Source organism: Eptatretus burgeri, chromosome 18 (assembly GCF_056783735.1).
Source record: "Eptatretus burgeri isolate ZD-2024b chromosome 18, Ebu_testis_v1, whole genome shotgun sequence".
Lineage (NCBI taxonomy): Eukaryota > Metazoa > Chordata > Myxini > Myxiniformes > Myxinidae > Eptatretus > Eptatretus burgeri.
Genome location: NC_140978.1, coordinates 40992347 through 41064435, shown reverse-complemented (window position 1 = coordinate 41064435; position 72089 = coordinate 40992347). Strand labels below are relative to the sequence as shown.

The following is a 72089-nucleotide window of genomic DNA, read 5'->3' as shown; positions in this document are numbered from 1 at the left end:
ATCAGCTCTCACCTAATCAATTAAACCCAGGTGGCTCAGATGAAATAAATGATTGACCCATCCCACACTGTAGCTGAAGAAGATGCATAAAACAACCCAGGAAGACCGACACACGGTAAGCACTACGCTGTTTCGAACCCTTCCCAGAGCTCCTCAACTATAAAGACATTCACACATCGTCCACATATGAGAATCCCAATACCACACACCCCCTCAGCCATGGGACCGGTTTCATCACTTATAGGCGAATCATCAGCGATGGCGGAGAGAGCAATGCATACCATGAAGCTCCCAAGCATGTAGCACATGCAAACGTCAAAAGCAGTCAATATATAAATAAATAATACCCACCCACACCTCTCACCTGTGAATGGAGGGAATAGCCAATTAGCTGAGCTGAATAGTTGAAGGGGGGGGGGGGACAAAGATTTATTTTTTTTTGTACATGGCTCACTTGGCTGCACCTGGATGGGGTTGAGGGTGGAGGAGTAGCAGTTGAAACCCGAGTCCTATCTCGGTTATCCTGATGACTTCATCTTTGCTTTTTGCTTGTTCGGGTTCCTTCTGATTACTCCAATGCAGTACCTATTTTATGTGGACTTCCATTTGATTTGAAATTAATTTTTTTTTAATAAAAATTCGCCACCAGAAGTGTTGGCTTGCACAAAGTCCTCAACACTGTGGCGTAAATATTCCATGAATACAATCTAGTTTTTTTGTTTATCTACAGAATGTGCTAACATAGGCCACAAGCTCCACTTAGTGGTAGTCAGGAGTACATGTTCTTTTTTTCAACCAGTACATCTATAAAGTTTTTTTTTAACTCCTTTATTACTTTACTTTCTTTGAGGGACATTGTGAATGCTTTTCTTCCTTCTATGATTGAGGAAGAGGGGAGAAATCCACACAATGAACAACCTTTTGCAAAAAGACACTGGCTGAAGGCTCACAAACACCTATCATGATTGGAAGGTTCGATTCCATTTTTTTCATTGGTAACATTTGTACTTATGGAAGCTTCCAAATTATCCTCTTCCTTGAACAAGGCAAACATGTTCTCACATGGAATTGTGGTGATGGAGTTATCATTTATTTACCTTTGGCCAGAAGGTAACACGCTTCCTCCAGCTGATTTTCGTTTTTTTCTTTTGGACACAGTAATAAACTACCCTTTTTTGTATACATCGTCGATGCTCGGGGAAAACCATGTACACTGAACGGATAAGGGTGTAGCAGGACAAAAAGGAAGAGGAGGGGGGTGGGGGAACCAACAGCAGAGTTGAAGGCCAAAATAGAGGGAGATTTGGACAAATAATGGGTGTGGGAAGGAATGAGGGTCTGAAGAGGATGCATGGGTGGACAAGATAGATACAGAAGGAATAACTGGAAATTTGGAAAGAGAAGGGATTGGAGTGGGGTGGGGGGGGGGTCGTTAAACGAGGCTAGAATACATCATGGTTTTGGATGGGGACGATCTGAGATGGTTGTGAACAGCTGTCTTGAAGACTTGGAGGGAAGAGTGAGATTGAAGAGGAAGTGGAAGTTGGTTCTGCAGGTGGGAAAGAAGAGGAATGAATGAGTGGAATTGAACAGTGATCTTAGATTTTGGTAGTTTCACCAGAAGGGGTTGCTGTTGGACTGTGTCCCTGCAGACACCTGCGGGGGGGGGGGGAGATCGAGAGCCCACTGACCCATCTGCGATGGTTGGCCCATCGACTCAGCTTCATCGCGGGACATTCCAATAACCTTTAAGGCCTTGGTTTCCACGATGTCAAGATGAGCAAGATGTGAGATCAGGTAGCCAGCCCAAAGGGGAGAGCAGTACTCCAAGCTGTGGTTGATGGCCTTGGAGGTAGATAGAAGTTCAGGTGTGCTTTGTATGAAGTTCAGAAGGACTTTGTATGAAGGAGAATGCCCAGTCAGCGGTTGGCTTTTGAGACCAACTCTGAAATGTGATTTGGTCAAGAAAGATAAATGGCTGAATTTACTCAAGAGGATTGTAAAGAAAGTAGATGGGGTGAGGGGAAGGGGGATGTTGTTGCCAGGCGATCCTTTCCGAGCGAGATGGTGAGAGTGTGAGGCTTGTCTATTCCATATTTCAAGTGCTTGACCAGCTTTTGATATTGTCAAGGTCTGAAGAGAGGGATTAGTCTGCAACACTTGTCTGTCTGAAGGATGAGGGATGTCACCTTAGTGGGTGGAGTCATCAGCAAATAGATTTTCCAGAGTCAGAAAGATCATGTATGATGATCAGGAATAGAACTGGGTCCAGAACACTCACTGCCTTGGAGCACTCCAGCCTTGACAGGAAGAAGAGATGAATGGATTCTGTTGAGAGCTACACGTTAGCTACGAGAGTGGAGGAACTTAGTTATCCAAGAGTGGACTTGGCTTTGGATTTCATAGGCAGAGGGTTTTGAGAGCAAGGCAGCTGAAGTGTGATGGCTTCATGCAGTCCCTGAGAGCTTGCCTGAGTGAACTGCTGGACTCACTGGTGCTAAAGCTGTTCTCTAAGGATGGCCAGAGATATATGTTGACTTTCACAGAGTAGCCATTGGGGCACAGGAAGAGCAAGATACTTAAGCAGGGAAGTTGATCTTCACCAAATCCAGAAGGGAAGATTTGTCATTGACAGAAATCCAGGTAGGAAAGTTTACAGTGTCAGTCCCACGGAGTAATAGTCGATTATGTACCATTGTTAAGACCATGCATGCTGTCAAGTACCCATACTCTCGAGCAACACCCTAAAGAAAGTGTTACAAACTGCGAGTTGATTTTCGGAACATTTAGAGAGCAAAAGAAGACCATTCAAATTGATGGAATCCGAACCGCCCCGACCAAGCCCACCATGCCAACTTTCAAAGTATTGTCCCATATGGGCATTAAAATCACCAAGTATAATCATTAATTTTTCAAGCTGAGGAATTTTTGAAATTGATTGTTCAAGAATGAAAGAGTATTGAGGGAGGTGGCAGAGCAGATAAGTGCGATGTTAACTGATATTGTAACACCACACAAAATAGATTGTTGGAATCGGGACAGGTACCCGAAGAGTGGAGAGTTGCAAACGTTTAATGAAGAATCCAGAAAGGAATTTGGGAACGATAGACCTGTAAGCTTGACTTCAGTTGTGCAGAAGGTGTTGGAGATCTTAAGGAACGTATGGGGAACCTTCTGAAAATAACTTCAAACAACTTAAAGGCAGTCAGCATGGATTCACCAAAGGGAGATAATATTCAATAGAGTAGTTCAAGACTAGGAGAAGAGGGAAGTGCAGTGAACGTAGTATATCTAATCTAGTCTTTTAGAAAGCATTTGATAAGGTACCAGGGGTGCAAATTAACATTTTTATCCACCGGTCAGCAGGGCCGGTGACTAGAAAAAGTTAACGGCCCAGCAGAATTTCTACCGGCCCGATAAAATCAAGACAAAAGTCACAAATTTGATATCAAACACTTAATATACTCGCATGAGTGAGTTGGATGAGCGAGGTTGGTTGGATGAGTGAGTTGGATGGATGGATGAGTGAGTTTGATGAGTGGGGTGGGGGTGGGGGGATGATGCAGGGAGGAGGAGGTTGTGGGTGATGGGGGGGGGGACCTTTTTTGTGTGGGTGATGGGGGGAGGGAAGGGGGGTTGTGAGTAGTGCTGGGGGGGGCATTTTTGTGGGTGATGGGGTGGTTGTGGCTGATGGACGATGGGGGGGGGGTTGTGGGTGATGGACAATGGTGGGGGTACTACTCATCCAACCAACATCAAATATAAAGTCACTCATCCACCGAACTCACTCATTAACCCAACCTCACCCATCAAACTCACTCATTCATGGAACCTCACTCATCAACCCAAAAGCCTCATCAATCTCACTCATTCACCTACCCTCACCCATTCACCCAAATTCACTCATTTAACCAACCTGGCAGTGTTGGGCACAGATAACCAAAAAGTTAACTTCGATAACGATAATTATAATACAAAGTTATCAGAAGTTAACGATAATCCGATAACTACTTCTTAACATAAATTTTTAATAACAAGGAAAAAGCTTCAAAACCCATAGAAAAGGCTTATTTATGCTAAAACCGAGAATAAAATAAGCATTTTGCATCTTTTTAGAGTGTATGAGTCGTCACACACAGCACACACAGCACGGTTAACCGGACGGAGTCCATCATGCATTGGGAGGTTAACAGGACGGGTCAAGGACACAATGTGAAGCCAACAAACAAATTAATGTCCATTTCTTACCGAAAGAACAACGGGAATAGGTCCGCGGAACGCTGCGCACACAAACAGGAAGGCAACGTTAATACAAACATGAGAGGCACGACCTTACAAACACACCGAGAACAGTTACAAACATGGCGCGACGGTATCTCCACGCCTCGACACTCATGTCCGATTGTCCGTCGCTCTTAGAGAACGTTGTACTTTACGGTACTTCTACATATTCTACGGTCCCCTGTGCCAGTGCGCATGCGCAGCCTGAGCCGGAGCCAGGGATGTTGTGGGTGTTTCAACCTGTTCAATACTTGTTTGATTATTGTCGTTCCACGCAGTCGAGTAAAGATCGTCGGTGCTGAGGAGGACACGACTGGGTGAAAACGGACCACGAGAACGTCGACAGTGAGTTTGGGTTTCTCGGGTTCTGTACCCAATCTTCGCCCCCAGGACACTGTACACACTTGTGCATCACCGAAAATAGAACGTTTACTCCAGAATAACTGTTCCTATGGCGCCGGTGGAAGCAGAGTGCCCGATCGAGGGTTGTGACTATATGGCTACACACGCAGAGGCGGCAGTGGTGGCCGCCATGTTGAGTATACACGCCACTGTGCACGTCGCCGCCCCCGGGGCGGCGAGCTCGAATGCCAAGATGGAGAAACTCAAGCGTCCCTCCATAGCACTGGCCGGAACGGGCGAGGCCTGGTCGTACTTCATAACCCGCTGGGGCGAATACAAAACAGGTACTAAGCTTGTCGGACCCGACATAGTCGCGCAGCTACTGGAGAGCTGTGAGGAGGAGCTGAGAAAGGACCTCACTCGCGCGGCGGGTAGGAGCCTCGTGGACAGCGATGAAGAAGACGTCCTCGCCGCCATGAAGGCGCTCGCCGTCCGGACGGAGAACACGATGGTAGCTCGAGTGGCCCTGTCTAACATGCGGCAGGGACACGAGGAGCCCGTCTGGTCGTTCCACGCCCGCATCAAGGGGCAGGCGGACACGTGCAAGTATGAAATGAAGTGCACCAAGGCGGGGTGCGATCAGGTCAACGACTTCACGGAAGAGATATTGCGCAACGTGGTTGCCCGTGGCATCGCGGACCAAGCAATACAACTTGACCTACTCGGTGAGAAGAACCAGGACATGCCATTAAAGGACATGATAGAGTATATCGAGGCCAAAGAGTCTGGAAAACGCTCGGCATCGCGCCTGCTTGACACTCAGAGCACGGACGCGATCAGTAGTTCGTATCGGCGGGGAAAGCGACAGGACGTCCGCGCCAGAGTAGGAGCCAGGCTGGAAAAACGGAAGGCCAAGCCCGAAGGAGTATGCATCTACTGCGGCGAGGTGGGCCACGGCAAAACGCCTCAATGGCGCGCCAGACGTGCCGAGTGCCCCGGATACGGTAAAAAGTGCCGGAAGTGTGACCGCCAGAATCACCTCGACAAGGCGTGCCTGGGCGGCCGATCGGCAAGACCCCCATCTCAGGAGACCGACGGGATGTACGACGAACAGACGGCAGCCTTCGTCGAGCTATGCACGGTCACCATGGCCAGCACAGAGGATGAAATACGCGCGCTTCCCCACGCTCACCACCTGTACGATGATATGTGCGATAAGTGGATGAAACGCATATCCGACCCGCAGCCATACGTCAACCTCACTCTCACCAACAAGCGCGAGGATTACAAAGCGCTGGGTTTTAACCTCCTGAAACACACCCGCGCGGTAACCCTACCCGCTATGGCAGACACGGGGTGCCAGAGCTGCCTGATCGGCATTAAAGTCGTCCAACAAATGGGCCTGAGTACCGAGGACCTCATACCTGTATCCATGACCATGAAGGCCGCAAACAACAAAGGAATTCGTATCCTCGGAGCCGTGGTAGTCAGATTCGCCGGTAACAGTGACGATGCTCGGAGATTGGAGACGCGCCAAATCGCGTACGTGATGGACTCTTCAGACCGCATATTCCTCTCCCGCGCGGCCTGCATGGACCTGGGAATGATCTCGGACAGATTCCCGACACTCGGAGAGGTGAATCTGACGACCTCGGAATTGTGCGACTGCCCGCGACGCGCGGAGCCGCCGACCAAGCCGACCGCACTCCCCATGCCAGCGACCGAGGCCAACAGAGAGGCACTACAGTCACATTTACTCAGGATGTATGCTCAGAGCACATTCAACACCTGCCCACACCAGCCACTACCGAGAATGACCGGCCCGCCACTACGTCTTATGCTCAGTGAGAACGCGACACCGGTTGCCCATCACACTCCCATCTCCGTGGCCATACATTGGCAAGATGAGGTAAAAGCAGGCCTCGACCAGGACGTTCGGCTCAGCGTGTTGGAGGAAGTACCCGTCGGCACGCCGGTGACATGGTGTCTCGCATGGTAATTTGCGCGAAAAAGAATGGCAAGCCGCGACGCACCGTCGACTTTCAGGCCTTGAACAAGCATGCGTTCCGCGAGACCCACCACACCCAATCCCCGTTCCACCAGGCGAGACGGGTACCTAACGGGAAGCGCAAGACAGTATTCGACGCATGGAACGGTTACCATAGCGTCCGCCTACACGAGGACGACCGCCACAAGACGACCTTCATCACTCCATGGGGGCGCTACCGGTACCTATCTGCCCCACAAGGGTATATGGCATCGGGGGACGGTTACTCACGACGATACGATGAGATCGTCGCGGACATTGATAACAAGACCAAGTGCGTAGATGACACGCTACTATGGTCAGACACGATTGAGGGGAGCTACTTCCAGGCGGTCCAATGGCTGGATATATGTGGCCGGAATGGAATCATCCTCAACCCGGAGAAGTTTGTCTTCAGCGCACCCACGGTGGACTTCGCGGGCTTCACCATCACCATGACCGACGTGCGACCGTGCAGCCGCTACCTGGAAGCAATCCACGATTTCCCACAACCGCGTAACATCACCGACATCAGATCGTGGTTCGGGCTTGTCAACCAGGTGGCATACGCCTTTAGTATGGCCGAACGAATGCAGCCATTCCGGAAGCTCCTGAAAAGTGGAGAACGCTTCCAGTGGTCCATGGAGTTAGAGGATATATTCCGCGAGTCTAAAGACGTGATCGTACAAGAAATCGAACGCGGTGTCCGCATATTTGACAAAACTAAGCCAACATGCATCGCCACGGACTGGTCGAAGGAGGGAATCGGATTCTGGTTGCTTCAAAAGCACTGCCGATGCGTGCCAGTTAGACCATTCTGCTGCACTGATGGATGGAAAATAACCCTGGTCGGCAGCAGATTTACACACGCGGCAGAATCCAAATACGCGCCCATAGAGGGCGAGGCTCTCGCAGTCGCGGACGCCTTGGACAAGGTGCGCTACTTCGTACTGGGCTGCGAGAACCTGATCGTTGCGGTAGACCCCAAACCACTGCTGAAACTCCTTTCGGACAGAGCACTTGACGACATACCCAACCCCCGCCTCAGGAACCTCAAGGAGAAGACCCTGCGTTATCGCTTCTGCATCATACATATCCCGGGCATGAAGAACAAGGTGGCAGATGCCATGTCGCGCAGGCCAGTTGGCACCACGCGACCTCCACTCATGAACCTTCCAGATGACAATGCCACCATAGCGACCCACCTCCAACCAAGCACGCACACCGACGTCCTGTCCCTCCTACGCCAAACTGAGCCGGAGTATGACGACGACGTCGAGGAGGACAACCTGGCATGGTGTGCCGCGGGCCTCGAATCATTGCGATCAGTAACATGGGATCGCGTCAGGGAAGCCACCAGCAGCGATGGCGATATGCACATATTGGAGGGAATGACAATGAACGGCATCCCCGACTCAAAAATCGAGATGCCAGAGACAATTCGCGACTATCACCTGTACTGCGAGAACATTACATCGACAGATGGAGTGATCCTATACAAGGACCGAGTAGTCATACCACCCTCACTCCGCGGCGATGTGCTGAGCGCCCTACACGCTGCCCACCAGGGCGTATCAATGATGACCGCCCGTGCAGAGTCCTCTGTATTCTGGCCAGGCATGTTGGCCGACATCAGCGCCACTCGGAAAAACTGCGAACACTGCCACCGGATGGCACCATCACAGCCTGGAGCGCCACCAACTCCACCTATTCCGGTCGTTTACCCCTTTCAGGCAGTGTGCTCGGACTTCTTTGTACACAGGGGTGCACACTACCTTGTGACGGTGGACAGATACTCGAACTGGCCGATCATCTCAAAGTCGACGGGTGGCGCCGCCGAACTCATAAACCACTTACGTCGCGCCTTCGTGACGTACGGGACACCAGAAGAGCTCGCGTCGGATGGGGGACCGGAGTTCCCCTCCACCGAGACCAGGTCATTCCTGCACAGATGGGGCGTACACCACCGCTTGTCATCGGTGGCCTTCCCTCACAGCAACTGTCGCGCTGAGATTGGAGTTAAGACAATGAAACGACTTATCACGGACAACACCAGCCCGCAGGGAGAACTTGACACTGACGCTGTGCAGAGAGCGATACTACAATATCGTAACACGCCTGACCCTGACACGAAGATCTCCCCGGCAATGTGTGTCTTCGGCCGCCCGATACGCGATTTCATCCCAATTATCCCCGGGAAGTACAGACCGCACGACACTTGGCATGAGACCCTGAAAGCGAGGGAGGAGGCCCTCCGCAAACGTCATATCCGCACAGCCGACACCTGGGCAGAACACACCAAACGCCTTCTGCCACTTGCTGTAGGGGACCTAGTCCGCGTACAGAACCAGACAGGATTCCACCCAAAAAAATGGGACAAGACAGGCAGTATCGTGGAGGTACGCCAACACGACCAATACGTGATCAAGATCGACGGCTCGGGCAGAGTCACACTTCGGAACAGGAAATTCCTGCGCAAGTTTAGCCCAGTTCGCAATGACCAGCTGCCACCCCGGTCTATCTATGATGATCTAGCAACCCGCATCACTGTACCTGCACCCGTTGTAACACCGCAACTGCCTGACCTCGACAGCGAACCCGTGACATCTGCGACGCCAACGGGGCCCACGCCGGCACTGACGTCATCAGTATGCACACCCCGGCGCAAGACGACACCCGTTTCAGACACGCCAGCAGCACCAGGACGAGGCACACCGAGGCGCGCGATCCTTCAGACGCCACCATCGGCCCCTGAAACCCCGAGAGCCCCATCCCCACTGGGGCCCGATGTGACACCACCAGCACCAGCAATAGGTCAACGCCGATCCACCAGAGCGACCAGCGTGCCTGCCTGGCACAAGGACTACTCCATGGAATAGTCACACGATGGGCGATATCAACTTTTGTTCATTCATTAAACTTAATATTTTCTCAGCCTTTATCTATTAACATAATTGAAATGAAAACAAGAGAAGAACCTTCAGAGTGTAGGCTTTATTCCATTTGATTGAAGCCGCTTCTACGGGCACACCAGGGAATACAGGCGCAGCAAGGAGTACATAAGCAGTAAGGTATACACGTGCAACTAATCACCGCAAAATAAATCAGTATAAGCCCGGAGTCCGATATACTCTCAATTCTCACCATTCAACGAGCACCAAGTGAACCGCCGCCGTAAACGACAATGCCCCTGGGACAATCACCCCCGACCGAGCCGAACCTCAGCTTTATCTATTCCGTGCTCGAGCCGTGCAACATGTGATCACACGTCACGACCTTCAATTCACCACATTTTCCCCGTCTTTAAAATGTAACTAGAGGCCCAACTAACGCACCATGATTACTTCCGCGCTACAGGAGTATACATTTCAAGCAACGCGAACTATCTAAACTACAGAAGCATACATGCCAAGCAGTGAGGATTATTTTGAGTTGTAGGAGCATGGTCATGAGCATCGATATATTATGTAACGAGCATATAGGAGCATGAGCATCGAGGATGCCGATAATCCCCTTTACAGATTGAGTCAGCGAGGGGGTATTATCCGTCGACCTCTCCGGGAGTAAATGGCGGTTTCACTTGAGGGAGGCTTCCGATCCTCTTGGTGAGCCTCGACTCGTGCCGGGATGACTCCCCGATCGCTCTCGGGTGGAACGCGGCAGCTCCGTCGCCACCATTCTTGGGTGGAGTTCCTGGGGGGGGTAACACCTGGGGAGGGGATGTCAGAGGGAGGAGCGCCAGATGGTGGTGTACCTGCGGGAGGAGTACCTGAGGGAGCCAAATGGCGAACCGACACAGTGGTCTCCCTGCCATCCGGGAGCCTGACATGAGCATACTCTGGATTAGTATCGATGAGTTCGACCTCTTCCACCATGGGTTCATACTTGCTTTGTCGTACCGGGCGTTTCATGAACACTGTTCCGGGATGGGTTAGCCAGTTGGGCACCGATTGGCCGTCAACATAACGCCGCTGGTGAGTAAACATTCGTTCGTGAGGAGTTGCATTGGTGGACGTGCAGAGCAAAGAGCGTATGGAATTCAGAGCGTCGTGAAGGGTAACCTCCCACTGCTCGGGCCCCAGTCTTCTCGATTTCAGCGCCAGTTACGGCTTTCCAAATAACTCCATTATATCGTTCCACCTGCCCATTACCCTGTGGGTTGTAACCCGTCGTTCGACTAGTTGCTATGCCGTGCTCTAATAGGAATTGTTTTAGCCCGGCCGACATGAAACACGGCCCTCTGTCTGAATGTATGCACGAAGGTTTCCCAAACATAGCGAAGAGGTCAGACAGACATTTCACGACAGTGCCCGAGGTCATATCCGAGCACGGAAATGCGAAAGGGAACCTTGAATATTCATCAACAACAGTGAATATGTATCTGTTGTCTGTCTCGGTCGGCAGGGGCCCTTTGAAGTCAATGTTTAGTCTCTCGAAGGGAGAAGTGGCCTTGATCAATCTGCCAGAAGCCGCGCCATAGAATCTGGGTTTTAGTTCAGCACACACAGGGCATGAAGCATTCATTTGTTTAATATCTTCAATAGAATAGGGAAGGTTTTGTCTGCGCACGAAATGTGCCATTCTGGTTACCCCCGGGTGGCAAAGAGACACATGGAGGTCTTGCAAAGCCCGACTGATTGTCGCCGAACAGTAGACCCGAGAGAAGGTGTCTGCAGCAGGGTTTTCCCTCCCGGGCCGGTAAACTATGTCGTAACTATAGCAGGCTAGGTCTATCCGCCATCTCATAATTTTTTCATTCATAATTTTCCCGTTATTTTTCCCATCAAACATGAATGCCACGGATCGTTGGTCCGTAACGAGCGTGAAATGGTTTCCCAGTAAATAGTGTCTCCATTTACGTAGGGCTTCGACAATGGCGCACGCTTCCTTCTCTATTGCTGAGTCTCTGCTCGCTTCCAGAGAGAGTTCTCGAGAAGAACGCGACGGGTCGCCCAGACTGATTAAGCGTAGCAGCTAATCAGTGATCAGAAGCATCTGTTTCCACCACGAAGGGCACCGAGCTATCGATCGATAATACCCCGGAATTACTGATATCATCTTTGAGGCTGTGGAAAGCTTTTACAACAGCGGCATCTGGTGGAAAGTTTTTGCAATGCACTAGGGGATGTATTTTCTCGGAGTATTGCGAAATCCATCTCGCATAGTAAGCGAACATGCCGATCACCCGGCGCATTGTCTGCAGGTCCTGAGGTGGGGGTAGCTCACGAAGTGGGCACAATCGTTCAGGATCAGGCTTAATCGTGCCGTCGGCTATCGTGTAGCCGAGAAGGTCAATTGACCTTGCCGAGAATACGCATTTCTCGTAGTTGAGGGTCAGATTATATTTTCTAGCAATGCTCAAGAATCTGTCCAGATTCATGTCATGTTCCCCCTGATCCCTACCGCACACTGTGACATTATCCACGTAAACAAAAGTGTCTTTGAGGTTTTCATCTGAGATGATGTCGTCCATAACCCGTTGGAAGCAAGCTTCTCCATTCGTGACACCGAACGGAATCCTCCTGAATTGGTAGAGGCGTCTACCTGCCTGGAATGCGGTGTAAGGTTTGTCTTCCTCTCGGATGGGAATTTGATGATAGGCGCTTCGCAAATCGATGGTGCTGAATATCTTATAATTGGCCACGCGTTCGACCATCTCGTCTATGCGCGGCAAAGGGTAGGCATCGAGTTGGGTGAAACGATTGACCATTTGGGAATAATCGACAACCATTCGTTTCTTATGATTCTGATTGGTGGTGACCAACACCTGTGCGCGCCATGGCGAATCGCTCGGTTCTATAATTCCTTCTTCCAGTAATCGCTTGGTCTCTGAAGTGATGAAGTTCATATCAGCAGTGGTATATCGCCGCGATTTGATCGCTATCGGTTTACAGACCGGCGACAAGTTAGCAAACAGCTGGGGGGACGTTACCTCTGCGGTGGTCAAAGCATTTAAAATTAGATGAGGTTTGCTTCCTCCAAAGGGTATTTCGACGCTCGTGTGCTGCTTGAGGACATTATGACCCAGAATTATGTCTGCGCATAAATCACGAAGCACCAGTACCCTTACATCCCGATGCGTGTACCCTTTTACGTCCAATTCAACATTGCAGTACCCTCGTACGCGGGACTGTAGTGATGTGGCGGCCATGCATACCGTATTGTCTGTCGGGTGGATCTTCCATTTCCTGCCCTTCACTAGCGAGCTGTTGACGAAACTTTCAGAGCTACCGGTATCAATCAGAGCCTCAGCCATATGCCCGTTAATTCGTACGTTGATGATAGCTTTGGATAGATTCCCCGGTGAGGCTGCAGTTAGTTTATTTTGTGAGTAGAGAGCCGCAGAAGTGGGTTTATTTCTCCTTCGAGTAGATTTACATACCCTGGCATAATGCCCTTTCTTGTCACAATTCATGCATGTGGCATCTCTGGCGGGGCATTTGTGGCGGGGTGTCTTTTGTACCCACAAAAGAAGCATTTACCAACCGGAGTAGTTGCTGAGGAGTTTGACGAGGTCTGGGTATCCGACTCCTCGGGTTTTTCTCCATCCCCTGTGTCAGGCTGTGTCTGTGTCTGTGGGGTTCCTTGAGTTTCCACCGTAGCGGCGTTCATTAGCAGCATCGGTGTCCCAAATGACTCAGATTGCTGCTGAGCCGTATCCATCGCTCGAGCCTGATCGACTACCTTTTCAAGAGTGGGTTGCGCTTTCTCTAGTAAGTATTGCCGTATGTGGGCTGATCTGAGTCCTTGGATAAATGCCTCCCGGGTCGCTTCATTTCGGTGTTCCTCGGCGTTTACGGCCCGGAAGCTGCCGTCTTTTCCCAGCTGTTTCAGAGCTTGCAGGAACTGATCGATTGTCTCCCCGGCTGCTTGCTTGCGTGTGTTGAGAAGATGTCGTATGTATACCTCGTTCTTGCGCTTCACGTAGAGCGCCTGCAGCACGTCGATCGCTGCTTCGTAGGTGTCACACTCCGAGAAGAGCCTGTATACGCTGGGCGAGACATGATTCACAAGGGCGGCCAATTTGTCGGCTCCCTCTTCGATGATGGTCAGATAGTGTGAGAAGGAACGGAACCAATGCGACCATTTCATTTCTGAGTCAGTCGCGTTTGGGTCTGCGTCGAACCTCTCTGGTTTGTAGATCTTGTCCATCGTTGGTTGAGAGAGCCGAGAAAACCAAATGGAATAAATTGAAATGAAAACGAGAGAAGAACCTTCAGAGTGTAGGCTTTATTCCATTTGATTGAAGCCGCTTCTACGGGCACACCAGGGAATACAGGCGCAGCAAGGAGTACATAAGCAGTAAGGTATACACGTGCAACTAATCACCGCAAAATAAATCAGTATAAGCACGGAGTCCGATATACTCTCAATTCTCACCATTCAACGAGCACCAAGTGAACCGCCGCCGTAAACGACAATGCCCCTGGGACAATCACCCCCGACCGAGCCGAACCTCAGCTTTATCTATTCCGTGCTCGAGCCGTGCAACATGTGATCACACGTCACGACCTTCAATTCACCACAATAATAAAGACTCGGAGGGAGATAGAGAACATTGTACTTTACGGAACTTCTACATATCGACGGTCCCCTGTGCCAGTGCGCATGCGCAGCCTGAGCCGGAGCCAGGGATGTTGTGGGTGTTTCAACCTGTTCAATACTTGTTTGATTATTGTCGTTCCACGCTAATAAAGTGGTCGAACAAATTGAACTCTGTTCTTATTTAGCTCTGCCAAAGGTTTGACCGTCCTTGTGTTTGAATTAACCGATCTGTACGTTTCCCAACCTTGACCGAACCCAGTACCTGCAGAGCCGAGCAGCCGCATGGCTGAGGAGGTCGCCATTGCAAGGCTTCTTCTTCTTCTTCTTCCACCGCCTCCTCTTCCTCTTCCTCTTCTTCTTCTTCAACCGCCTCCTCTTCCTCTTCCTGCTCTTCTTCTTCCACCGCCTCCTCTTCCTCTTCCTGCTCTTCTTCTTCTTCTTCTTCCACCCCCTCCTCTTCCTGCTCTTCTTCTTCTTTTTCTTCCACCGCCCTCACTTCTTCTTCCATTTTTCTTCACACAGCGGCCTGATTCAGCATTATCTTGTAAAACAAGTAATCTATAATCATGAACATTTTTCTCCTCATTGATAATTAGTTTGGCGAAATGTGACCCGGAAACGATTAAAATGTTATCGGACAAAAAATTAACGGACATTATCGGACGAAAAAAATCGAGTTATTGGAAGTAAACTGGTCCGATAACGATAAATGGAAGTTAACTTCCGATTTCAGTCCGATAAAAAAAGTTAACTTCGATAATTACCTGTTATCGGATTATTATCGCTTTGGTGCCCAACACTGCAACCTGGGCATGAGAAAATGCGCCCGAACCGCGCCAAACCGGCAAATCTCACGCAATCTCGCGGGATTTGGAATGAGATGAAAACAGACAAAATGGCCGCCGCAGAATTACCGGTGATTTCTGCGGACAAAAACAGTAGTTCTCGTTGAGAAAACTAGTAGAGAAGCTAGTACAAATTGTACAAAATAAGAGGAATCACCGGTGATTCGCCAGCCGGGCAGGTTAGGCAGTATTTTGTACCTGCCCAGTGTGGTGTATTGGCATGGAGCGTTGAGGGGGCGTGGAGGAGTTGTGATAGTAGTCACGTGTCTGCAATGCATATAGCTGTTCGCGCCCGCTGGAGGCTCGCAGTAGTGTACATCCGGGGACGCAATAAACAGTTACGACAACCCTCACGACTCTCCATGTCTCACTGCTCCCCGGACATTACACCCAGCACAAAAGTTAGGCGCCATTGGCGACCGGGCGGCCGTTAATTTGCACCCCTGGGTACTACATAGAAGGTTGTTGGCTCAGGTGAAGGCTTGTAGAGTGGCTGGTAGAATAGCTAACTCAAAGTGGTTGTGAATGGGAGGATGTCTGCATGGAATGGTGTAGGTCGTGGTGTGCCTCAGGGATCAGTATGAGGACTGTTATTATTCATCATTTACAGTGCCTTCAGAAAGTATTCACACCCCTTGACTTTCACATTTTGTTGTGTTATACACTGAAATTAAAATTGATTAAATTTGGAGGGGTGGATATATTTAAATGGGAATTAGACATGTACCTGGATGCAGTGGGGATAAAAGAGGGATATGGGGATATTAGTAGGATTTGTAGGTAGCTTTATGGATGGGTGACAATACTGGGGTTGGTGCAGTGCAGGCATGGTGGGCTGAATAACTTTCCCCTGCACCAAAGCTTCGTGTGTGTGTGTGTGTGTGTGTGTGTGTGTGTGTGTGTGTGTGTGTGTGTGTGTGTGTGTGTCCTGCCTTCAAACAATATAATATAACCCAAAATGGAGAAGTAAATTTACAAAAGTTGGTTTGTAGTTTCACTCGTCAAATACATTGACAACTAGAAGGGCACTCGATAGAGCGCATACCTCTGCCCCACAATGCCTGATCTATGAGAACATATCGAGCCCAATACATTTTTGAAATATCATGCTATACAGTACTATATTGTTTTTGACCTTATCTCTCCATGGAGAAGAATCACTTGAAAAATTAAATAATTCTCGTATCCAGATCCGGATTCGGATCTTCACCAAAATTTAAAACATTCGTCCTCATTACACACCCAACCTGTCCACCAAGTTTCGTCCGAATCCATCCACAACTTTTTGAGATATCATGCGATATATAGTTTTTGGCCCCATGGTGAAGAATCACTGAAAAAGTTCTCAGATGCAGATTCAGATTCAGATCTTCACCAAAATCTAATCAGTTCGTCCTTGTCACACACCCAATCTGTCCACAACTTTGAGATATCCTGCACACAAAGACAGACAGACAGATGTAAAAACATAACCTCCTTCAGTGATGGAGGTAATTATGCCAAAAAGACAAGGTCACCGCTCATTAGAAAGCTTGCCAAGATCTCGACCTGATCATCGTGTACATATATCAATGACAGGAGAATTCTTGATTAAAAAGTTAAACCAGTCGCTAATTTGATTCATTTCTCTTGTACATCTCCAAAGCATCCAGGTGAGTAAAAGGTCAAATGCACAGATGTATTGTTGAAAAACAGAACAAGGTGACCAACTGCATTGGAAACAGAGATCGACTACTATGGGAATGGAATCCAAAGGTGAAAAGATCTTATTTGGTGTTATTAATCGTAATTTTCCCAAAAACAACCAAAAAGAAAGAAAGACGTCACAGTCAAAGCTCTTATCCTCACCTAAAACTACAACAGATCCAGAGAGTAATAAAAAGATAAACATGTTTATCTTCATTTTGAAAATATTTTGGAGAAAACACTGCAGGCCATTTTAAAAACACAATCGAGACAATTCAGCAAATAATCGACGAGCGTTTATTCAGAGATAACAGTATTCATCAGCAATATTACGATGATGGTGACCATTGCATGGAGTGATAAAAAACAAAAACACAACACATGTACAAAGTTGACAACCGTTTCAATTATGAGAGAAATTAATTTGAATCCTTTTGGAAGGCCAAAGGGAGACCATGGGTCCTTCTTGCATCAAGAAATGTTTGAGGTAGATGACGTGTTGCTAATTTCCATGAAATCATCAGGGATATGCACCACAACCGATCTGGGGGAGGAGTGAGGAACTATCTTATACAGAGTAGATTCTTCTGCAAAGTGCAACATTGGATTTTCCAGAAACAAAAGGATCAATGATGGATAATAAAATAAAATAAAAACAGGATTGGTCCCAGAAAACTACCTTCAGTAGGTAAAGCATGGGAGAAACCCCCATTCAAAGCTTCTGCTTGTAAGAACAGATAAATCCAAAAGGCAGACTCAAGAGGGAAAGTTGAATAACGGAGTTCATTAATGAGAAAAAAGTGCCAGACCAAATGCCCAGAGATGGCCATGACCTCTCATTTGAGAATGCTTCAATAAATTGTTCATATGAAGGCAGCAGTATGTCAAAGGTGCGACAACCGAGGAAGCCAAAATAAGTTAATGGGGTGGATTTGGCAAGATTCTTACGAAATGCCGATTTTTCCAAGATGCAAAGAGGTTGGAGAATCGAACCAATAAAAAGGAGAAGCCTTGAGAGAATCATCCGGATAGAGAAAGACAGAGAGCAGAGAAAGAGGGAGACAGAGGAAATGGACAATTTGAGTGTTAATGTACTGATGATGTCTGCCCTGTAGAAATGAATGAGCCAAGAATGGCATGGAATTTCTCCACTTAAGTTGGAGGCAAATTCACACACTGGAGAATATTGTCAGTGCAGGAGAGTAGAGTACAGGAAGAGGGATGTAGGACGTTTGTCTTTTCTGCAAAGTTAATTCGGCGAAGCACAAGCAGTGTACATTGCAACCTGATCCTTCAGAAGGTGAAGGAGCAAATGAGGATTGCAGTCCAAAACAGCCTTGTAAGCACAACATTGTTGACAATTTATTTTAAGGTTTACAGATTTTAGCTTACAAGAAATATAATAAATCTTTATTTTGATACAATATTATAAAAAAAGAAAATATAACGCAGCAAGTTAGGTAGTTAATATTTTATTCCAGACAGACACTTCCAAAGTGCAAAACGAGTTTCAACAATGATGATGTACAGTGATGGCTGATATCGATGCGAGGTCAAAAGGTGGATATGTTGAGGGTGGGGAGGGGGTGGCGGATAGGAGGGGCACTTTACACAAACACCAAAAACGCCCCTAAAGTTATATAAACTATCCCATCAAAAGTCAATGAATGATCAAATTGCATGACCATATAGCCAGTCTCTATCCTTATGTATACTGGGCATTCAAAAAGGAGAAGCATTGCATTCTAGGAGCAATACAAGATCGTATTTTATAAACACTGGTCTAAATGAAAAACCAAAACAAAATAAACGTCCACTGAAATCAAAGGAGAATTTAAAGGGAAAAGCAATGAATCATTTGGAATGGAAGGGAAGACCCATAGAAGATGGGGGGGGGGGGGAAGAGGAAATAATGTTATAATTCTCTGGGAAAGCATCGTTTTGATTACCCTACAGTGGTTTCCTACATCATCATTCAGTCCTGCTTCCCTTCACGCCATTGCCGGGCTCCATCGTTCCACGCGACGTACACAAACATAGCAAGAACTACGTGAACCGCCACAACAGCCACGATGGCAGCATAGAAATAACTGTCGCGGTTGGACATTCCAAAGGTTCCTGTGAACAAAGAAAAACAAAAACAAAAAAGGCAGTTCATCAAGAAAAAAATATTTTCGCTTATGCATCAATGTACTCTACTAGTCCCCGAAAAAAAAAAAAAAGATTGGTCACAGCAATGGGATCACGATGTGTTGTAACAAAGGAGGGAGAAAAGATTCAACAGGTGCTCACGCGAAGGTGTACTCAAATGCTAAAGATGGACGAATATCATCGCAGAAGGAAGGAACAGGGAAATCGGTACATTCCTCTCACCAGAGGTTATGTAACGAGGAAGGACCATCATAACGTCTCCAAGAGGTCACTCCACAAATGCTTTCATAGTAACGTACCAAATGTTTTACTGAAAGCTGTCAACAGGATGATAAATAACCAGGGACCATGGAATGATACCTTGTGTTGGTTGTCCTGAAGCAGTTTTCTATTCTTTTTGTAGTGTTTTTTTTTTGGCTTTGACTGTTGACAACAATTTTGAAGCGTTTTAAGTACATTTTGGTCCTTCATTTGAGAAACCCGTTTCCTTTTAGGTCATTCAAAATCCGTGGTTTATCATCGAGATATATTTTTACTGTCTTTTCCAGGATGTGAAGATCGAGACAAAGATTCACATATTCGTTGATTATTTTGGTCTCTGTCGATATTTTGCTTCATCAAAAAGTGCTCCCTAATCAGTGATTTAAAAACATGTTTGCAAGTTTTCAATTGAGGTCTTGTTCCATTGCGTTATGTCCTTTTTCTGTTTTGAGTTTTTGTTTATATTAAGGCAGAAGGTGAACAAAGTTATGGTCAGAATGACCACTACCTGGTCTTATGATTGATTTGTAAGTGTGCTTCACTGAACTGCAACAGCAGTCCAATGTTGACTTATCACTGCAGAACAGTGTGACCACTCCTTGGCTTTTTTCACAAGATCTTGGCTATTCGTTGTTCTCTAGAGGTTTTCTTGGCGTATAGGTTTTCTATTATCATCGCTTTTCTGAAACCTTGTGAATTCTTGGCTTTTTTCATTGGCTCACCTTGGCATTTATAAAAATGGAGTGGTCACTGCCACAGAACAGTGCCCTCATAATTTGCCCAGCCATTTTGATATCTCAGCATTCTCACCTTTCAAAACATGTTTGCAAATTTTCAATTGAAGTCTCGTTGCATCGCGTGATGCCCTTTTGCCATTATTGTTTATACTGGAAGGGGTACCCGGCAAAAAAATAACTTTCACCCTTTAAAAATTGTGCGAATAGATTATTGAAATATTCGCTGCTTTTTTGTGTCCTTTTTCACCTGTGTTGCAAGGATAGAGAATGGTGGTGTGTAATCAGACATATTGTTTGATAGGGCGATATATCACTGTTATAAGAATAAAATGCAAATGTTGGAAAATAAATTACTGAATATAGCAAGCATTTTCTGAATGTAATCGAAATGAGAAACGGGATTGAATGGGACTCATCATTATTACAAGTGAAGAAGAATATGGAGGAAGAGGAGGAATTTTGTTTTAATGTAAATTGAAACCGGCCCATCTATTCTCACCTTACTCAACTATATCATACTGTTTGAAACCTCAATCAACCATGTCATTCCGTTTGCAGATTGGGCTTGATTAATGGTATCCCCGATAGGACAATTGTTGCCACCTGGATGAAGGCAAGCAGGGACGGATGGATCCAGGTATGCCGAGACCGAGCTCCTTTCATTTTATAGACTTAGGCAGAAGTTGAACAATGTTATGGTCGGAACGACCAATACCTGGTCTTAAATGATTCGTATGCAAGTGTCCTTCACTGAACCGTAACAGCGGTCCAATGTTGACTGGTCGCCACAGAACAGTGCCCTCATAATTTATCCAGACATTTTGCTATCTTGGCATTGTCATCTTTGTTGCATTTAGTCTTATCAATCAATGCCCAGTATTCTGAGATATGTTAAAATTGGCCTTATTTTATCCACATCCTTACCATTAATTGATTCCGACAACAGCAACAAGCAAGGAACTTGGTAAGAGTACTGGATTTCCCTATTAATTGTTGATATACTGTGATAACTTACATCCACAAGATGAATGGGGTGGGGGGAGAGCCAGCTTTGCCTCCATCAGAAAGATGGCGTGTACTATACAAAAATGGTAGTCTTTCGTTAAATCAGACCCTGTCATGGATCGAGTCCACACGAGGCCGTTCCTTGGCAAGCTCCGAACGCTGCCTCAATCAATATATTACGGATTTTCATGTGCACTCTACACATTTTAAAATGAAAGTTAAACATTTAGACTTTGTAACGAGGTGATATAAATTCAATGGTTTTAAAATACTAGTAATACCCACTCCCTCTGGGAGTGAAATATGGTGTTAATATCAAGATCGGGATAAGTAGTAAAACCACTTGCATGATTCCACATGTCCAGGAAAAAATTGCAAGTAGTCTCTCCACCCTCATGGGGGGGGGGGGGTATTGGGAGGGGGGGGTTGGTAGTTTGTGCCACGACCTGACCCTGGGGACCCCGATCACGCGTAAACTTTGGTGGAGATTGGCCCAATCATTTTCAATACACAAGCATTGAACCCATCGCTTTGCTGACTGTAGTTGAACAACACAACTTGCAAATGTTACAGCACAGTAATACAGTTCAGCGAGTCAATATTTGCAATATATATATATATATATATATATATATATATATATATATATATATATATACATATATATATATATATATATATATATATATATATATATATACATATATACATGGGAGTCCGAAAGTTACTTTACCCCTAATAAATTTCTTGCACTTCCCTCCGTCCCTTCACCTCTGTCCTCGCCCGCTATGGTATGCGGAAACACCGACTCAGAAGAATGAAGGAGCAAATACAGATACAATGACAAATTAATTATTGTAAGTAATGTAAAATAAAACCTGTATATGAAAAGAGTTCAATAACAATGCTTCACTGGGAAGGGGTAAAGTGACTTTCAGGCCACCATGTATATATATATATATATATATATATATATATATATATATATATATATATATATATATATATATATATATATATATATATATATATATATATATATATATATATATATATATGAAATTATTACAGAAACATATTATTTATTATCAATTCAGCATTAATTTGAGTAATATTGTACAGTACACATTCTTATTCACCAAAAAACAAAATTGTATTATTAATTTATTTTATGTTCCCAGGGATCAGACTCCCCCCCCCCCCCCACTCCAGTTGCAATTCTCATCGAGTTGTGAATAATACATCACCTTAAAGGCCAAGCCAAGCACTATACGTAACGCCATAATGACGTTCCAGACATAATGCCATCTTTCTAAACCGCCATCTTGTTAAATCTGCCATCCCAACACCTCGGGTCTGGCTCATTGCCAACAGACATCAGATAGAGGTAGATATATGGATTATGGTGTTGAATTGCCATCAGCGAAGCGACGGGATGGGTTGGGGTGCTGGACGCTGGGATGACGTGCATGTCCACAGAGGCAGAGCAGAGCACGAGATGTAATGCCATCCCAGAGAAAAGAGCATGACAGACAGATGGATGGAGAAATCCAGCTTCTTTAAAATACACTCACACACAATATATATATATATATATATATATATATATATATATATATATATATATATATATATATATATATATATATATATATATATTGGAGAAAGAATTGCCTTATTTATATAGTAGGATACTTGTATTTAAAATTATTGTGCTATTTTACTCTCATGCCTGAAAAGCATTCTGGACAGTTGGGTATTCATCATTTTTGATGGTACTATTTAAAAAACATATCTGAAGGGGTTGGTAGGACAGGTTGGAGAGATGCACACTCACCTCTGAGCAGTCTTGCCTGTGTTTGGCTCAGTGCTGTACCCAAACCCAGTTCCCGAGCTTGAAGAATTGCGCTTCCGATCTGAGTCAGAGTCAAGCCGAGCTTGGTTGTAAACTCGGAAAAGAGCTCGGATATTTTCCTGCCACATGAAATGAAGTAATTTAGTGTGTGTGGTAGAAATGTGCGCGAGTATATGAATCAAATGTGCATCGAATGGTCATGTTTTTTATCCTTGTGAGTTTCAAAGCAAAATGTTACCATAATCTGGCACCGCAAGTCTGTAGCTTTACCTGTCTAGCTCCGTTAACCGTGAGCAGAGGATGTGTTCCATTATCAAGCAACTCGCTTAGGCCTAAGTGACATTTGCCACGGCGGCCGTGGGGTCTCCAAAATCTATGGCCACTAGCAATTATACGGCGGCCGCAATATTTCCACGGTCACACAATGTAGCAGTCACGTATGTTTTTATTTTTCGGGGAGCCGCACGGCGTATTTAGGCCTAAGTCACATTTGCCACGGCGGCCGTGGGGTCTCCAAAATCTACGGCCACGAGCAATTATACGGCGGCCGCAGTATTTCCACGGTCACACAATGTTGCAGTCACATATGTTTTTATTTTTCGGGTTGCTGCACGGCATATTTAGGCCTAAGTCACATTTGCCACGGCGGCCATGGGGTCTCCAAAATCTACGGCCACGAGCAATTATACGGCGGCCGCAGTATTTCCACGGTCACACAATGTTGCAGTCACATATGTTTTTATTTTTCGGAGAGCTGCACGGCGTATTTAGGCCTAAGTCACATTTGCCACGGCGGCCGTGGGGTCTCCAAAATCTACGGCCACGAGCAATTATACGGCAGCCGCAGTATTTCCACGGTCACACAATGTTGCAGTCACATATGTTTTTATTTTTCGGGGAGCTGCACGGCGTATTTAGGCCTAAGTCACATTTGCCACGGCGGCGGTGGGGTCTCCAAAATCTACGGCCACGAGCAATTATACGGCGGCCGCAGTATTTCCACGGTCACACAATGTTGCAGTCACATATGTTTTTATTTTTCGGGGAGCTGCACGGCGTATTTAGGCCTAAGTCACATTTGCCACGGCGGCCGTGGGGTCTCCAAAATCTATGGCCACGAGCAATTATACGGCGGCCGCAGTATTTCCACGGTCACACAATGTTGCAGTCACATATGTTTTTATTTTTCGGGTTGCTGCACGGCATATTTAGGCCTAAGTCACATTTGCCACGGCGGCCATGGGGTCTCCAAAATCTACGGCCACGAGCAATTATACGGCGGCCGCAGTATTTCCACGGTCACACAATGTTGCAGTCACATATGTTTTTATTTTTCGGGGAGCTGCACGGCGTATTTAGGCCTAAGTCACATTTGCCACGGCGGCCGTGGGGTCTCCAAAATCTACGGCCACGAGCAATTATACGGCGGCCGCAGTATTTCCACGGTCACACAATGTTGCAGTCACATATGTTTTTATTTTTCGGGGAGCCGCACGGGGTATTTATAAATTGTGGAGACCGAAAACATGGGGGTGCCGTACGGTCTTTTATTTGATGTCGCACGGTGACCTTAGGGTGTTCCTGCGGCAGCCATAGAATTTTCAAGGCAGACGCAAGGTGCCCGCAAGGCGACCGCAGGGGGACCTTAAGGCGAACGTGCGGCCAGACGGACGGTAAGGAATGGGTTAATTTATTTTTTTTTTACCAGTTTTTTTTTTTTCAGCTTGTCGAATTTCTACAGCGAATGTAAAAATGAAAAAAGTTATAACTCCACGTTATAATTCCACGGCGACCTTACGACCTGTAAAATATAGGCAAACGGCGTAGGGCCACCCTGAGGTCACCGCAGAAACTCTGCGGCCGCCGCACGTTTCTGTCACTTCAGAGGGCGTACGGCCGCCGTATAGCAAATGTGACTTAGGCCTTAGGTCTTAGAAATTTTGGAGACTGAAAACGTGGGGTTTCCATACGGTCTTTGATTTGATGTCGCACGGTGACCTTAAGGGGGCCCTGCGGCGGCCATAGAATTTTCAAGGCAGACGCAAGGTAGCCTCAAGGCGACCGCAGGGGCCCTAAGGCGAACGTGCGGCCAGACGGACAGTAACGAATGGGTTAATCTTTTTATTTTACCAGTTTTATTTTTTTTTTTCGGCTTGTCGAATTGCTACGGCGAACGTAGAAATGAAAAAAAGTTATAACTCTGCGTTATAATTCCACGGCGACCTTACGACCTGTAAAATATAGCCAAACGGCGTAGGGCCACCCTGAGGCCACCACAGAAACTCTGCGGCCGCCGCAAGTTTCTGTCAATTCAGAGGGCATACAGCAGCCGTAGAGCAAATGTGACTTAGGCCTTACTGCTTGTCTGATTCAAAGTACTCAAACTATCAATGCAAAGGAATGGAGTGCTCGGCACCACTTCACAAGGTGGTGGTATCCAATGTAAACAACCCCTTCGTGGTACCTTAGCAAAAGCTGTGCAGGACAGAGTTTCCATTTATTCTCGATTTCTTATGAAAATAAGTTCCCCAAAATAATTTCTTGTGTTTGGAGCTGTTACAGAGAGTAGGAAGAGGAGAATGAAGAAGAAAGAAAGAAAGAAAGAAAGAAAGTCAGAAGGAAGAGCCAGAAGGAAGAGCCCCCCCCCAACAAAACTTACTTTTGAACCTGCCACTGTGCATTTTCGAGAGGGTGGTGGAGTGTTTTTGCACGTTTGTAGATTTTAAAGAATTATGATAAATTTAAACTAGAATGGCACTTGGTAGAGTGCATATCTATGCCAGGCTGAACAGTTATACCTTTTGTATCCTACTGAGTGGCCGGATCTGCATCTGGACCCCAAGCAAATTCTAATTGGCTTGTTCTTGTCACCTACACAACTCATCCACCAAGTTTTCTAATAATCCATCCACATTTTGAAATATCATGCTATAGAGTACCTAATTACCTCCGTGACCGAAGGCAGATGGAGGTTATGTTTTCAACCCTCCCTGTCTGTATGTTTGTTTGTTTGTCAACAAAATATCTCAAAAAGTTGTGGACACATTTGGACGGAATATGGTGGAGAGCTTGCATATTTGATAGTACTGCAGCATAGCAAACCAATTGTTCGACTTTTCATAAAAGCACCAAAATTGGTACATATGTTGACTAATGTATTCTGAACAATTCTGGATATGGAGCCACTCGAGATTTTGCCTTGGTCAGCTTTGGCGGCCATTTTGCCATTCTACTTTAACAACATGGGATATCTGTCATTGTTATTCTCTTTGTAGGTTTCTCAGAGGTGATAAATACTCCATGTGATGTGCATTTACAAAGGAAAACAATACAAATGTCATTTGCGTTGATTTTTTTATATTTCCAACCATTGTATTGGGGAAAAATGGTCATTTTTATGGGAAAATCCATTTTCGCACACAGCATCAGTGACAGGTTCAGAAGTATTTTGTTGTGGTAGTGGTAGTGGTGGACTTCGAAGACTGGTGCCATGAGAAAGAGAACAGCTCTCCCCAGTTTTTGTACTGGGCTAGAGTCTTGGATCTGGAGCTCTCCATCCTAATCTACGTGCGATCTCTGAGAGGGGAAGATTTCATCATGTACCTGGATGCTCTCACTGAGATAGTCCCATGGTTCTTCGCGCTGGACCATATAAACTATGCCCGGTAGATACCGGTCCATCTGCGTGACATGGCAGAACTTCCACAACAGTTCTGGAAACGATCTACAATGAGTACCCAGAGATCTACAATGAGTTCAAGGCAGGCCACTTCACAGTGCAAAAGACCAAGAGGGCAGTCTCAGCAATTCCTCTTGACCAAGCGCATGAACAAAACAATGCCCGTGTCAAGGGTGACGGAGGTGCCGTTGGCCTGACGGACAATCCCAGTGCTCTGAGGCGCTGGATGGTCGCCGGACCCAAGGTGGCCAGAGTGATCATGGAGTTTGAGGAGGCGAACATGCATCCAAATGCCAATGAGGAGACACGTCACCATGAAGAAACACCGTGTGCACAGAAAGCATTCCCCAAAGATGTACAATCACTTGTGGCTGTCATTGAAGAGCTAGGGAATCCCTTCGAGGAGGATAGTCCAGATTTGCTGGTCCTAGACACCAAGGAGATTGCCGATCCTGCAGTGATTGAAACAGTTCGCACTGCCAAGCAGATTGGACAAGAACAGTTTCAGGCATACTCAAAGGATTGCCTCATCGACAGAACCAAGACTATTGACGAACCTATAAAGAGGAATAAACTCCCCCTCTTCAGAACAGACAGAAGACCAAAAGCACCCAAAGGAAACGAAGCATCTGTCAAGAATGATATGGCCTTATTTGCAAGGCTCTACATTGGCTGCCAGAACCGCGATGGGAACCTGGACGAGTTCTTCCGTCATGAAAATCAAGCATGCCCTCCCGCGTTATCTAATGCAGGTAAGCTACACCTGGGTAGCAAAAGCGACTTGCTGGTGTGCCTTGAAGGCGTTGCTGAAGCTCAGTCTGATGCACCTGCTGTCACTTCTGTTGTCCTTGACAGCGCCGTCATCGTGCAGATGTTGAAGCCTGGCACTGCCAAGACATTTGAAGAATATACCCACCAAGTCTTCATCCCATACGTCGAGGGGCAGCTGCGTCGTGCTTCACGTCTCGTCCTTGTTTGGGATAGCTACAAAGATGGCTCCTTGAAGACGGCGACAAGGGAGAAACGAGGAAAAGGGGTGCGACGGCGCGTGGTGAGCACTGCAGCCATACCAGGAAACTGGCACAGTTTCCTACGTGTTGACGCAAACAAGGTGGAGCTCTTCACCTTCCTGTCCGATGTGCTGGTGCAGTCCTTCAATGACGAGGGAAAGGAATTGGTAGTCACTGATGATGAAGCAGTCATCTGCCTTCCAAAGCAGGAAGATGAAAGCTCTCTGGCTCCATGTGGTCAAGAAGAGGCGGACACTCGCATCATGCTACATGTGGCCCATGCTGCAGAACATGACCACCGTCAGATTCAAGTTCGAACCGTAGACACCGACGTCGTCGTCGTCGTCTTGGCGGTGATGGTAGCCCAGGTACTACCATGCGTGGATGAACTCTGGATTGCCTTTGGGACGGGCAAGAACTACCGCGACATCCCTGCCCATGAAATAGCTGCCTCCCTCAGTCCACAGAAGACACGTGCCCTCCCTGTCTTCCACGGCATGACCAGATGTGACACGGTATCAGCATTCGTGGGGCATGGGAAGAAATCTGCCTGGGCCACATGGAACTCGTTTCCAGAACTAACAGATTATCTTGTGACCCTGACCACCACACCCGTCAACATCCAGGATGACACAATGCACTGCATTGAAAGGTTTGTGGTGCTCCTCTATGACCGCACCAGTCCATATACAGACGTCAACGAGGCCAGAAAGAAACTCTTCGCCAAGAGGAACTCCGTCCAGTGCATCCCACCTACCTACGATACTTTGGAACAGCATGTGAAGAGATCAGTCTTCCAGGGTGGCTATGTCTGGGGGCAGGTCTTGGTCCCTCAACCTGTGCTTCCATCACCAACAAGCTGGGGCTGGCGGCAAACAGAGGATGGGTCCTACGAACCGCTCTGGACCACACTCAGAGGCTTCAAAAAGCTGCTTCGAGCTGGTGTCGTGCGGCTGCAAAAAAGGCTGTAGAAACCGCTGCAAATGCAAGAAGGCGAATCTGCAATGCACTGGACTGTGTGCTTGTGAAGGAGAATGCCAGTAGACAGATGCAGTAGACACAGACTGAGATATCGGCCTAGCTTAGAATGTGCAAATGCAAAGTCGTATTGCTTGTAAAAGTGTTGACTTCTTGATCCAAAGCCAGTACACTTGAGCTCAGAAACTCATTGTACTAGACCGATGTATGTGTGTACCATGTGGTCTGGTAGAATAGTAGTAGACAATAAACCATAGCCGCTTCAAAGTGAAGTGTGCAATAATTTGACTACATTTTCTGAGTTTGTCATTATCACGATTATCAGTTCCCTTTTCAAAATAGAGTAAAGTGTGTAATCTATAATGCAATTTTTGTTGATTCCAAACCCATTAAATGTGATGAATATCATTTGACTTGTTCTCCAGGCAATAATAGGTTTCGCAATAATAGCGAAAAGTTTCAGGCCTTTTTTTTTTTCAGGTAATGGCTTTTTTACCGAAAATTCTGGCTCATAATATTTGAATACGCCTTTTCATGGTCAATTTACTGAATTTTACACTTTCCTTATATCTACCACCAATACAATAAGAAAATAAGAGCATATAGCGAATTTCACTAAAGTAGAATGGTGGCCATTTTGGAAAATGGTCGCCGAAGCTGACCAAGGCACAATCTCGGGTGGCTCCATATCTACAATTGTTCGGAATACATTATTCTACATGTGTACCAATTTTGGTGCTTTTATGCAAATTTGAACAATTGATCTGAAATATCAGACTACGCTGCAGGACCAGGACAAGGACAAAATGATTAGATTTTGGTGAGGATCCAAATCCGGATCTGGATCCAAGAATTTTTAAAGCGATTTTTCACCATTGAGAGATAGGGCTAAAATGATATATAGCACAGGTCAAATCAGGTCAGGTATGGGAGCATGCGCTGGAGCAACGAGTCACTGCATCCACTTTTCGCCGGTACTCCAGGGGCCTCCATCTGGCCATCCCCCAGGAAGATGCCTGGCCCATCCCCATCTCCATGAGATGCTGATCAACCTGCTGCAACCACAAAGCACGTGGTCGGCCTATTGGCCTCCTCCACCCACGAGGCTTCCTCACTAAAATAATCTATTGAGCAGGATCAGCGTCAGGAGAACGAGCCACATGTCCATACAGCCGCAGCTGATGCTCACGGACTATGCAGACAACAAATCTCATTTGAGTCTCTCTCAGCAACCCCTCGTTGGACACAGTCACCCATCAATAGCCAATGATTCTCCAAAGAAACCTGGTACCAAAGGAATTAAGTCGCCATCTCAGATCCCTGGTCAGAGTCCAAGCCTCACATCCGTAGAGCAAGACTGCAAGCACCAAGGACCGGAAGACTTGGACTTTCGCCCTCCCGCAGAGGAAATGGCAGCGCCACACCCCATGATCCAGTGAATCCATCACTCCCCAGGCCCGACCCAGATGTCCATTGACCTCTGGCTCACAGCCATCAGAGACATGAATACTACCACCAAGGTAAGTGAATCTCTCCATGATCTCAACATCCTTGCCACAAACAGGTACAGACAAGACAGCAGCATCTAAGATGTCATTAAAAGCCTGGATATCAGTTTTGACCTCGGAAATCCATAATCCCTGTGGCTCCCACTCCTCATTCAGCATATTGAGGGCCCCCAAAAGGATATCCAGACTCTCCACAAACATGACTGCATCATCTGCGAAATCATGGTCAGAGATCTTGACATACCAAAACGATGTAACGCAGCTTGACCTCTCCAAAATCGTCCTCAAAATCCAGTCCAGACAAGCGCTGAAAAGTGTGGCAGGCCAGTACACACCCCTGACAGACTCCAATAACAACTGGAAATAAGTCAGAGATGGTACCACCACATCTCACAGCACTATCAGTACCAGAGTAGAGTTCAGACATCAGATTGATCACTTTTGGTGGCACCCCACGAAGACCAAGAATCCTCCAGAGGGCATTCTGGTTCACTGAATGGAACGCTTTAAACAGATCAACATAGGCTGCAAGCAGCCCCTGCCAGAACTCATCTGCTTTCGGTGAGGACCCGAAGAGCAAGGATATGGTCAATCGTTGACCTCTTTGGTGTAAAGCCTGACTGCTTTGGGCACTGGTGCTCAAGCAGATGTTGGCGAACCCTATCAAGAATTATCCGAGCAAAGACCTTGCCTGGCACTGAGAGCAGCGTCACCCCTCGGTTGTTGTTGGAGTCATGGCGATTACCCTTCCCTTTCCAGAGAGTGACAAACAAGGCCCCTCTTCCAGTCAATTGGGATGATGCCTGTGTTCCAGGCAGAGCACAGAACTGTTTGCATCGACATGAGTACAGCATTTCCACCAGCCTTGAGAAGTTCAGAATGGATGCCACAGATCCCAGGAGCTTTACCCCATTTCAACCGGTTCACCACAGCCAGTATTTCCACAAACAAAGGTGTATCACAGTTGATTGGAGGGTCAGCAATAGGGATAGTAACACCCCTGACATCCAAATGAACAGCTGGTGGATCAGCCTGGTACAGCCGCTCAAAGTAACCAGCACAGAGTGGGACTTTACTTCGGACTCCTCTGTCAAGAGCCCACCACCCTCCACTCTAACTGCAGTGCACTGAGGGACGGGTTTGGAGGAACGCAATGCATGAATTGTTCTGTGAGCAGGATGAGAATCACTTGACCGCAGATGATGCTCAACTCCCTCACAGATTTCTCGCACATAGGCTTCCTTGTCCACCCTTAGTGCACGTACAATTTTACGCCTCAGCTCTGTAAACATCTCAGGTCTACTATTCAGCCTGGCTCTGCAACTCTGGTCAATAGTATCCAGTGTCCCTTGAGAGATAAAAATTCTTCTTCACCCCTCGGTGAGTTCCAAGACATCCGCCGGTAACATCAAGGACGACGGTCTTGAAGGCTATTCACAACTCCTCAAGATTTCCCAAAGAACCCAGACCCCCCAAATCCCCACTCAGCCTGTCACAAACTCCTCAGCTCTACCTTCTCATCCTTGAGCTTGCCAACATCCAGACTCAGCTGGCATAGTACCATTCTCCCAGATTTAAGCTGCAACTTCAGAGTTGCTAAAACAAGCCTGTGGTCGGTATTGAGGAACTGAACACTCCCATCGACCCTGTAGTTCTGAATCGTCCTCCAGCGACCATCAGCGAGCACATGGTCAATCTCCTTTGCCACACCACCAGCGTTGGAATACCAAGTCCAGTGATGAGCCTGTGGGCGGTGAAACCATGAACCAGCCCCCTAAGTCCATGACTTCTTGCAAAGTCAAGGAACTTGAAGCTATTCTGGTTCACAGTTCCAGACCCATCGGGACCAACACGTCTCATAACCATCCCTATCAGTTCCAGTCGATGCATTGAAATCCCGCAGTACGAGAAGAGCATCTTGCCTGGGGCACTGGTCAACCACAGACTCGAGCGTAGCATAGAATGCTTCCTTCACGGTGAGATCACTCACCTCAGTCAGAGCATATGGAGAGACCAGGGAAATGACACCGAAGGAGTGACGAATCCTTCATCTCATAATATGCTCGTTGACCAGTGTTACCTCAAATATCATTGAGTCAGCTTATTGGACACAGCTACAGCAACTCCTTGGGCATGGTAACCATCAGAATGACCAGACCAATAGTAGGTGTAACTACCTGCCATACTCTCACCGTAATCCAGTCTCAGAACCTCAGAGAGTGCTGCAATACCGATGTCCAAACGCTTGAGCTCAGATGATAACAGAGTCAGGTGATCATCCTCTCTTCGGGACTGGACATTCCAGGCATCCACCGAAGGGACCGCCTCAGGTTAACCCAAGGAGACCATAGTCTGGTGGATGATACCTCAGCACCACCCCAACACACACTACCGCAATCTGACCTGGAAGAGTTACCCCGTGGTTTTCGTCTTATCATCAGAGTGGGGGTCCTGAAGGCTTTGCCCCAATCCCGTCATCCGGTGAGCTGCTCTGCGGAGGGCAGCTGCACATGAGGTACTCCCACGGAGTGGGTTTTCAGAATTATTTTTGCTTTCGTATGTTTTGCAGAATGAAGGGTTTTGCGGTGGCCGGAGTGCAAATCCTGCCACCAACTTCCGAATAAAAAGTAACCCAACTGCAGGATGACGTCCACAGAAACAGTTGGGCACTAGATATGGATGACCGTTGGCTCATATATATCGCACAATATTTCAAAAGTTATGGACGGCTTCAGACGAAACTTGGTGGATGAGTTGGTTAGGTGACAAGAATAAGCCGATTAAATTTTAGTTTATGTCCGAATCCAGATCCGGCCCATCAGTGGGATGCAAAACGTCAACTAATCAGCTCGGCGGAGGTATGCGCTCTACCGAGTGTCCTTCTTGTATTTATTGGCCCCATCTGATGGGGGCCAATAAATCCATTTTAAAAAATGGCCCCATCTCTCAATGGTGAAGTATGACAACAAAAAAACTGGAACAGCACTCGGTAGACTGCATACCTCCACCAGGCTGAAGAGTTTAAGTTTTGTATCCCACCGAAAGGCCGGATCTGGACTCAGACCTGAACCAAAATAGAATTGGCTTGTTCTTGTCACCGAACAAACTAATCCACCAAATTTTGTCAACTATCCACAACGTTTTGAAATACCATGCTATATTGTTACGAATCTGGCAGCCATGAGCACACAACAGACAGGTCCCCGGAGCTCAGTTATTGTGTGAAGTATATGTGGATACTGTATAGTTAGAATCCATCCCCTGTGTCTAATGGGTGATTAAATGTTCGTGCGCTGCGGAGTTATTTTGATAGTCAGGGTTTTCTTTTACATTTTCAACTACAACAACACCACCTTCGCCTCGCTCCATCCTGATGCCACAACGCTCGTGGTGGGCGGAGTTCAATAAAGGACTTGGCATCTCTCTCGACCAATCAATCAGAGAGATGCGAGCAAGTTTGTCTTCGTTCGGCCAATGGGAGCCAACGCAGGACAATATTACTCATCTTCCTGTTTGAGGGGCGGTCCGCCGTGACACCCGCCACGACCCCCCCCCCCCATTGCTATGGACGCCACCGTTGCATAGCAATGGGACTGAAATTTTTGAAAAAAATCCGAAAAATATTTTTATATATACATATCTTTTTTCTAAAATCAAAAATCGGCTTCCGCGCTTTTATGCGCACTATAATCAACCTCTTTGCCAAAAAATTTCAGCCCGATCCGTCAAAAACTGTACGACTCGTATGCAATTATATAGCGACCACCCATGTCGCCTACCGGCTTGTCTGGGTATTTGTGTGTGCGTATGTGTCCGTGGGCCCCATTTGATAAGTAGAATTGTTAAGTGCTTTTTGCTGTACATTATTTGCATTGCGTAGTCGGGTAACTCTGCCCTTATGTGCTCCCCTCATTCCCCAATTATTGTTGTTAATAAATTCCCCTCTTGTTGAATGTCCCAGCTCATTCTTGTCCTTTCTATCATTGGTTTGCCACGCTGCAAACGGGAATTAGGAAGCCTCATTGCTGCCGTAATCGTGCAATCAGCCCGGGAGGATTCTGGTACTCTCCGCTCGGGTAACGACTCGGATCGGGCTTGGTAACGGCGCGGATCTCGCAGATCCTGCCGAGGGTGAATTTCCCCGGTAGTTTGGACAACGTGGGTATTTAGGTATATTGAAATTGGCAATTGACCCTAACCCACGTAGTCGACCTATTGGCGATCTTCAGTCTGATAAGGGACCCGTGACCTTTTGGATTTATCTGAAAGGTACGACCTAAATTCCGGGTGTTCGGTGGAGCCGATTCTACTGTTCCATCTAACGGTCGTGCTCGCCACCGAGACCCGGCCCCATAACAATATATCGTTTTTGTACCCATCTCTCAATGGGAAGAATCGCTTCGAGAATATAATATATATCTATATAATATATATCTATATATATATATATATATATATATATATATATATATATATATATATATATATATACATACATATATATATATATATATATATATATACATTTATATATATATATATATACATATATATATATATACATACATATACATATACATACATACATATACATATACATATATATATACATATATATATATATATATATATATATATATATCTGTATGGATAATCTAAATATTGTATCAGGATTTTCACCAAAATTGAAACAATTAGTCCTCGGCACACACCCAACTGGTGGACCAAATTTTGTCTTAATCTGTCTATAACTTTTTCAGATATCCTGCTCACAGACAGACAAATAGGGGTGAAAACATAACCTCTGTCCACCTTAGGTGGCAAAGGCAACAATAAAAGTATGAACTACACATTTCGATAATATAATGAAAATACATAACAGTGGTATGCTTCTGAACATTTCATTGGTTGTCGTATCATTTTGAATCAGACTACGGTGGCCATTTTTGCTGACACATAGAGCCACCGCTCAATTTCTTGATCGACTTGCTGAGAGGCCAAGCGAGCAGTTTGCAAAGCAGATGACAGAATGGCTGGTCTTGAAAACCAGAGTAAGTAACAAGCTCTTGCTAACGGAACATACCAAGGGTCTCATGGCGTGACAAGCTCTGGGTTAACTCCGATTGGCTGTGGTTGTTGATTGTGTGAACTTTCAGTGCATAGAAATACAAGTACAGTAGAATGGCTGTGCATGACGTTGCCCTTAGCAACGAGCGAAACTCGTGGCAGCCATCTTGGAATATGCAATCGCGACTGTGACCTCATCGATTGAGCAAGTTTTGCGCTGTCGATCCGAGCTCATCATTGGTATCTCTCGCGGTGAAGCTGAATCTTTGGGCCTCTCACTCTCTCTCACCACAAGCAGGTCGGTGGTCTTTCTGTCTTCCACAGTCTCCTCTCTGGTCTCACCGCCCCTGCCCCCCATGCTCTGTCTGCGATATGTCCCGCCCATATTTCCACAAGGCGCTCAAGGTCCGCCAGCAACCCCCTTTTGGTAAAACTACCAAAAATCACGAATCACTGCTCACCTTCACGCTTTCATTCCTGTATTTTTCCCACCTTTGGAATAAACTCCCACATGCTCTTCAATCCCATTCTTCCCTTCAGGCCTTCAAAACAGCTATTCACCACCACCTCTTATCTTCCCCTATCCAAAACATCGATCTTTTCTACCCGTTAATCCACCCCAAACCCACCTCCTTCAAATTACCTGCTTTCCTTCCTGAAAGTCCCTGTCGTGAAAGTCCCTTGTGTACCCCGTGTTCTCCGCCCCATCCCTCTCCCTTCCACAGATCTCCGAAAGTCTCTGTTCCCCAATGTTTTGTCCTTCCCTCTCCTGCCCCATTTGTATCATGCCCCCTTGCTGTGCGTTGTGTGTTAGCTCTCATACGAGCCTCGACAATGTATCCAAAAAAATGAAGAAAAAAAAAAGAAGAAGCTGTTTTGAATCCAAAAACATCAAATTTGAGGGATCATGGCATAAATATAAACCCAAACTCACATTGTGTACCATTCTTGATATCAGATGGGTAACTTCTGGAGTATGTCTGCCACATTTCACTCGCTATAGTTCGTGAAATACTTCTGCATTAATGAATTCCAATGGATGCCCATCAGATATCAACAGTGCTCCACAACGCTCATTACATTCTCTTTGTATATTTTGACAGGAAAGCCATCAAACTGCTTATGAAGCAATAGATCCAAGTGGTTCTGACTGTCAGTAGCCTGGTGTTGGCGCAGTGGTAAGGGCAGCGGCTTGGGATCCAAAAGGTCCTGAGTTCAAGCCCCGTTGGGCCACTGAATTAATACACCAGGAGGTTGACTCAGCCTGTCATCCTTCCGAGGTCGGCGAAATGAGTACCAGTGTACTGGGCCGGTGTATACCTCAGTGAAAATAGGTGTACCTTATCCCTGTGTCGTAAGAGGCGACCAGGGTTGCGTCAGGAAGGGCATCCGGCATAAAACTTGTGCCAAATCATTATGCGGATCATAACGGATGATCTGCTGTGGCAACCCCTAACGGGAGCAGCCAAAAGAAGAAGAAGAAGAAGGTTCTGACTGTCAGCTTCAAAATAAACAGCCCAGTAATAAGGGAGTCGAGGGGGGGGGGGAATGAAATGTTAACAACTCAAACCTCATTCCCCAACTCCACACTCAAACCTTACTCATGAACCCTCAGTCACCACTCAGTACTTTTAGTAGACCAGCCAAATATGAAAAACTCCTCTCGAAATTTTTTCACATTTTTTGTAAATACAAGGCATCATGCTAGATCAATCATTCATATGATGAGGAAGAATATGTGGGTGGATGCCACCCTCAATTTGGAATTGAAAGGTAATTTCAAGGTCAATAAGGTCAAATTTTGTATTTTCTTTGATTTTGCACAATTTACACCTCATTCGATAGATTAATCCACAAGACTATCTTTACTGTCATGTAGATGTCCCAGCCTATATAATTAACACATAAAACTTTGTATCTTACACATGCATGCATGGCATAATGAAACACAAAAGTGTGATTTTGTCGAAAGTGTGTAAAAGACGTGTACAGTCATGCACCGCATTACGACGTTTCGGTTAACGACGGACCGCATATACGACGGTAGTCCCATAAGATTATAATGGAGCTGAAAAATTCCTATCGCCGAGTGATGTCATAGCCGTCGTAGCTCTGCCAGTCGTATAAAAGTACAGTATAGCACATCCAATTATGTCCAGTACATAATACTTGATAATGATAATAAACAACTATAGTGGTGGCCCCATTATAACACGATCGTTGAGGTCCATAAAATGTCATCGCGTGAAAAGCGGGGTCGCGCTAAATCAGGATTCAAGAAAATCAGCGTTCAAACGGACCCAATGTTGACCTAACATCCTAAATCACCCCGTTTTTTTGCACGTTTACCTTTGAGCAAGTAAATTACCTTTGGATTAAAGAATTCCACGAATAAATCGTTCTTACAGTCAAAATTAAAACACAAATGAATTTGTGGTAAAGCTTTTTTATGTTGTTAAAACATTCGCACTGTTCCAAAAATATATCACACAACTAAAAGGTGCTCGTTTCTTCATTTGTAAATTATAACATCGATGCAATGATTATTTATCATTTCCAAACGCTATTTATTCACCTTTCTAGAATCGATGCGAGAGGATATTGTAAGCAACCACTAACAAAACACATCGCCGCGATGAACAGCCCAAAGGTAAAACTAATGTGTCTTCCGTCTATCTTGGATGCGAGTTACAATTGCCTTCAGTATTCAGTACAGCAACATGCTGTACAGGTTTGTGGCCGAGGAGCAATAGGCTATCCGTATAGCCAAGGTGTGTTGTAGGCTATCCCATCTAAGTTTATGTAAGTACACTCTATGATGTTCGCACAATGACGACGTCGCTTAACGGCGCATTTCTCAGAACGTATCCCCGTCGTTAAGTGACGCATGACTGTATATACGAGGTTGTTTGCACACTCAATCTTTCTATGTGAACACGTTTTGAGAATCCTACACATAATATATACAGTGCCTTCAGAAAGTATTCACACCCCTTGACTTTTTCACATTTTGTGTTACAGCCTGAATTTAAAATGAATTTAAATTTGTCATCACCAAGGGTGACGGTGACGTCGGTGCACCACCGGCCCATCCTAGTTTTGCATTTTTAATTAATTTTCCGAAATTTGTAGAATTTGTGGGTTACGATGTGTAAATAAAGGTGGAAAAAAGTCTGATTTAATGCAATATAATTCCAGGGTACAAGCAACAAAAGGTGAAAATTTTGAAAGGGGGTGTAGATTTTCTATAGACACTGTGTGTATGTATATATATATATATATATATATATATATATATATATATATATATATATATATATATATATATATATATAGTTGTGGGGCCGGGTATCGGTGGTGAGCATGATCGCTAGATGGAGCAATAGAGTCGGCTCCACCGAACACCCAGAATCTAGGTCGTACCTTTCCGATAAGTCCGAAAGGTCACGGGTCCCTTTTCGGACTGAAGATCGCCAATAGGTCGACCACGTGGGATAGGGTCAATTGCCAATTTCAATATACCTAAATACTCACGGCGTCCAAACTACCGGGGAAATTCACCCTCGGCAGGATCTGTGCGATCTGGGCCGTTACCAAGCTGGATCCGAGTCATACCCCAAGCGGAGAGTACCAGACTCCTGCCGGGCCGATTGCACGATTACGGCAACAATGAAGCCTCCTAATTCCCGTTTGCAGCATGGCAAACCAATGGCAGAAAGGACAAGGACGAGCTGGGACATTCAACAAAAGGGGAAATTATTTTACAATAATCGGAGAGGGGAAGCACACAAAGAGCAGAGTTATCACGACTATAAGAAATGCTATGTACAATGAGCAAAGAAAGCACTTACACAGTTGTTACTTATAGACGGGGCCCAAGGACACACACGCACACACACAAATGTCCAGAAAGAGATGGACCTCGAGGTCTTTCTTGCCCACGTCAGCTCGGAGGGAAGACGGGTTGAGGGACGAGAAGCTAGCTTGGACCTGTCTACCTCGTGTGGTTCTCGACGATCTTGGGGGTAATGGGACTCGAACCCGCAACACGAGGCTGCTCCAAGCACCATGTATGGAGGGTAGCGTCGGGCGTTGGCATGCTCCTCCGGCTCGCAGGCAGGCGACACGAGATGATCTCCCGATTTGAGATGGTCGACAGCCCGCAGCAATGCGCAGACGAGACGCCTCAGATCAGCGCAATGCAGTCAGCTACAAACCCGGACAGAGACGCGCACTCGAGCAGACTGGATGCGCACTCGAGCAGACTCGACGCAATCATTCATTGCTTCCTCTTTGTCACTTTTCTTTTGGGGCCTGTCCGCTCCCGTGGCCTGCTCCCATTGGGTGGATGGCGCGTCACGGCCCCGCCTTCTTGCCAAGGACCACCCCGACTCTGGTCTGCTAGTCGCCCATTGTGCGGAAAACGACGCATACCCTTATTTGGCACGCAGCTGAAGCGAAACACTTTGTGACCAGATACGGTGCGAAATCCACACCGAAACGCACACCGCCTGGGGCATGGAATTCCAGACACGCCCGCATGCCAGCAAGCGCACGGAGAATGCCGAGAGCAGAGTGTTGTTGTTGTTGTAGGTGATGTAAAATGTAAAAATCCTATCTATCAAAATAACTCCACAGTGCACGTACATTTAATTCCCATTAGACTAGTGACGGGACCCTAAAGAGAAACACACACTTAGGCCTAGGTCACATTTGCCACGGCGGCCGTGGGGTCTCCAAAATATACGGCCACTAGCAATTATACGGCGGCCGCAGTATTTCCACGGTCACACAATGTAGCAGTCACATATGTTTTTATTTTTCGGGGAGCTGCACGGCGTATTTATAAATTGTGGAGACCGAAAACGTGGGGTTGCCGTAGGTCTTTGATTTGATGTCGCACGGTGACCTTAGGGCGTTCCCGCGGCGGCCATAGAATTTTCAAGGCAGACGCAAGGTGCCTGCAAGGCGACACAGGGGGACTGCAGGGCGGCCCTAAGGCGAACGTGCGGCCAGACGGAGGGTAACGAATGGGTTAATTATTATTTTTATTTTTTTTACCAGTTTTTTTTTTTTTTCCACTTGTCGAATTGCTACGGCGAACGTAGAAATGAAAAAAGTTATAACTCCGTGTTATAATTCCACGGCGACCTTACGGCCTGTAAAAGATAGCCAAACGGCGTAGGGCCACCCTGAGGCCACCTCAGAAACTCTGCGGCCGCCGCACGTTTCTGTCAATTCAGTGGGCGTATGGCCGCCGTATCCTCGCCGGAGAGCAAATGTGACTTAGGCCTTACCAATATAACGGAGCTATAAGGTCTCTGGCTGTTGTGTGCCGTAAGCTTCCAAATTCGTAACAATATATATATGTAATATTGTTAAGGATTTGGAAGCCTTTTGCACACAGACATTCAGCAGCCCTGCAGTTCAGTTATTTCGTTAAGTATGTGTTTATAGTTAGGGTCCCGTCCCTTATGCCTAATGGGAATTTCATGTGTGCGCTGCGGGTTTATTTTTTAGTCAGGGTTTTTTTTTACAACAGCGGCACCGTCGCCTCGCTCCACAGACACCATAACGCACGTATTACTGGCTGCGGACATGGGTGGGACCCCTCGCTCCAGAGCCGACTCCACCCACGAGGGCAAGGGCACGCCCTTCGTCCAATCAGGAGGCTCATCGCCTCAGAGCCGACTCTGCCCACAAGGGCAAGAGTGCGCCCTTAGTCCAATCAGAAGGCTCATCGCCTCAGGGAGAGGATGGTGATCGGCGCGTTCTGTCTGGCTGTCTCTGGGTCTGCTTCGCCTGGTGTCGTGTGATCCGCCTGGAAGCTTTTTCGGCCTTGATCGCTTGTCGCCTCGTCGTCCCTCGCCTCGTCCGCCTTCGTGCTGGCTGGTGTCCGTCGCTCTAGCCCTCGTCCCTGGTGCTTGGTGCTACGTTGAGGCGCTGGGTTCAAGTCCTGCCGAGTCAGCTCGACCAGACCGCACGAGGCGAACAGGTTCAAGTGCAGACTCTTGCCCTCAGCTCGCCTTCCCTCCCGAGCTGAAGGGCCAAATAAAGGCCGCGGCCACCATTTCTTTTGGGTGTGTGCGTGTGTGTCTGTGGGCCCAGTCTACAAGTAACAATTGTTTAAGTGCCTTGTACATGACTTGCATTCCTTCTTGATAGTCACTTTAACTCTGCTCTTTTTGTGCTCCCCTGCACCATTATAAATAAACCCCCAAATTGTTCAATGTACCAGCTCGTTGTTGTGCTTTATATTATTATGGTTCTGTGATTGTTCCTGGTGCATCAGCTTTGATGTCCGTCGGCACAAAATTACCGTGCTTCCCCATTATCTCAGGTCACTCAAAGGCATTTTTTACATGGATTTATATTTCCATTTATGGATGTTATCTGACGATTGTTTCTTTTTTTCTGGTGTGCTGGCTTGGATGTTCAGCGGCAACCAAACATTTCAGCATTCTCCATCACCCGGAAGGCACCAATCTTTCATATCAGTCAGTGAGTCAGTGGTTTATATAATAAATATATACTGTATATCTCCAGAAAATCCATTCCTTCATTCTCCAACCTGTAGTTTTGTCCGAATGACTCGTTTCGGCCAGCACCCGACATGCTGGCCTCCATTAGCCTTTATCAAGAGCAATTTCCTTGTTTACCTCCTCCCTGATATACCTGGGGGAGAGGGTGGGCCTGTTCCGTCAACCAATTGCAGAGCTGTATTGCGAGACCTGGTGAGATTTAACCCATGACGTTTAATGTGTGTGCTTGTGTTGCATCTCTCCAAGCCGTACGTTGCCCTTGATATCCTCGATTATATTCCACTTTGTCTCTCTGGTGTATTTGTAAGTGAGGGGACCATAAGCTTATGATAATGCCACAGTCTCCTCAATCAGAGGTGACTTTGTTTGCCCGGTGTGCCATGCTTCAAATATTCGCCTCCTCGCAGGTTTGGGGATGCCACCAGCACATTTACATTGGTCCAGAGGGGAACATGGCCCAACCTTAACGATGGCAGACCTTTCCAGGTGGTTGCACTCGATGGCCTTCTGATGTTCTTTAATACGCTGGCCTAAGGTTCTTCCTATCTCTCCTATGTATTCTGCAAGACAGTCACATGGAATGGTATATTCCACACCTGTGCGATCATTCTTGTGTATTCTGTCCTTGACGTTGGTCAGTAGGTGTAGACAGCAGCAATCTGATCACCTTATTGAATACAACCCAACAAACAAAATTGTTGTTGTCTGGAGGATTTGCAGAAATGACAACGGTGAAGACTTCAGACCTGGAGCTTGATGCGACAGCACTTAAAGTGGATCACGAGGAGGCTGACCCCCATCTTGTACTCCACTGCCTTCATGTCAATGTAGATGCGACAGTCATGTACTGGTGCTATTGCTTGCCTATGACAAAATGCCATGTTCATATTTGTGGATGAAATCTGGCACTGCCAAGACCCCCAAGTTTATTCCAGTGCATGATGTTTGAAAGCACTTGACAGCCCCACAATTTGACACAATACTTGACTTTCATTCCCTTCAGTGGTGTGAGAAGTGTCTCAATTCTTAAGTCACAGCAGGTCCACTGCTTTTTTTTTTTTTTTGCATACACTGTCGAGGCTCGTATGAGAGCAAACACCAAACGTACAACAAGGGGAGCAGGAGAAAAGAGGGGTGGGAGAGGGAAGGAAAAAACAATGGGGAACAGAGACGTGAGGAGATATGTGGAAGGGAGAGGGATGGGGTGGGATACACAGGGTAACCAAGATGGACACTACAGGGACTTTCAGGTCCTTGCACGACAGGAACTTTCAGGAAGGATTTCCTGACGGCGACTGGCTTTGGAGGCCAGGTTGGAAATGTGGCTTTCCCAGGAAAGATCATGGCAGATAGTGGGACCCAGAAGCTTGAATGAAAGGACGTCAAGAGGATTGTTGAGAAAGTAGATGGGGAGGGGGGGGGGGATTTCCAGACGGTCCTTTTAGAGAGACACAGCGAGAGTGTGAGATTTGTCAGGGTTGAAAGACATGTTTCACATGTTGGACCAGTTTGTGATTTAATCCAGATCTGCAGAGAGTGAAGAGGCTGCTGTTTGCCAATCTGAGGGATGACAGATGGTACGGCAGAGGGTGGAGTCATCAGCAATGAGATAAAGAAGATTTTTCAGAGAGTCAGAGAGATCATTGATGAAAACCAGAAAAAAGAACAGGGCCCAGAACACTGCCTTGAGGAACTCCAGCCTGGACAGGAAGAGGGGATGAAAGAACTCCATTTAGGGCCACACGTTGGCTGTGACAGGAGAGGAAGTCTGTGAGCCATGAGTGGAGATTTCCTTGGATACCATTGGAAGAGAGTTTGGTGAGCAGGGCAGGGTGCCTGACAGTATCAAAAGCACATGATATGTCTGGGGAGATGGCTCTGACTTCATGTCTGGCATTTAGGATGTCCATCCATTGTTGGGAGAGCAGAAGCAGCATATTCAGGGTAGAGGGACCTGGTCTAAATCCAAATTGATTGGAAATCAAGCCATTGGAGAAGAGGAAGAATTTAATGTCTGAAGCAATGATGGATTCCATAACCTTGCTGATGATTGAGAGAAGGCTGATTGGTCTGTAGTTGCAGGGATCTGTTTTAGCACCTTTTTATGCAGGGCAGTAATGTTTGCTGATTTCCAAGCAGATGGCAGATGACCTTGAGCAAATGAGAAGGTGAATATAACAGAGAGAGGGTGAGCAAGAGCAGCAAAGCAGGTTTTTTGGGACACGTGGGCTGAAACTGTCTGGACCGGTTGCAGAATCTGAATTCGAGGTTTGACAGCAAGCTCTCCACCTTGTCAGGAGAAAAGGACACAGGGTCCAGCAACAGCTGGGTGCAACTGGGTAAGGTGGGTACAGAAAACAATAGGTTTGGGACACAAGATTTAGAAGCAAACACAGAGTTTAAGCATTCAGCCTTTTCACGTGCAGTGTCAGCTGTGTGGCCATTTGTGGTAAGGGAGGGCATGGAGGGGGGAACATACACCAGAAACAGACTTAAATAGACACCACCAGGGATTGGAGGCTTGTGAGTTCAGAATTGAACTTAGAAAGATGTTTTCTGGCTCTCCTGAGGGTAGACACACTTGTTTCGAGCTTTTGTGGAAAGAACTGATATTGCCTTCAATTGGATTCGCCTTCTATGAGGCGAAGGCAAGTTGTTTCAGGACAACTGCCTCGCCACAAGCTTCAGTGAATCATGGGTGTGAGGAAGGGTAGGACAACTGAAGACGAGATGGGATAAATCTGTGCATGAGAGAGAGAGAGCAAATTTCTTTGAAAGAATTCCCAGGACGAGTTGATGTCGGCCGAAGTAGAGATGGGAGACAAATTTAGAAGTTTGATGGCTGCTTGAAGTCCCTGCCAGTCAGCTTGAGTGAAATGCCAGACTCAATGGTGCTGAGGTGGTTCTCTAATAACAGCCAGAGAGATGTTTACTTTGTCAAACATGTGGTCAGATGAATGGATTGGAGCAAAGGAAGAACAGCAGACATTTTCAGGGAAATTGGTCAAAATCAGATCCAGAAGGGATGAAGTACCATTGTTTGAGATCTGGGTTGGGAAGTTGACAGATTTTTTCAGTCCCAATGAGTCACAGAAGTCTTTTGCTGAAGGGCCATGGCAGGTGAGAGATGTACCCACACCCAACCAACTGGCATGATGACAGTTGAAGTCACCACATGAGAGGAAGAGAGAGTTGGGATTGGAGGATAGAAGTTGGTCCATGTTATATTGAAAAAAAAATATCACCAACGTGATGCTACATTTTTGGAACTGTCAAAATATCAGCACATTCAATATAAGCCAGGTGTTGGCTTAGTGGTTAGAGTGGTGGCTTGGGATCCTAGGGTCCTGAGTTCAAGGCCCCATTGGCCGCTGAATTATAATACACCAGGAGGTTGGCTCAGCCCGTCATCCTTTCGAGGTCGGCAAAATGAGCACCAATGTAAGGGGGACACTGCATCAGCGGCATAACCGCGTCCCAGCCAATGATGCAACACAGACAGACAGACAGACAGACAGACAGACAGACAGACAGACAGACAGACAGACAGACAGAGAGAGAGAGAGAGAGAGAGAGAGAGAGAGAGAGAGAGAGAGAGAGAGAGAGAGAGAGAGAGAGACATTCAATAATGGAAAGTGTTGGACGGTATTGGAAACTGAAGATTTTTGAGATATATTTTCATTGATGTCGCAACTATATTGAAATGAAGGATTCATTTTATACACGATAGTCCCGGGGGGGGGGTGGAGGAGACGGGGACGATATATGCAACACCATTCTCTCCCGCCTTTCATGTGAATGGTGAGAAAACGTCTCAATTGCCAGTTCTGCTGCCTCATCATTGGGGTCTTCCATTGAGGATCCTGACCCTGTGTCTGAGGGGGAGGGGGGACTATATGTACCAGTACAATCACCACATCTGAATTCCAACTCAAACCTCTTGCAGGAGAGGTTTTATCAAGATGGCAAAGCATGCACACACACAAAAAGCACTGCCCCCAGAGCAACAAACACAGCACTCACCCCCCCCCTCCACCATCGCAGCTGATATGCAATTCTTCCCCACATACGCCCATTGTACACGAAGGAAAAAAAAAACTTTAAAGAAATAGATAAGCACAGGACGAGTTAAGTGCTGGACGTTGGGATGACGTGCAGATCCAGAGGCCTAGTCTAGCCCTCCCAGAAGTCATGTTGTAATGGCATCCCAGCGAAAAGAGCACGACAGGCAGAGGGACAGATGGAGAAATCCAGCTACTGTAATATACAGTATGGATGAAGTCCATTGTCAAGCCACAGTGGCTTCTTCCACACACTGCAAAAGTGCAATAAATGTTCAAAAATACCCATTGTGATGTTGTGTTTGTATGACAATAACACAAAACACTGCTTTCAATGAGAGCACACAAAAGTATCTACATCAATTTCAGGACTGATTACATGTCGATAAACAGCTATATGTTCAAGCTATTGTGCAATGGGTCATCGTTATGGTTATATGAACATCAATAGCGAGCACCCCACAAGTGCCACTACATTAACGCAGGTGATGGTGCTATGTCGATACCTTGCTAGATTGTTGATATTTGAAGCGACGATGATCGAGTAGGAAAAATATCAATATCGCCCAGCCCTGTCGAGAATGTTCAAGGGGGTTCGAAGGGATGGTGGTTTTTAACACGCACATTAGGAAGAGTGGATGACGTCTGTCTGTACACAAGACAATGCATAGCTACCATCACGACTACATTACCTCATGCTTATTCTAGTACATTCGAGATTGGAAATAACTAAACTATTCTATGCAATGGAAGCCCCGAGAAGCCATTTCCACAACACTATCAAGTAACTCATTAATCGCTATCTTTTCCTGCATAGGACATCGTTGTATTGTAATGCGAGCAGTGCTACAGCCAGCTGTACCTGTCAACGCAGCTTCAGCCGTGCGTCTCTATTTACATATGCTTGATTCTAGCTCTTCCACAATCCTCGATCATGTAAAAATAATGGGGTTTTTTTGCAAACTTATCCAAGCTCAAAGCCATTCCGATACTGGGTAATTTTTTTGCCAAAATTACTGAGCCGGATCCAAACTGAGTTTTTGATTCCGAGTCCCAGCACTAGTTTGAATCCAACCAGCTATAAACCCCCATCCTGGTGTTTCGCATGTAGGGTGAGGCATCAATGTGTATGCCGTCCCTTGGATGGACGTTAAACTGGGTGTACCATTTGACAGCATTAGTTGGTGGATATTAAAGATCCCACAGTATCAATGGCAAAGAGCAGCAACCTCAACTAATTACAAAATTTTTGCCTCGACTGAGGAGAGCAAGTGGATGGTCTTCTTGGAGGTCCTTGATGCCAGGTTACATCGCTTGCTATTTTAGTGTGGTGGTTGTCTGGGCAGCAACGTCTGTGCCATAAACAAATTGACCAGGGGGTTTGCACATTTCACCTGAACGGGTCATCTTCATGGTACGAAGGGCAACCACCACCATAATCTGACTATTCAACCCCATAATTGCAGTTGACATGAAATCATTCCTTTTCTCCAACAGCCTCATCTCAGATCATCAATTCGGATTCAGACCTGGTCACTCTACATAGACTCTTCCAACAATGGATGGAGGTACCACGCTTACTCTACTGACACCCTCAATGTCAGATATGAGATCAGGGCTGTCTCTCTGGAAATATCTCGAGCTTTTGATACAGCCTGGCATCCCACCCTGCTTTCCAAGCTGTCTGCCGATGGAATCCAAGGCCAACTCCACTCTTGGATTCCTGACATTCACCACTCTCATAGCCAACGTGTGGTTCTCAACGGAGCCCTTTCATCTTCTCTCTCTGTCAAGGCTGGAGCACCCCAAGGCAGTGTTCTCAGCCCCATCTTATGCCTAATATTCATCAATGATCTCACCCACTCTGGAAAATCCTCGCTATCTTTTTGCTGATGACTCCACTCTCTGCCATGACATCCCCAATTCTACTGGCAGGTAGGCTGGAGAGATTACATGTCAAGAAACAATCGACAGGCAGCAGCCTCTTCCCTCTCCTAAGACCTTGACAATATCACAAACTGGTCAAAAACTTGGAATGTCTTTCAATCCTGAGAAATCCCACACTCACTCTTTCTTTCCAAAAGGACCGTTCTGCAAACCCTCCCATCTCCTTTCTCAACAAATGTCTAAAAGAGGTTCAGTCACTCAAACTCTTAGATCTCACTCTCAGCCATGACCTCTCTTGGACAAGCCACATTTCAAAGTTGGCTTCCAAACTCAAAAGCTGGCTGGGTATCCTTCATTGCGCAAAGTCCTTCCTTCACACACCCAAGCTCCTGTCCACCTCCAAGGTTTTCATTTGCAGCTTGGAGTATGGCTCCCCCTTCTGGGCTCACGCCCCTACCTCGCATCTTGCTCAACTTGACGCCGTGGAAACAAAGGCTTTCAAGGTCATTGGAATCTCTCCGGTCGGTGGTCTATCTGTCTTATTCCGCCTCATTTCTGGTCTTGCGCCCTCTGCCTTCTCAGTGCTTTATCCCCCACCCCCACCCCAAATATCTGCAAGGGGCAGGCAGTCCACCAGCAAAGAGGTGCTTTTGTTTGCATCTCTTTGATCATCTCCTCGTTCACTGTAGCCCCCAAGATAGTTGTAGACTGTAGAGGATCTCATTGTGCATTCATACTTGCTTTTATCTGCCACGGTCTCTTGATTCTTAGGACTCTGACATTCCTATTCATTTTGGTCCCAAATACGACTCCAGGCCCACTTCGTGTGGATGAATGAAAGGAATATAATAATATAGCAGCACGGTCCCCCGGGTTTGTACATCTGACTAATGATTCACCTGCAAAAGGTAGAGGGAAACAACAACAACCGGTACGCACAACCGAGTGATAAAACGGCAAAAGCAGGGCAGCTCACCTTCAAACACAAACACTTTGGAAGCGAAATACAGGCCAATAGGTAACGTGACCATCAGGACGGTGAAGAACATGAGGGTCCTGAGGACAGAGGATGCCAGGCCATCCCTGCAATGGAACCATACACAGCTGAAGGATTCAGTCAAACGTTATTTTTAAAAAATTCCGTCAAAAAAACATTTCGTCAGATGCACGCCCATCCAGATACGGTGTTCCCCAATGCTTATATTATATACTCCCATTCATATACGGAGTTCCCCAATGCTTATATTATATACTCCCATTCATATACAGTGTTCCCCAATGCTTATATTATATACTCCCATCCATATACAGTGTTCCCCAATGCTTGTATTATATACTCCCATCTATATACGGTGTTCCCCAATGCTTATATTATGTACTCCCATTCATATACGGTGTTTCCCAAAGCTTATATTATATACTCCCATTCATATACTACATACTCCCATTCATATACGGTGTTCCCCAATGCTTATATTATATACTCCCATTCATATGCGGTGTTCCCCAATGCTTATATTATATACTCCCATTCATATACGGTGTTCCCCAATGCTTATATTATATACTCGCATTCATATATGGTATTCCCCAATGCTTATATTATATACTCCCATCCATATACGGTATTCCCCAATGCTTATATTATATACTTCCATCCATATACAGTATTCCCCAATGCTTATATTATATACTCCCATTCATATACTATATACTCCCATTCATATACGGTGTTCCCCAATGCCTATATTATATACTCCCATTCATATACGGTATTCCCCAATGCTTATATTATATACTCCCATTCATACTCTACATACTCCCATTCATATACGGTGTTCCCCAATGCTTATATTATATACTCCCATTCATATACGGTATTCCCCAATGCTTATATTATATACTCCCATTCATATACGGTATTCCCCATAGCTTATATTATATACTCCCATTCATATATTATATACTCCCATTCATATACGGTATTCCCCAATGCTTATATTATATACTCCTATTCATATACGGTGTTCCCCAATGCTTATATTATATACTCCCATTAAAGGGAGGAGGAAGAAGAAGAAGTCTCACGGCTCACAAACAAACAAACAAACAAACACACACACACACACACACACACACACACAGACACACGCGCACACACACACACACACACACACACACACACACACACACACACACACAATGATACATCAGGCTGAATTAGGATAACGTCACCTTTCCATCAACCAATCGAATCGAAACTTACCCGCTTGACTCGGGTTCCACCACGTCCCTCACGCCTAATCCCACACTGTCTCCCTTTATCATTACGGAGGCAGCACTCACTGTACAGTATTCAAATCACGGAACGGCAGCCAAGGTTCACAGTCCATATAATGTGGAAAACCTCAAATCCGTCCCAAATCGAGATTCAACGGCAATGTTGCGCAAAACGCGAGAGATTTTACCTCAAAAATTAATGTTAGTGACATGCTCAAGAACGAAGTAGTGATTGAAACGTAAAAATCAACAAAAAAAATTTTTTTATACAGTACTGTACTAATATTAGAACCACACATACACCGCCCAACATGTTTCAAATCCAGTACCTCAAACTCTCCAGCAAAACCACATCCGGTTACACCGCCAAACGCTCGAGATTTTTTTTTGCCTCAAAATAATTAATGGTGGTGATATGTTCGACAACGAAATAGCAATAGAAACAGAAAATTCGACAAAGAAAATGTCATACAGTACTGTACTGATATTAGGTCGTATATACACCGCCCAACATGTTTTTTTTTTTGTGTACCTTGTCGAGGCTCCAATGAGAGCTAACACACAACGCACAGGATTCAGGAAGGGGGGCGTGAGAAAAGAGGGGCGGGAGTGGGAAGGACAAAACAGTGGGGAACAGAGACATTTGGAGATCTGTGGAAGGGAGAGGGATGGGACGGGGAACATGGGGAATAGAAGATGGACATTACAGGGATTTTCAGGAAGGAAAGCAGGGAATTTGAAGGAATTGGATTAACGGGGGTAGAAAAGATCGAGGATTTGGATGGGGGACGATAAGAGGTGATGGTGAAGAGCTGTTTTGAAGGCCTGGAGGGAAGAATGGGAAAGAATAGAGTGAGGGAGTTTATTCCAAAGGTGGGAAAAAGAGGAATGAAAGAATGAAGGTGAGCAGTGATTCGAAATTTTGGTAGTTTTACCATAAGGGGGTTGTTGGCGGACCTTGAGCGCCCTGCGGAAATATGGTGGGGACAAATCGCAGAGAGAGCAGGAGGGGGGCAAGGCTGGAGAGGAGAGGGTAGAAGACAAAGACCACCGGTCAGCCTGCGGTGAGAGGGTGAGAGGCCCAAAGACTCAGCCTCATCACTGAAGATGCCAATGATCCGAAATGCCTTGGTTTCCACAGCTTGAAGACGAGAAAGGTGGGAGGCAGGAGTACCAGCCCAGAGGGGAGAGCAGTACTCCATCAGGCTGTAGACGAAAGCTTTGTATGTAGTCAGGAGCTCAGGTGGGCTGAGGAAGGACATTGCACGTCGGAGGATTCCCAGTCGGGGACTGGCTTTGGAGGTGAGGTTGGAAATGTGGCTTTCCCAGGAAAGGTCAGGACAGATTGTGAGACCCAGAAGCTTGAAAGAAAGGATTTCTTCCAGAGGATTGTTGAGAAAGTGGATGGGGGGGGGGGGGTTCCAAGCGGTCCTTTTGGAGAGACATCGTGAGAGTGTCAGACTTGTCAGGATTGAAAGACATGTTCCATGTGTTGGACCAGTTTGTGATTTTACCCAGATCTGCAGTGAGAGAAGAAGCTGCTGCTTGCTGGTCTGAGGGATGACAGATGGTACGGCAGAGGGTGGAGTCATCAGCAAAGAGATAAAGAGGATTTTCCAGATTGTCGGAGAGATCCTTGATGAAAACCAGAAAAAAGAACTGGGCCCAGAACGTTGCCTTGACGAACTCCAACATGGACAGGAAGAGGAGATGAAAGAACTCCATTTAGGGCCACACGTTGACTGCAACAGGAGAGGAAGTCTGCGAGCCATGAGTGGAGATGGCCTTGGATACCATAGGAAGAGTTTGGTGAGCAGGGCAGGGTGCCAGACCATGACAAAAGCATGTGATATGTCTCGGGATATGGCTCTGATTTCATGTCTGGCATTGAGGACCTCTATCCATTGTAGGAAGAGCAGAAGCAGCATATCAACGGTAGAGTGACCTGGTTTGAAACCGAATTGATAATCGGAAATCAGGCCATTGGAGAAGAGGAAGAATTTAATGTCTGAAGCAATGATGGATTCCATAACCTTGCTGATTGAGAGAAGGCTGATTGGTCTGTAGTTGCAGGGATCTGTTTTTGCACCTTTTTGTGCAGGGCAGTGATGTTTGCTGATTTCCAAGCAGATTGCAGATGACCTTGAGCAAATGAGAGGGTGAATAGAACAGAGAGAGGGTGAGCAAGAGCAGAAGAGCAGGTTTTTAGGACACGTGGGCTGATGCCGTCTGGATCGGTTGCAGAATCTGAGTCGAGGTTTGACAGCAACCTCTCCACCTTGTCAGGAGAAAAGGACACAGAGTCCAGGGACAATTGGGTGCGACTAGGTAAGGTGGGAAGAGAAAGCGATGGGTTTTGGACACAAGATTTAGATGCAAACACTGAGTTTAGGCATTCAGCCTTTTCACGTGCGGTATCAGCAGTGCGGCCATTTGAGGTAAGGGAGGGTATGGAGGGGGAACGTACACAAGAAACAGATTTGATTACATGCCACCAGGATTTGGAGTAGGGAGAGATGTTTGAGAGTTCAGACTTGAGCTTACAAAGATGTTGTTTTCTGGCTCTCCTGATGGTAGATATGTTGAGATCCAAGGTGAACTCCATACTGATTGAAATCCACACCGATCTTAGATAGAGAAGAGTTTAATACACATCAAAATACAAATGCGCATATGGAGAGACGGGCCAGGCACTGTAGTCAGTCCAGCCCAGCTCTGAATAACTCAGCTTCAGCTCTTGTTTATATGCATTTACTCTGACCCCTGCATCACTGCTTGCATGCAAATGTCAAGCAAGATTAATCTTGTTGTTCATCCATTTACTTTTTCAAGCTCCTGTGGTAATTATGAAAGTAAAGGGTCACCCCATTTCCCAGCTAATCTTCTCTCAGTGATCGCTACTTGCATGTTGTTTACCCCTTAGGGTTGGGAGGCCCGGCTGGGTGACATTTCACAAGCAACCCTTTTGGCTGACAAGGCAATCCCTTTGACAGTGCAGAGATAAACAACAAGATTTATCCATTCCCTCTTCCCAAAGTGCAAAGATGTTAAAAAAAACACTGATGACTTGTTTGGGACACATACAGTGTCTCCACATTCCCTCATCTTGTTACTTTGGAACATTATGTGAAAGAAACAAAACAGCTGCACAATAACATTAAGAGATGGAGCATCCGTGGACCGGCAGGATGGCAGACAGCAGTCTCCCTTCAGATGGCCCACTCTTATGGTCAACTCCAAGTGGCCCATGACGGTCGGAGGTTCCTCCTGCACCCCCTAGCCTGAAAAGAGACCCCTACCCACCACCCAACCGGCCCACCAACACCCCAACCCCTCTGTAGAAAAGTGAATTAGGCATAGGTCATAAGGAAGCAAAGTTACTTTCTAAAGCTACTCACACAAAGTTCATTATGCACAACAGACAAGAATATATTTTAACTAACTAGTGTTTTTTTTTTTATGAACGACAAGTAAGAATATATTTTAGCTAACTACTGTGTTCTTTATTAAAAACAAATAAGAATATAATTTTTTACTAACTGCAAGCCAGAATAAAAATAAGAAAGTACAAAATCCCAATATTTTCCAATAAGGCAATGTTTCGATAATATTTCTTTCCATCCCCTCCATTGGCGCAAGCAATTCGAGACACTCATCCAATGTGAGTTTGAGCAGAGCGTTCTGTATGAACGACAAGGAATTCTTTTTTTTAAGTTTTTGTCAATCCCAAAAGCACTAGTGTCTGTACTTTCATATTTCCCAAAAAATAATACCACAATCACGGTGTCTCGACGAAATTTTTTAAACTAGGTTCTTCATTTTCTGGGTCTTCAGAGATGGTTGGTCCAGGGAAACTTCATGCACCACCATTGTCGTCACTGTGGTAAATTTTCTCACACACACACACACACACACACACACACACACACACACACACACACACACACACACACACACACACACACCGATCATTACTTTTATGCATGCCATGATGACAATAGCACTGAATATCATAAAGCCAACGATCAATATGTGGAGTATCCATGTTCCCCATCCACGAAACACTCCCATTAACCAAGATCTGAACCCTTCTTCCTTTAAATAGTCATGGTATTCTGCAGCTGCCTTCCTTACGTATTCCGCTAGGTCACAGAAATATACCATTTTAATGGTGCCTGGGGTTTCTACAAGATTATTTTTTCGTATCTATATATCTATCCTTGTCCCAGTTATCCCTTCATGTAACAATATTCCTTGTTTCAGGCGTACAGTGCCTATGTCCCCTTCATCCCGTGTCACACGAGGTGCGTAATTATATGTTAGGGTCCTATAAGTGTTTTCCCATACACGCCTTCCTCATGCAATTGGTCCCAATGTTTACCTTCTTCTGCCCTGCTATCCTGTCACAACCCATTCATTGTTTCCCCTACTGTCGACCTACCAAACATTCTGCTCTCTATGACATTCCCAAAATGCCCCCACTATCTGTTATTGTCCATATGATCACGATTATGCACATGCTAATCAAAAGCACCGCCACATCTGTCATGAACCTCCAGTAACATTCTTTCAACTTGCAGATTTCCTTTCTTTCTCTTTTCGACTTCTTGTATCCTCTTGCAATGAGATGTGTGAGTCCATGATTGGCTTACCTTCTCACTTGGCAGCTACGTGGGTAACCAGTAATACCTGGAAGGGTCCGATCCAACGTGTCTTCAGGACGTTCCTCCGTTTGAACACCTTGCTGTCCACCCAGTCGCCAGGCTCTATGCCATGGTGTTTCTCTGCAGTTTTGTCCCGGTAGCTTGTCTGACCTGTTGTCAAACTCTTTCACAACCTTTGTTAGAGCAGCACAAGAGTTAATCTTCATGTATATATAGGTCCATATATTTTACAGACATTTTACCAATATTATAATCTAGTGTTGACTTAGCACTCATAGTGGTGACCTGGGATCCCAGAGTCCTGAGCCCAAATCCCATTGACCACTGAATGAACCCCAGAGGGCCGACTCAGCCTGTCACTCCTTCAAGACTGACAAAAACGAACATCACTACACTGGCAATAGGAACACCGCATCAGTGGCACAGTCACGCCCCAACCAATGATGCAACCAACAGCCAAAAAGGCAGCACACACCACCAACATTTAATAATACACATAACTTCTACAAAAATTTCCTGCCACAGCTGCAAATCCTGGAGCGTGTCATGTACGTAGCACCTCCTTCTACATCCCCCTTTTGCTCGTGTGGCCACTTCCATGAGCCAAACGAGCAAACCATGGTAAAAACACCTTTTGGACAACCACTTTACTCTCCTTTTGAGACCCAATATTTTGTTTTTGTGTTACAAAAGCAATCTTTTTGCTCCAACTTGGCTCTTTCAATTGCCTCAGCGGCCTCATGTAGTGCTGCAATGTCGTCAGTAGTCGGCACCCTTTCCTCATTTTCTCTTTGACTAGCAATTTGCTATTTGTTGTGATTTAGCTGCTTGTTTTGCTGCTGAAAGCATTTCCTTTTGAGACCATATATCTTTGCTTTGTATGTGCTAGACATCTCACTATGGCTAATAGCTTCTAACAGTTCCACTATCAATTTACTATTTTTGACTTGCATACCTTGCGATGTTATATACCCTCTTATTTCCAAAGTTCCAACATTGTGTGCCACCCTGTACACATAACAGGAATCCGTATATATTGTTATGCGTATATCCTTGGCTAGATTGCATACTACAATTAGCACACGTACCACTTTCCAAGATGTCACTTTCAGAGCACACTGCGTATCCTGACGGTTATGTTCAGTGTCGGACATATTTTACCCTGTCAAATTCTTTGCTCTAACAGTGATTCACCCAATATTGTATAATCAGGTACCATCCATCCATCCATTTGGACCACACTCTGCAAAGCGTTTAGTGCTGCCCAAGTAGTCTCCCTGGCTATTGGGAACAATCCTGGACGGGTCGCCACTCCGACACAGTATACCAGCATGCTGGCACTCATTTTGCCGACCTCGGAAGGATGACAGGCAGAGTCAACCCCACCTGGTGTTAATTCAACAGCTGAGCGGGATTTGAACTCAGGACGCTAGGATCCCAAGCCCACTACCCTAACCATTAAGCCAACACCAGGCATAATCATCCCCTGATGTCAACCAAATCAGCAAATTATCCACATACTGTACTAATAACGCCTATGGCAAGCACTGAAATTGCGCCTCTGTCCAAACATCTGACACCCATCTTTTAAATAACTTTACCATAATATCAGCTCAAAAATACAACCCAAGCTCGTTAATCTTTCAATTAACAAATTATGGCACCAAATGAAAATTACAACTGCACTTTCCGAACTTTCACTGATGCAAACTGGTCTATGATGTGTTCAAAGTCATAGACTGGGTCAATTTTCAAAAAATCTTAATCCCAAAGGAAAATGGTGTTAATTTATGGCATACAAGCTATTTAGGGGTATTTGAGGGGTGCTGAACTCAAATCTGATGTATGCCCAGCTCAAAAATGGCTGATAATGCCTTAAAATTGAGAAATCCAAGATGCCCACCAACGACGGGCTGAAATGTATTTATGTTCATATATTTTTGACTAAACACGGTAGAAACTTGAATGAAATGTGCTTTTGTATGTTTTCATATATGGGGAATCCAATGCCATATTCAGTTTTGATATAAAATGTAAAGAAACTGATTGAAGATGAATAATTTGTCGACCAGATAAGATCCACAAGCAGATTGATCCTACATGTTCAGGAATAATTTACTCAGTTTGCTGTTTTTTCTCATTTCAGATATATCCAATATAATATAATCCAAATACTAATAATATAATATATAATAATAATATGTGAGGGCTCACAACCCCACAGGCGGGCTCCCTGTAGTCCATCCAGGTCCTGGTTGGTAAGCCGTTACGTCACGCGGTTACCAAGCCGCTACGTTGAGAAAACGTTTCAGGAGCAATTGTTATATTGGCCCGTGCTTTGGGGCTGTTTACTCGGTAAGTTGTAGTTATTATCGCTTATAATGGCCATAAATATTTTGATTAGTGTCTATTGCTTTCGTAGCTTTGGTTTCTTTAGTGTTTTCCCATAGTTTTATGGGTATTTTCGGTAGTTTTGTGTCACATGTTCGCATGAATCGAGAACACGTGCTTTGAGATCATGCACTTACTTAGATTATTTTATGTCCTTTTATAGTGATTACGTCTTGCAGCCATCAGGGTAAGCACTATGCTGACTATTATTCGTATTTTAGAGGTAGTTTTCGAGAGGTTATTTCATTTTGTAATTTTGTATTCATTATTTCTACATGAGCCTACATGGCTTTACGGACAAGCAGTTGTGCTGATAGGATTAAGTAGTCTATCTGCCTACTACTACTCCAGAATTAGTCAGTGTCTGCCTCAAACAAGTCCTGTAATTATCTAGGAAATGTGTATTAATATTATGTATTTTTAGGTCCTTTTGTTCTGCTTTGGAGTAAATAGTCACATGGCCAACTTGAAAACCCTGCGTTACAAATATAATATATCCAATATAATATAATCCAAATAATAATAATAATATAATCCAAAATAATATGCTGTAATGGAATATTGATGTGAACATCGTTGTATATCATTGTAATAATACAAAGATGAAATTATATCATTGTAATTATGCAAAATTAAGATTCAAATGTGCATGTTGGAAACTAAAAAGGTTTTCGCACTCTGTCGGAATTTTTTACATAAATAAATGAGTTATTGTCTAAAATGTAAAAACAAAACCAAGAGTAAAAATATCTCGTATGTTAAAAGTAAAAATAATAGTGTTATACATAAAGGTACATGTTTGGTGTGTGGCTCAAAAAAGAGTGAATTCATCAACAAACACAAATGAGGGGGAAATATACAAAAGTTTTAATCAGGAAGTAAATTTACAACAACTGGAATACCAGGGGAATTACATCAACCAGGGTATTCTCTCTGTAGTCCAGGAACAATCTTGAATAAAAGATTAGATGAGGCTGACAATCCTATCAATAGGGATGATGAAGTGTGCATGAGGCATGATATTGATTATGGAAATAGCACAACTTTGGAAGAAAAACATGAAGCTGAGAGAGAAATGTTGTATAATTTGTCTCTGGTACAAAATCCAACCTTGAGAGAAAAAGTTGATGGGTTCATCGTGAAGAAGATGATCAGTGCTAAATTGAAACTTGGACTTGGAAATTCAAAAAAAAACATAGGTTCTAATGATGTCATTAAGATTGAAGAACAATTTGCTGATGAATTACATAAACAAATAATCACAAAGTTTCATAGAAGGAAGGTTTATTCCAAGGAAGTTGATTATATCTGGTCCACTGATTTAATAGAACTTAATAATGATAAGGGGTACAAGTATGTTTTAACCGTTATTGATTTGAGGAGTAGATATGTGTGGGTTGTCCCTTTGAAAAACAAAACAGGTAATGTTATGTTAGCTTTCCAACAGATATTCAATAAAAGCAAGAGGAAACCTAAAAAAATTGTGGACTGATGATTTGTTAGGGTTAGGGTTAGGGTTAGAGTTCTACAACAAAAAATTTATTAATTTTCTGAAAAATAACAACATTACATGAAACAGCACCTTTAATGAAGGAAAAGCGGTTGTTATTGAGCGTTTTAATCGCACTTTAAAAGAGAGACTTTTTTAAGCAGCTCCCTGCACGACGCGAGCACCCCCTCGTCTGCCCTTGCCGCCTCTCCACAGCTCCGTCCCCTTTTTGCTCCGACTCCAACGCACACGACGACGACCAACTCCTTCTTGCTTCTTCTTCCCAACTCCACCGACTGCGAAGTCTTAACTCTCTCCTTCTTGACTCACGAACGCGGTCGCTTATATCAGCCCCGTGGCTTCGCTCTCTCATCTTTGACCCCCTCCCTTCGACCTTTCACCTCGCTCCCCATTGGCCCGAGAAAAAGTGGGCGTGAATGCTTTTTGATCCATAAATTTGCATATATCGATCGCCCTCCAAAGCCCTGGGGGCGGGGCCAAATCACCCCTCGCTCACCGATTGGACGGAACAAAAGTGGGCGTGTGTCGTTTTTGATCCGTTTTTGAAGTGGAAAATCCGTGGTTTTGTACACGCTGTTCGGCGCGCGCCCTGCACGAGTCCAACACCGGTACCCACAAGCGGCGCAAGAACGGTGGCGATGCGACGGTTGCGAGGTGTGACGTGAAGCGGCGCCGCGGTGGGTGGTTGATGTTGTGGTTGTAACAATGGCGGTTGGTCCAAAATAAAGATAGTAAAAGAAAAACGGCTATCCTGAAGAGTCGCAGCACGCATAAATGACATGTATTCCCACTAGACAACGGGTTTGGGCCTAACTACACATATACTTACCGAGATATCTCACCTAAGGGACCTGAATGGTGGTTTGCGAATTTGGTAACCACAACACTACCCCCTCCCCTTTTTACAGACTCGTCCCGAGTCGTCAAATTTTCGTGTGCCATCATGTGTAGTTTTCCCCGAGTACATTTTACCTACGGATCCCTGAGTGCGACATTCATGGTATTCGTGTCCCCAAAATAAATAACCTGAGGGCTGCGTAACTATCTAAACAAACTCACTCACACGGACGACTTAAATAAAATTGCCGGCGCTAGGACAGACATGCCGGGGGCGCACTCATATTTACAGTACATCTTACCTTAACTTACAAATTTTACACTAAACCATGGCCCAGGATCAATGAACTCTGCAAAAGAAAAGCAGTTAGCAGGGAGCCAGGCTGCTCACATGCAGTCTCTGGCTCAAACAATGCAGGCGACAGGGAACGTGGCTGGCTGCTCACACGCAGTCCAAGGCCTTCCCTTTTGAACTGAACTCAGTGAACCACAACGGTGCTTGGGCTGCACAAACGCAGTCTCCGTGCCAGCTCAAGTGGCACACGCAATGAACACAACGAATGGATGCATGGACACAAACACGGTGCACGGGCCGCCACTGCAGGCCCGTGTTGTAGCTGCCAACAGGGCAGTTCTCGCAGCTTGCAAGCTGTTGCCTTGCGGATCCTGGCGCACATGGAAATGAACAGGGGGGGGGGCAAAGCAAAATTGAACGGGGCTGGTGAACATGGGCAGTGGGCATGGCATGGCAAACACAGCCCGCAGAAGAAGGCCGCTGTAGGCAAACACAGCCGGCAGACGAACTGGCCGGCACGGGCCTTGAAGAAAAACAGCCAGCAGATGAACTGGCCGGCACAGGCCTTGCAGCACAGCAGCTGCAGACGATCCAGCCGGCACAGGCCTTGCAGCACAGCAGCTGCAGATGAAGTTGGCCGGCCTCCGCCTTGAAGCAAAACACGGCCAGCCGATGAAGTGGCCAGCCTTTGCCGTTCAGTGGAGGTTGGTGGAGGGAGTGCGGTGGTGCTGGCCACTCGGAAGGCGGGCTCGGACCTACCTGCCTGTCTCCCTCCCAACCTATCGCCTTTGCCTGTCACTGTACATACCCACTCCCTTAATTTGTCAAACCCCAATTTAGCCCCAACTTTTTTTTTTTTTTTTTTTTTTACTTCCCCAATATAAATCGTCCCCTAACCCCCTTTATCGTCCTTGTTCGGCTAACCTATACTGTCACCGAGCCTACTCCCAACCCCTATGTTCCCTTCCCGGAGGGGAATAAGGGAGAGCTAACGTCCTGTGTCGAGGCCCAACGAAGCCTCAGAATGGCCTTCCCAGAGTTCGGCGATCTTAACACCAAGTGGGTCCAGCGGCCCACAACGAGAGCGAGGGGATGGATGGTGCGGAGGGGTACATCTCCTAATCTACCCGAACCATTTAACTGTTAAACTACCCCGGGGCTTTCAACAAGCACCTCTCGCTTAAACTATTGGTTCTAACAACCCAGATTCCCGTCGCCTATGTTGGTGTCCTTACAATTTCGGGCCTCGCCCCCCAATTTTCTCTCCATGCCCTCACACGGTCTCCTGGCTGGGACACGTGGCTCCCTTTGGCAGGCACGACCCTCTGCCGATTCTCCCGCTATGGCACCCCCGGGCACTACACTGCCTCCGAGCCTACCAGCTCCCTAACACCGGGGAGTGCCCCCCATGGCACCTCCTCTGAAACGCAAACGTGGCAGGCTGGCTTCCCGGGCCCCTTTCCGAGGGTCACCCATGCCCACAACACTGCCCACGCGGCTAATGGCGCCCCGGGCCCCCGCACCAAGCAGGCGCACCCGTGCCCACTACTCTATCCCGGCCCCCCATGGGCCCATGGCCTACCGCGGCCGACTAGCCTGGTGCCGGGGTACCCACTCAGCGATACTCACCTTCGCAGCCACGTCCCAAGCCCGTCAACAGGGCTCCTGCACCCTCCAAATGGGTTTCTGAGCCTACATTCCCACCAACAGCAAAACGACCTCCAATTTGTAATTTAACTAACCCTAACTCACTCTACACTGACCCCCGGGTCCCTTGGGCGGGAGTCACTCCTCCCCCCAATCACTCATCGCACCATGCATTCCCCATTCACTCCACACACACAGACCCGCTGGCCTCACTCACTCACCAAGCACATGCCTCACAACTCACCAACTCTTCAACACACTCACCACTGAACTCTGCCATTCTTCTAACTACATCCCCTAACTAACTCGTGCTCCCACGTCGTCCCTTACACTATAGCACGTTCCTTTTAACACTACGTAGCTAAACTACGTCCCCTCTACACATCCACAAGTCTGTCACTGTCTCCAAATAATCATTTTATTTCCCAACCTAAATCTCACTAAATCCCTCTACCTAATCCATTCCACGGACTCCATGAGGACTTACCCCTGCCCCATGGAGTCTGTCTAGCTAAGCTAACCCTTCCCCCTAACTAGTTTCCATCCTGTGCCCAGGGTAAGGGGGTCTTCCACCCCTTGCCCAGGAATCCTGTGCACCCGAAAGTGAGGCTTGCTTTTTTTTTTTTTTTTCATGCGCAGCACCTGCGCGGCAACTCGCGCCCTTTACACCTGCCCGTGACGTCATGCAGCTGCACGTGTTCCTCGTCCCCCCTTGGATGGTACCATCCGGCGGGGATACCCCTCCTGCCGGATTCCAACCCCACGTACAGCCATGACGTCACCGTGCGCATAAAAAAAAACACAAGCCCCACGTCTCGAGGGGTTCCCCACGCGAACACATGTGCTTTGCCCGTTGGAGCTTAACACACACGATCGCGTGGAGAACCCATCCGGTCCAAATCCATTATCCTGCCTAAACTTTGTCCGTCCGCGGGATCGGCAAATCCACCGCGTGCGTTTCCGGACCGGGACTTCACTCTCGCAAGCGAGCACGTGGCGGCCTCGTGCGTTGCACAGCACGGACCGCGTGCTCACTGCTGGGTGAACCCGGCACGGTCCCCGAAACAACTACAGCCGCTACTCGGCTTTCGTTTCTCCCATGTCGCCGTCTCCGTCTCCATTCAACCCACGCACACCTGTGTGTTACGACGCACACAGTCCACTCCATCACATTCACACCGGGAGATGCGGCTGCGTGCTCCCGCATGCCAACCGACATCTCCCTCACATACCGCTCTCTCACACACACGGTCTCCCTTGGACACAGCGACCTTGCACACGGCCGTTCACTCACGCGTGCCTCACCACTCACACAAACCATACTACTTACTCGTGGTGCTCCATTCACTCGCGCGGGGGCACTCACCCGCGGTGCCTCACTCACACACGCGAGGGCACTCACCCGCGGTGCCTCACTCATACACCGTGCCTCACTCACACACGCGGGGGCACTCATCCGCGGTGCCTCATCCACACACCGTGCCTCACTCATATACCGTGCCTCACTCATATACCGTTTCATCCACACACACGGCCTCACTCACACACGGCCTCACTCACACACGGCGTGCTGGGAAGCACGTACTCTGGCACCATCGCCACCACACCACTCACACACGGGGTCGCTTCCACACACGGGGACGCACTCACACCTTGCACCACACACACAGGGACAACCACACTGGGGATTCGTGTCCCCACAAGGGTCTCCGGGGCCTCTATACCCCCCAAGCTCTCCGTGCACCTGTCCACAGCACCCGTCCCCTCAACCTCGCAAAGCACGACCGAACTCACCTGGTCGTGACTCGCCTCAAGGGGGCATACTCCCTCCCCTCGTTCCTGGAGGAGGCCATCCAGGTGCTCGCACTGGGTCCCTACACGCTTCGCGAGCTCAACCTCACTATCCTCCACTACCTCCGTGTGTGTGTGTGCGTCACTTACCCCGTCTTCATCGTGTTGTCTCTCCTCTATTTTTTGTCTCCCGTGTCTCTATACATTTATAAGTTTCTGTTGTCGTCACCTCGTGTCTCGTCTCACACGTTTTGGTCTCCCCATTTAATTTTTCCCTTTTGGTCACCGTCGATTTTTCTGTCACGACCCTCGCCCAACACGCCCCCCGAATTATTTTTTTACCCGCCTCCACCGCGGGCCTGTCAGCCGATGCACCCCCTTCCAGCTCGTTTGCTTCCACACGTGGAGTCGCCATTCCTATCTCCCTGGTCACGGCCTTCATGCCCGCCTGCAGGCATCGGCCCATGTTCTGCGTCTCACCCCGTAGCTCTTTCATTTCCTCCTTCATGTTTGTTTCCATTCCGTTCATTTGTTGTGTATTCGCATCCAATTTTGTGTATTCGCATCCAATTTTTGTGTATTCGCATCCATCTTTTCGTTCATTTGTTGTGTATTCGCATCCATCTTTTCGTTCATTTGTTGTGTATTCGCATCCATTTTTTGTGTATTCGCATCCATTCTCGCTGTCATTGCCGCCAGCATGGCGCATAGCTGGGCCATGTCGGATGCACTCAGCTGAGCCGTTTCGGCAAGGGTTGGGGAAGGGTTTTGGTGGAGAGGGGGGGGGAGGTGTCATACACCGCGGCCGCTGCCGCACCCATTTCGGGCTCTGGGTTCAGTTGGGCGAGTCCGTGTTCCTGCACAGGCATTCCATCCTGGGCCATGGATCCTACACATTCTACATCCATTTCTAATACCCCGGCTCCCGCTCGCCTTGAGACGCCATCTTGCTTCTCTTAAAGGGTTAATTTGAATCGCTCGTAATTTGGAGGGAATCGGGGGTCGCTTCTCTCACCCCTGGACCGATTCCCGTGAATTTAGCTGGAGACAGGAGAGCCCGTTTTCCTGTTCTCAGATACCAGTGCCGCGAGGAGGGCGATGGATTTGTATCGCACGACCTGACACCAGTGTTACGGATTCGCGCCCACCGGCGTGCTGACGGCCACGTAACTCGAATCGCGGCACGTCGCCCACCAGACGGACAATCCAGTCGTGACCCTCTCGGACTAACGCCGGGAACCAGTCACGGGTGGACCTTTCGGTCTCACCGCGATCGAGCCAATCAGCCCCCGCGTGGGATAGGGTTGCTCGCCAAATTCGACCTACCTAAGTACCCACACGGAGGGTAGACCGGGCGATCGCACCTCGCCGCAGGTCGACTTCGGACACGGGCCACTTAAGCGACCCGTTCCGTACTATCGGGATAACCGAGCGGTGTTATCGGGATATCGGGATAACCCACTACCAACCCTTTACGTGAAGCAAGATGAGGATTCAATGAAAGAAATGACGAAGCGAAGCGGGAAACAGTTCAACACAAAGCACATTTATTCGCGATGAACGGAAAGCACACATATTCAATTCCACCAAAAGCACATAGAAAAGAAGAGAAACACAATGCAATTTTACACAAAAAGCAAATGCGACAATGCAGATCCTTAGACTTACCGATTACGCGAGCACACGGCAACACTTATACAATTTTACTTCACAGACGGCGCCGACAACACATACCCAAAACCAAGGAAAAGAACAGAGAACCCTCAAGGATGAGGCGGGCCTGAGGCCGAGACCGGGTCGGGCCTACCCGTCTGGTGATGAGACGCGGAGCGGCGATAGTGCCTCAACTCCGCGGGCCTCGCGGACAGTGTCTGGTAGGGGGTGGGAAAGGGGCCCCCTTGGTCGCACTATCTCAGCGCGGGGGGAAACAGGAGGGGGTTGCTGATGCTCGGGGTATAGAGGATTTCTACTCTGCCTCGAGTCCCGCGACGAGCGTCTCCACCTCGGCCAGGTCGCGCCGTCGGCCTCCCTGGTGTGCAGCTCCCTGCACGACGCGAGCACCCCCTCGTCTGCCCTCGCCGCCTCTCCACAGCTCCGTCCCCTTTTTGCTCCGACTCCAACGCACACGACGACGACCAACTCCTTCTTGCTTCTTCTTCCCAACTCCACCGACTGCGAAGTCTTAACTCTCTCCTTCTTGACTCACGAACGCGGTCGCTTATATCAGCCCCGTGGCTTCGCTCTCTCATCTTTGACCCCCTCCCTTCGACCTTTCACCTCGCTCCCCATTGGCCCGAGAAAAAGTGGGCGTGAATGCTTTTTGATCCATAAATTTGCATATATCGATCGCCCTCCAACGCCCTGGGGGCGGGGCCAAATCGCCCCTCGCTCACCGATTGGACGGAACAAAAGTGGGCGTGTGTCGTTTTTGATCCGTTTTTGAAGTGGAAAATCCGTGGTTTTGTACACGCTGTTCGGCGCACGCCCTGCACGAGTCCAACACCGGTACCCACAAGCGGCGCAAGAACGGTGGCGATGCGACGGTTGCGAGGTGTGACGTGAAGCGGCGCCGCGGTGGGTGGTTGATGTTGTGGTTGTAGCAATGGCGGTTGGTCCAAAATAAAGATAGTAAAAGAAAAACGGCTATCCTGAAGAGTCGCAGCACGCATAAATGACATGTATTCCCACTAGACAACGGGTTTGGGCCTAACTACACATATACTTACCGAGATATCTCACCTAAGGGACCTGAATGGTGGTTTGCGAATTTGGTAACCACAACAATATATATATATATATATATATATATATATATATATATATATATATATATATATATATATATATATATATATATATATATACATATATATATATATATATATATATATATATATATATATATATATATATATATATATATATATATATATATATATATATATATATATATAGCCTGGTGTGTTGGCGCAGTGGTTAGGGCAGTGGCTTGGGATCCAAAAGGTCCTGAGTTCAAGCCCCGTTGGGCCACTGAATTAATACACCAGGGGGTTGACTCAGCCTGTCATCCTTCCGAGGTCGGCAAAATGAGTACAAGTATACTGGGCCGGTGTATACCCCGGTTAAAATAGGTGTACCATATCCCTGTGTCGTAAGAGGCGACCAGGGTTGCGTCAGGAAGGGCATCCGGCGTAAAACATGTGCCAAATCACTATGCGGATCATACGGATGATCCGCTGTGGCGACCCCTAACGGGAGCAGCCGAAAGAAGAAGATATATATATATATATATATATATATATATATATATATATATATATATATATATATATATATATATATATATATATATATATATATATATATATATATATATATATATATATATATATATATATATATATATATATATATATATATCCTGGTGTTGGCGCAGTGGTTAGGGCAGCGGCTTGGGATCCAAAAGGTCCTGAGTTCAAGCCCCGTTGGGCCACTGAATTAATACACCAGGGGGTTGACTCAGCCTGTCATCCTTCCGAGGTCGGCGAAATGAGTACCAGTGTACTGGGCCGGTGTATACCCCGGTTAAAATAGGTGTACCATATCCCTGTGTCGTAAGAGGCGACCAGGGTTGCGTCAGGAAGGGCATCCGGCGTAAAACATGTGCCAAATCACTATGCGGATCATGCGGATGATTCGCTGTGGTGACCCCGAAAGGGAGCAGCCGAAAGAAGAAGAAGATATATTTATATATATATATATATTTATATATATATATATATATATATATATATATATATATATATATATATATATATACATATATATAGTGTGTCAAGAGGGACGTTCTTAGATCTGTGAACCCTAAACACAGAATCCTCAACTGAATAGTCAGTCAATAATTAACTTTTGTTTGTTGGTGTGTGTGCAATGGGGGACATTCTTAGATCTGTGAACCCCAAACACTGAATCCTCAACCACATAGTCAAGGCTTAACTTTTGTGTGTGTGCATGTGTGTGGGATAATATAACAGGGAGCATAATCAACCCCAACCCATCCCTAACCAACCTTAACCCTAACCCAACCCTAACCCAACCTAACCCTCACATTCAAAATCCGAACCCAACCCAAACCCACCCAAACCTTCACATTTAAAATCCCAACCCCAAAACCAACCACAACCCTTACCCACTCCAACCCTCACATTCAAAATCCCAACCCCAAACCCTAACCCAATCCTCACCCAACCCTCACCCTCACATTCAAAATTCCAACCCCAACCTAACCCTAACCCTCACATTCAAAATCGCAACCCCAACCCAACCCTAACCCTCACATTCAAAATCCCAACCCAACCCAAACCAAACCCTAACCCTTGCATTCAAAATCCCAACCCCAAAACCAACCCCAACCCTAACCCACCCTAACCCTCACATTCAAAATCCTAACCCAACCCAAACCCACTCTAATCCTCACATTTAAAATCCCAACCCAACCCAACCCTAACCCACCCTAACTCACACAGTCAAAATCCCAACCCTAACCCAACCCTAACCCACCCTAACCCTCACATTCAAAATCCCAACCCAACCCAACCATAAACCACCCTAACCCCCATATTCAAAATCCCATCCCCAACTCAACCCTAACCCACCCTAACCCTCACATTCAAAATCCCAACCCCCACCCATCCCTTACCCACCCAAACCCCCATATTCAAAATCCCAACCCAACCCAACCCTAATCCACCCTCAACCTCACATTCAAAATCCCAACCCAACTCAACCTGACCCACCCAAACCCACCCTAATTCACCCTAACCCTCACATTCAAAATCCCAACCCCAAACCCACCCGAACCCTCACATTCAAAATCCCAACCCAAGCCCAACATAATATATATTTTTTAATATATTATGTTGAGCTCCAACATATATTATGTTGAATATATTATCTTTTTAATATATTATGTTGAGCATATATATATATATATATATATATATATATATATATATATATATATATATATATATATATATATATATATATATATATATATATATATATGGATGACATTATGTCATTATGTCATTATGCTGAGTTATTATGTTAATATATTAATATATTATATCTCAAATTTTAAAAAAATACTGTATTGTTGAAATACATATTATATATATATATATATATATATATATATATATATATATATATATATATATATAATATACATATTATATGGCAAGCCTCGTTGCAGCTTTCGGATCAACGCTGAAATCCAGCTACGGGTGTGTTTTTAATCACACCGTAAATAAGCCAACTATTTTGTCCACGCGTGACAGGGTCCGATCGGCGAATTGTCGATTTACCTAAGTATGCGCGCAGACAGAAATGCCTGGGATTTACACCTCAACGGGACCTGCTTGGAAACAAGCCACTTAAGCAGCTCACTCCGTTTGCGATTTGCCGAGCGGTGTATATCGCCAAGCTATCTTTATTCTTTTGCTATCTTTATAGCATTATATATATAACTGTGTGTGCTGTGCATTATACCGCCGGATCCGATTACTTTATCGGCTATTTAAAAGCCAGCTAATATCCCGAATGCAATGACGGCAGCTCAATTGAGGGAAAGGACGCAACGAACAGGTGAACATTCACACAACGACATTTATTTGTAACACGTATGCATGCAAACACGTCTGCAATCATGCAGTCAATAAAGCAATGCAGGTAAGGGACAAAACACGAGCAAAAATACCCTACAGCCATTGTCTATTTATTACTGTACATTCACTTAACAGTTCTACTTATGGACAAGGCACCACAGCTATCATGCAAAGAAACCCCAGGAAAGGGAGGGGAAGAACTGTACCCATAGGCCTTTAATATCCACGGAGCTGTAGAGACCGCAGGAGATCCGAGACGCCGGGCTGGTTACCTGTCACTCTCGTGGTGACTCGCTGAGCGACCCTCGACGTTTCCTCAGAAACACGGCAGCTCGGTTGGTCCAGGCCCTGCCGTGCGGCCTGGTGGATCGGCCTCTCCAACGACACTTCAGAGGAACAAACGGGCCTTTGCTCTTTCGAGAGTTGATGCTCTTTTAAGAGCCCGCCTGTTCCTCAACGTTGGCTCGGACCGTTCTATCGCTGGCTGGCGACCTCTCTCCGGCTTTCTCCACCTTCCCGCAGTTCTGCGCGGCACGGCAGGCTTGGCTGCGCTCCGTCGACCCCGACTACCCTCCACTGGACTCGAACCTTGGCGGGCTGCTGGCTTCCTCCGACTCGACGCCAGCTCGACTCCAGACTTCCACTCCTCGACTGGTATTCCGGCGCGCCTTTTTATTGGGTCGGGGGTGCGTTTGATCTCTCACCTCTCAGCCCCCCCCGCTGGCTCCGCCCCTTTTGTGATTCTGATCCGATCTCTTCGTGAAGCTGGGACATGCGCGGACGTGGGTGAAATCATCAACCACGCGGACGTTGCAGGAATCACGGCTCCCGCTCTAACAGGGAACCCTCGCATCTGTCGGCGGCGATATTGCTAATCCGTGGGATTCGCCGTGGCTGGCGAAAAGATGGCACGCAATAGAGATGAAGGTGAGGCGATGTTGTGCATTTGTGGAGATGTTGTTGAGGAGATGGTGAGAGATGTCGTGGTTGGCGCTGTGGTGGGGATGGTGTGGTTGTTCATAGGTGGTTGTGGTTGTTCAGATGTGGTTGTTCCAAAATAAAGATTTGTTAGGGTTTCAGATTCAGATAACAGCAAAAGAATAATGGCTGACTCAAAGATCACAGCCCGGTTACACAAATAATTGCTCGTTAAACATTGGTGGGGAAATCTAATCTGAACACACACTTATCGACATAACTGATCTCTGGGAAGCCTAAATGGTGTTCTGTGAATTTCCACAACCGTAAAAAAAAAATATATATATATATATATATATATATATATATATATATATATATGTATAAATATATATAATGGTTTCCAAATTCGCAACAATATATATATATATATATATATATATATATATATATATATATATATATATATATATATATATATATATATATATATATATGTATATATATATATAATGGTTTCCAAATTCGCAACAATATATATATATATATATATATATATATATATATATATATATAGTGTTGTGGTTGACGAAATTCACAAACCACCATTCAGGTCCCTTAGGTGAGATATCTCTGTAAGTATATGTGTAGTTAGGCCCAAACCCGTTGTTTAGAGGGAATAAATGTCATTCATGCGGGCTGCGACCCTTTTAGATAGCCGTTTTTCTTTTACTATCTTTATTTTGGACCAGCCGCCATTACTACCACCACCAACCACGTCTCAACAGCCATCACACAACAACCAACAACCACAACGCCGCTTCACGACAACAGCCACGACCTTTACCGTCACAACTCGCCACCATCGTATCACCACCATTCTTGCGCCACTTGTGGGCACCGATACTGGACTCGTGCAGGGCGCGCACCGAGCAGCGTGTTCAGAAACATCACAGACTTTCCGAAGAAAACGGATTCAAAACGACTCACGCCCACTTCTGTTCCGTCCTATCGGTGAGCGTGGGGCGATTTGGCCCCGCCTCCAGGGCGTTGGAGTGTGGTCGCTATATGCAAATTCATGGATCAAAAAGCATTCACGCCCACTTTTCCTCGGTCCAATGGGGAGCCAGTTAGAGGTGAAGGGTCGGAGGTAAAGGGTCAAAGGTGAAGGGGCGAAGCCACGGGGCATATAAGGGGCCGCGTTTGTCAGTCGAGTCAGTTGGGAGTTCGCGGAGCCAGTGAAGAGTTGGGACGAGTCAAGAGAGGAGACGGAGAGGGCGATCGGACGAAGCTGTGGAGAGGCGGCGGCGGCGAAGGCGGTTGAGGGGTGCTCGCGTCGGAGTCGGGGAGCTGCGGAGGGAGAGGCCGGCGGCGCGACCGGGGTCGTGGTGGAGACGCTCGTCGCGGGACCCGAGACAGGGAGATATCCTCCTTTCCCCCGAGCATCAACAACCCTCTCCTGTTTCCCCCCGCGCTGAGATACTGCGACAAGGGGGCCCCTTTCCCACCCCCTACCAGACACTGTCCGCGAGGCCCGCGGAGTTGGGGCGCCACCGCCACTTTGCGTCTCATCATCAGACGGGTAGGCCCGACGCGGTCTCGGCCCCAGGCCCGCCTCATCCTTGAGGGTGGTCCTTTTCTTTTGCTTTGGGTATATGTGTTGGCGGTGCCGTCTGTGAAGTAAAATTGTATAAGTGTTGCCGTGTGCTCAGTAGTCGGATAGCTCTGCATTGTCTTCTTCTTTTATATTTGCTTTTTGTGTAATATTGTGTGTTTCTTCTCCTTTTACATTTGCTTTTGGTGTAATTGTATATGTGTGCTTTCCGTTCATCGTGAAATAAATGTGAATTATGTTGAACTGTTTTCCCGTTTCGCTTCGTCTTTTCTTTCATTGAATCTCCATCTTACTTCACGCAAAGGGTTGGTAGTGGGCTGAATACGCCCGATAATTAATCGAACCATCGAGGCCGACGATAACACCGCTCGGTTATCCCGATAGTACGGAACGGGTTGCTTAAAGTGGCCCGTGTCCAAAGTCGACCTGCGGCGAGGTGCGATCGCCCAGTCTACCCTCCGTGTGGGTACTTAGGTAGGTCGAATTTGGCGAGCAACCCTATCCCACGCGGGGGGCCGATTGGCACGATCGTGGTGAGGCCGAAAGGTCCACCCGTGACTGGTTCCCGGCGTTAGTCCGAGAGGGTCACGACTGGATTGTCCGTCCGGTGGGCGACGTGCCGCGATTCGAGTTACGTGGCCGTTCGCACGCCGGCGGGCGCGAATCCGCAACAATATATATATATATATATATATATATATATATATATATATATATATATATATATATATATATATATATATATATATATATATATATATATATATATTGTTGCGAATTTGGAAACCATTATCGCACCCATTATTCAGGTCCTTTAGCTCAGTTATCTTGGTAAGTACATGTTCTATAGATAGCTCACCTTCCATTGTTTAATGGGTAAATCTATGTAAATGCGCTGTGATTTATTTTAATAGTTACGTCAGAACAACAAAGAAGAACCCTCCCGTCCCGTGATTCAAAATTCAACGGGTCGTCACGAGATTTAGCAAGTTAAACAGCCCCCACC

At 46.4% G+C, this 72089-nt stretch overlaps 1 protein-coding gene across 1 annotated transcript; it reads right to left on the bottom strand.

Moving 5' to 3' along the window:
* Window positions 1–18181: 18181 nt before the first annotated feature.
* On the bottom strand, window positions 18182–50038 carry VMA21 (vacuolar ATPase assembly factor VMA21). The gene is made up of 3 exons (XM_085863427.1): window positions 49733–50038; window positions 48443–48549; window positions 18182–18843 (listed from the first exon to the last, which is right to left on the bottom strand). Exons 1-3 carry the CDS (start codon window positions 49792–49794, stop codon window positions 18701–18703), a joined length of 312 nt encoding a protein of 103 aa, XP_085719553.1. The 5' UTR covers window positions 49795–50038; the 3' UTR covers window positions 18182–18700.
* Window positions 50039–72089: the final 22051 nt, after the last annotated feature.

What these genes read in the sequence shown, in the direction of transcription:
- VMA21 (XM_085863427.1), bottom strand. Translation starts at nt 49,794, where the DNA reads ATGATAAAGGGAGACAGTGTGGGATTAGGCGTGAGGGACGTGGTGGAA. An exon ending in GTGGAACCCGAGTCAAGCGG is followed by an intron (nt 48,550 to 49,732) that starts GTAAGTTTCGAT and finishes GTTCCATTGCAG; the next exon opens with GGATGGCCTGGCATCCTCTG. An exon ending in CAAAGTGTTTGTGTTTGAAG is followed by an intron (nt 18,844 to 48,442) that starts GTGAGCTGCCCT and finishes CTTTGTTCACAG; the next exon opens with GAACCTTTGGAATGTCCAAC.